General features: G+C 43.3%; 1 protein-coding gene across 2 annotated transcripts; it reads left to right on the forward strand.

Moving 5' to 3' along the window:
• Positions 1 to 403: 403 nt before the first annotated feature.
• Positions 404 to 48,717, forward strand: LOC106566759 (nuclear pore membrane glycoprotein 210). Of its 2 annotated transcripts, none has more exons than XM_014135123.3 (40): positions 404 to 650; positions 863 to 1,059; positions 2,204 to 2,343; positions 7,729 to 7,860; positions 9,185 to 9,281; positions 9,600 to 9,750; positions 13,317 to 13,449; positions 13,707 to 13,865; positions 14,637 to 14,705; positions 14,834 to 14,940; positions 15,723 to 15,863; positions 16,024 to 16,161; positions 16,463 to 16,618; positions 16,865 to 17,066; positions 17,591 to 17,736; positions 20,214 to 20,432; positions 20,606 to 20,779; positions 21,036 to 21,228; positions 21,378 to 21,484; positions 22,451 to 22,555; positions 23,115 to 23,216; positions 23,516 to 23,644; positions 24,010 to 24,137; positions 24,305 to 24,440; positions 24,531 to 24,593; positions 27,128 to 27,307; positions 27,411 to 27,491; positions 27,637 to 27,768; positions 28,106 to 28,264; positions 28,850 to 28,941; positions 29,166 to 29,340; positions 34,418 to 34,584; positions 38,111 to 38,331; positions 38,742 to 38,878; positions 42,374 to 42,614; positions 43,180 to 43,430; positions 43,601 to 43,805; positions 44,259 to 44,378; positions 44,892 to 44,966; positions 46,453 to 48,717. In XM_014135123.3, exons 2-40 carry the CDS (start codon positions 893 to 895, stop codon positions 46,548 to 46,550), a joined length of 5,628 nt encoding a protein of 1,875 aa, XP_013990598.3. In that variant the 5' UTR covers positions 404 to 650; positions 863 to 892; the 3' UTR covers positions 46,551 to 48,717. The 2 variants fall into 2 exon arrangements, with proteins under 2 accessions (XP_013990598.3, XP_013990599.3); XM_014135124.3 differs by having other exon boundaries at positions 866 to 1,059.
• Positions 48,718 to 50,609: the final 1,892 nt, after the last annotated feature.

Genomic DNA, 50,609 nt, shown 5'->3' on the forward strand with positions numbered 1-50,609 from the left:
TCTCCCTCAATAGGCGGCTCAGCTGCATAGTCAAATCCAATTTTATTTGACACTTGCTTCCTGGATAACGGGTGTAGACTAACAGGAAAATGCTTACTTACAGGTCCATTTCCAACAATGCTGAGTTAAAGATAAGATAAATAATAAAACATGTACTAAAACAATTGTGACACGAGGAATAAATACACAGTGAATAACGAATAAAAAGAACGAGTGAAAATAACATGGCTATATACAGGGAGTAGAACATAACAAAATATATAAAGTATGTGTCAGTTGTGGTGGTAATGATACATACTGTAGGTTGCTGTATGTTGCTGGTGGGCTAAAAGCTGAGCAATGCTGCATCTTTAAGACAACGCGTCATCATCGCATCACATCCACTACTTTACTTTGTAAATGACGTCAACTGCCTCCCAGCCAGCATGCACGCTGCAGCTCTAATTATTTGTAATGGCTGGTATTTCTACATAATATTTGTTGAAATTACCTTTTATCCTAAACTTAGACGGTAGGGGAAGGTCTGCTGTATATTTTATCCAAGAGATTTGAAGGGTATTTGAATTAAAGGTGTCCATTTTTAGGAACCGGCCAAATGATCATAGTTATGCGGCTGCCGCTCTCCGTTATTGTCAGAAATTGAAACTAAGGTAACTATCAATGGTTCGAATGTTTGCTGAAGGAAATGGTTACAGTAGTCATGTTAGTTCATTGTAACGATTAGGTTACCCCGTGGTGATCACTCAGTGTCGGAAACGTTAGGATAATTGAGGATGGAAGAAATATACAATTATTGTACTGTAGGCTAGTTGGCTGTAACCGCTAACATATTTTATTTTGTATTTTTTCCTATTGATAATAGCAGTACCTGCAATCTATCTGGCTGTCGGAAATGGCGATTTTTGCGCTGAACACGCTATCAGTGTTTTTGTTAATATCAAGTTCAATTCACACCACAAGTGCCTCATCAAAGTTGAATATCCCCAAAGTGTTATTACCACTTGCCCGAAGCACCAGAATAAACTTCACATTGGAAGCAACTGAAGGCTGTTACAGATGGTAAGTGAATATCTGTAAAAAGAGATTATCGCTCCTAGAATTACCCGCTAGGAAACAGACAACTGTATTGCTTGGGTCCCCGCAGGTATCGTCTTTCATATCTACTCATAGGTCGTGTGGGACGCGTTGCAACATGAACTGTTACACTGCAGCATATAGTCAAGTAAATCAGGAAGATTTTGTTTAATGGAAAGTAAAGTTCTTTATTGAAGCTATAGTTTTGGGATGGATATAATCTAACACCCATGACCATGCATTGAAAATAACCTACTTGGGATCATGCCCACCGTGAGCCCCAGCCACATGCACCCCATGTCAGGTATCCGCTAGAGCAGGGGTTCCCAAACGTTTTCACTCAGGCCCCCCTTCCTGCGCACGCCACTTCTATTTTTATGGGCACCCTCTTGTCGGGTGAGAGAATTTTGCAGGTTTAAAGCTTATTTCCTGCAATTCTACACATTTTGCTATGTGGTGCAGAGAACATTTTGTGGGTTATATCTTTTCTTTAAATTCTATACATTTTGCCATGTCTAATGTTTATTCGTGTTATATTTGAATGACTTAAACATTACAACAAAAAACGTTAATGACATGGGCTAGTTGATATGGACATTTCTGACAAGTTTATAAATAGCTCTCCAAGGTATATAATGACTGACATGACAAGAGGAACTGATGATGCACTACCCAATTTTGAAATGGCACCTTGTACGTTCTATTACAACTTTGAAGAGTGAGTTGAAAGTTTGGGAACCACTGTGCTAGAGTGTGATGGTCAGTGGGACATGTTCAGCTCTCTGCCTGGTCTGCACAGTGCACACAAACTCCCATTCAGAGCTGACGGTACAAGTTTATAAATACTCTATCAACTTTGTCTTTCATTTTAGAATCTGTGCCTCATCAATCATACATTTCCTGTCAAAACAGATTTTATTCTTTCCTGTCATTAGATAACAGCTTCCAACATGTCCTTGGGCAAAATCTGTTTTCTTAGACCGATTTATGCTCACCAGGTTTTGCTGAAGAGGACAGAAAGCAACCAGATGAAAGCAAAATGCATTTGTTTTGAATAAATACAAGTATTTATATATAAACTTAGATTGTCCCTGGAGTGTCTAAATACAGTACCTTTTCGTACCTCCAGGTCTTCCACCAGACCAGAGGTGGCCAGCATCGAGGCTGTAGAGGCTGACCTCAGCCGACAGTGTTCCCAGAGAGCTGTTCTCCAGGCCTGCTCCACACATTCCTCCAGACTCACCAGCATCATACTGGCTGAGGATGTCGGTACGTAGAGCAGGGCTTTCTAACCAGGTGTAGTAGGACCCCTGGGGGTACTTGGCCTATCCACAGGGGATACATGAGGACTCATGAAACCACAGGCTTACTGGTAAAATTCACATGAGGGGGTACATCAGGGGAACTCTGTGCAGAGCAACAACAAAAAAGGTTGGGAACCACTGGAGTAGAGTACCTGCTTGGATGAAGAGAGAACATCTGCTTATTTGGTGTCAATGCAAATGTCAGTTTATTGTGGCTAAGCTTTTGGTCAAATAGCCTTTGTGGCCTTTTTGAAGCAGCATTACATGAGGCTAACATGAACGGGTGAAGTGCTACTACTTGCTCATCAACTAGTTCATGAGGGTCGAATTGAGATAAGAGCTGTATAGATTCTCTGAATTCTTAATGATAAGGACTTGTTATGCTTCGGTCCTTGGAAGTTGAGGTGATTTAGCCTAAAGGCTTCAGCAGACAATCTACTCAGTGTAGTGCACAAGTCAGCCCTATTAACTATATGTTGAAACATTTCCCTTGATTAGCTGAATCAGGATTGGTAGTGCTGGGTTAGAACAAAAAAGTACATCCCTGTGGGGCCCAGTAAAAGGAATGAAGAACACTGGTTTACAGCATTGTGTAATAGTGTAAATCAGCGGTTTACTCCAATGCTATAGACGGGTTGGGTGTTTAGCAACTATGGGGCAAAACAGACGGGGTTGGCTTAGATTGTTGACAACATGTGAATTATATTTCATCTCCAATGTTTATTGAGAACATTAATACATTTGTACAATGAGCACTTGTTCTCTCTCAAATACATTGTTACATCAAATTTTAGCTACGTCTAAAAAAAGTAAAATAATGGAATTAAAAAATATTAGGAGGAGCAATGTCGGAGTCCGGAGTGCATCTATACATACTTTTGGTCATGAATGTGTATGTCGACACTTGCTCGTTGAACATCTCATTCCAAAATCATGGACATTAATATGGAGTTGCTCCCCCCTTTGCATTAAATAACAGCCTCCACTCTTCTGGGAAGGCTTTCCACTAGATGTTGGAACATTGCTGCGAGGACTTGCTTCCATTCAGCCACGAGCATTACTGAGGTCGGGCACTGATGTTGGGTGATTAGGCCTGGCTCGCAGTCGGTGTTCCAATTCATCCCAAAGAGGTTCGATGGAGTTAAGGTCGGGGCTCTGTGAAGGCCAGTCAAGTTCTTCCACACCCATCTCGACAAACCATTTCTGTATGGACTTCGCTTTGTGCACAGGGGCATTGTCATGCTGAAACAGGAAAGAGCCTTCCCCAAACTGTTGCCACAAAGTTGGAAGCACACGATTGTCTAGAATGGCATTGTATGCTGTAGCGTTAAGATTTCCCTTCACTGGAACTAAGGGACCCGAACCATGACTAACAGCCCCAGACCATTATTCCTCTAACATCAAATGTTACAGTTGGCACTATGCTTTTGGGCAGGTAGCGTTCTTCTGGCATCCTCCAAACACAGATTCATCTGTTGGACTGCCAGATGGTAAAAAGGTGATTTATCACTCCAGAGAATGCGTTTCCACTGCTCCAGAGTCCAATGGCAGCAAGCTTTACACCACTCAAGCTGATGCTTGGCATTCCGGATGGTGATCTTAGGCTTGTGTGCAGCTGCTCGGCCATGGAAACTCATTTCATGAAGCTCCTGACAAACCGTTCTTGTGCTGACGTTGCTTTAAGAGGTAGTTTGGAACTTGGTAGTGAGTATTGTAACAGAGGACAGACTATTTTTACGTGCTTCAGCACTCGGCGGGCCCATCCTGTAAGCTTGTGTGGCCTACCACTTTGCGGTTGAGCCGTTGTTGCTCCTAGACATTTTCACTTCACAATAACAGCACTTACAGTTGACCGGAGCAGCTCTAGCAGGGTAGAGATTTGACAAACTGACATGTTGGAAACGTGGTGTCCTATGACCGCACTGTTGAGTCACTGAGATCTTCAATAAGGTCATTCTACTGCCAATGTTTGTTTGTCTATGGAGATTGCATGGCTGTGTGCTCAATTTTATACACCTGTCAGCAATGAGTGTGGCTGAAATAGCCAAATAGACTAATTTGAAGGGGTGTTCACATACAGTCGTGGCCAAAAGTTTTGAGAATGACAAATATTAATTTCCACTAAGTTTGCTGCTTTAGTGTCTTTAGATATTTTTGTAAGACGTTACTATGGAATACTGAAGTATAATTACAAGCATTTCATAAGTGTCAAAGGCTTTTATTGACAATTACATGAAGTTTATGCAAAGAGTCAATATTTGCAGTGTTGACCCTTCTTTTTCAAGACCTCTGCAATCTGCCCTGGCATGCTGTCAATTAACTTCTGGGCCACATCCTGTCTGATTGCAGCTCATTCTTGCATCCATCATTCCTTGGGCATCCATCATTCCTTCAATTCTGACAAGTTTCCCAGTCCCTGCCGATGGAAAAACATCCCCACAGCATGATGCTGCCACCACCATGCTTCAATGTGGGGATGGTGTTCTTGGGGTGATGAGAGATGTTGTGTTTGTGCCAGACATAGCGTTTTCCTTGATGGCGAAAAAGCTCAATTTTAGTCTCATCTGACCAGAGTACCTTCTTCCATATGTTTAGGGAGTGTACCACATGCCTTTTGGTGAACACCAAACGTGTTTGTTTCTTCTTAAGCAATGTCTTTTTTCTGGCCACTCTTTCGTAAAGCCCAGCTCTGTGTAGTGTACGGCTTAAAGTGGTCCTATGGACAGATACTCCAATTGCCGCTGTGGAGCTTTGCATCTCCTTCAGGGCTATCTTTGGTCTCTTTGTTGCCTCTCTGATTAATGCCCTCCTTGCCTGGTCTGTGAGTTTTTTTGGGCGGCCCTCTCTTGGCAGGTTTGTTGTGGTGCCATATTCTTTCCATTTTTTAATAATGGATTTAATGGTGCTCCATGGGATGTTCAAAGTTTCAGATTTTTTTTAAACCCAACCCTGATCTGTACTTCTCCACAACTTTGTCCATGACCTGTTTGGAGAGCTTCTTAGTCTTCATGGTGCCACTTGCTTGTTGGTGCCTCTTGCTTAGTGGTGTTGCAGATTCTGAGTTTTTTCAGAACAGGTGTGTGTATATATACACTGAGATCATGTGACTGATCATGTGACACTTAGATTGCACACAGGTGGACTTTATTTAACTAATTATGTGACTTCTGAAGGTAATTGGTTGCACCAGATCTTATTTAGGGGCTTCATAGCAAAGGGGTGAATACATACAGTGGGGGAAAAAAGTATTTGATCCCCTGCTGATTTTGTGCGTTTGTCCACTTACAAAGAAATGATCAGTCTATAATTTTAATAGTAGGTTTATTTGAACAGTGAGAGACAGAATAGCAACAAAAAAATCCAGAAAAACGCATGTCAAAAATGTTATAAAATGATTTGCATTTTAATGAGGGAAATAAGTATTTGACCCCTCTGCAAAACATGACTTAGTAATTGGTGGCAAAACCCTTGTTGGCAATCAGAGGTCAGATGTTTCTTGTAGTTGGCCACCAGGTTTGAACACATCTCAGGAGGGATTTTGTCCTACTCCTCTTTGCAGATCTTCTCCAAGTCATTAAGGTTTCGAGGCTGACGTTTGGCAACTCGAACCTTCAGCTCCCTCCCCAGATTTTCTATGGGATTAAGGTCTGGAGACTGGCTAGGCCACTCCAGGACCTTAATGTGCTTCTTCTTGAGCCACTCCTTTGTTGCCTTAGCCGTGTGTTTTGGGTCATTGTCATGCTGGAATACCTATCCACGAGCCATTTTCAATGCCCTGGCTGAGGGAAGGAGGTTCTCACCCAAGATTTGACGGTACATGGCCCCGTCCATCGTCCCTTTGATGCGGTGAAATTGTCCTGTCCTCTTAGCAGAAAAACACCCCCAAAGCATAATGTTTCCACCTCCATGTTTGACGGTGGAGATGGTGTTCTTGGGGTCATAGGCAGCATTCCTCCTCCTCCTCCAAACACGTTGAGTTGATGTCAAAGAGCTCCATTTTGGTCTCATCTGACTACAACACTTTCACCAGTTGTCCTCCGAATCATTCAGATGTTCATTGGCAGACTTCAGACGGGCCTGTATATGTTTTCTTGAGCAGGGGGACCTTGCGGGCGCTGCAGGATTTCAGTCCTTCACGGCATAGTGTGTTACCAATTGTTTTCTTGGTGACTATGGTCCCAGCTGCCTTGAGATCATTGACAAGATCCTCCCGTGTAGTTCTGGGCTGATTCCTCACCGTTCTCATGATCATTGCAACTCCACGAGGTGAGATCTTGCATGGAGCCCCAGGCCGAGGGCTATTGACAGTTCTTTTTTGTTTCTTCCATTTGCGAATAATCACACCAAATGTTGTCACCTTCTCCCCAATCTGCTTGGCGATGGTCTTGTAGCCCATTCCAGCCTTGTGTAGGTCTACAATCTTGTCCCTGACATCCTTGGAGAGCTCTTTGGTCTTGGCCATGGTAGAGAGTTTGGAATCTGATTGATTGCTTCTGTGGACAGGTGTCTTTTTTACAGGTAACAAGCTGACCTTGTGAAGATTCTGGAGGAAACGGGTACAAAATTATCTATATCTACAGTAAAACGAGTCCCATATCGACATAACCTGAAAGACCGCTCAGCAAGGAAGAAGCCACTGCTCCAAAACCGCTATAAAAAAGCCAGACTACGGTTTGCAATTGCACATGGGGACTAAGATTGTACTTTTTGGAGAAATTCCCACTGGTCTGATGAAACAAAAATATAACTGTTTGGCCATAATGACATCGTTATATTTGGAAGAAAATGGGGAGGATTGCAAGCCAAAAAACACCATCCCAACCGTGAAGCATGGGGGTGGCAGCATCATGTTGTGGGGGTGCTTTGCTGCAGGAGGGACTGGTGCACTTCACAAAATAGATGGCATCATGATATCTGATATCCAAAAGTTCTTTCCAGCTGTGTGTAATATTGCAAAGAACATTCTAGGCTAATAAGGTGAGAAATAACAAAAAAAAGACTGCAAAGTTGCTTAGGAGCATCTTCACCTCAAAACAAGACATGGTATCAAGAACAAGATAAAACTAGCTGAAATAAGCCACCTACAAATCAAATCCCCACATGGCAGCTTCTTGTCATTGTTGCTAGCTCTCTGGCCATCCAGAATTACAACAACACCCAGACTTCTGCCACGTTGTACAGCCTGATACTGAATGTAGCCCAGGACTCATCACAGCATGACCTATCAAACCTCAGCAGAGTTAGCCACAACTGATTCCTGACTTTTTTTTTTATATTCACTTCTGGTTCTGTAGATGTCTCAAATGTTGATACAGTACCTGTGTATGTGACTCGTTTCCCCTCTCCACAGTAACGGGACAGGTGCTGCGCTGTGATGCCATCGTGGACATAATCAGTGAGATCCAGATAGTGTCCACCACCAGAGAGCTGCACCTGGAGGACTCGCCATTGGAACTGAAGATCCACGCACTGGACTCTGAAGGTGAGTGTTCAAGGATACACTCTTACTTATGTTTTATTTGACAGTTTGTGTCAGTGGTTCTCTTTTGGTCAACAAAGACCTTTTTACATTGGCATGTGCTGTCATCATAACACCTACCTATGTAATAACACTGTATTACTCTAACATTGTATCATAAAGTCCTGATTCCACTTATGTGTTTTTTTTACAATATTGCTATGTATCAACATGTCAATACAATGTTACTAGAGTAATTACAGTGTGCCTACAGAGATATAAGAACAACTGAAAAGTGCTACCCACTTCAGTATACTGCGTAGAGAGATCCACATTGTTGTGTGCACTAGTGATGATTGTGATGTCGTGAGGCAGGCCTTCCATGTCGTGAGGCAGCTGTTAATTTCCCTGTTTGTTCTGTCTCACTGGTTTCATTATGGCCAGGCACAGACACTCTTTTACATGAGCTGGCGCCACAACCTGATTCTCTTTGATGACAGCCCCAAAGCCGCATTGCATTTCGGTGTTTGTTTTGGCCTTGATGTGTACTACGCTCAGAGCTGTCAAATGGAATCGCTAAAATATCGTGTTGAGAGGATTGCTGGTTTTGTTTGGGCTTATGTGACTGCAACCTTTAGGGACTTGTCAAACTAGTGTGCTCTATTTTCAGTCTTGTCCACATTGATTTATCCTTTATATGCGTAAACAACAATAGTAATTGTGTGATGTTGGGGATGCAGGGTTGTGTTCCAAACAAAATCATTACAATTGTGCTTGGTTTACTTCTGCAACGGCACAGCTAGGAGAGCTCATCAAAGCTGTTGAAGACTCTTCTTGGAGTCATAAGTGCATTTAAAGGACTTTACTGCACTCTTTGTCATTTATTTGATCTAATGTTGCACCTACCCCACATTTTCCAGGATTTTCTTTATCAACAAATGCTGCAAAAAGTACAGTAAATGTAAAATAGACATGAATTCAACAGTGTAGTGTTTTGATTCAGTCTTGTCAGGTAAACTGTTGTCCTCACCTTTGGTCTAATCATTTTCCCATAATCTCCAAACTGTTCCCTTTTAATTCCTACCATGCTTTTCATATTTCTTCTGTAAGAAACATTTCAATTTAGCCCTATCCATATAGGCCAATTCTTACGAGTGTAAATGGTTAAGTCCTTTCAACACTTCACATCAAATTCACAAGACAATGTTTTGCATGTCGCATGTAATATATATTTTTAATTGAAAATTAAATTGGGCCATCTACATTTTTATGTACATTAAATCAAATCCCAAGCAATGGGCGCATATGTTAAGCCATGTCTCTAACCCCCAAATTGTTAATTGTGCAGGAAACACCTTCAGTAGTCTGGCGAGCTTGGTGTTTGATTGGACCATAGTGAAAGATGCAGACATGGATGGTTTCCCTGACTCCTACACCTCATTACGGTGAGTTCCTCCACGTTGCCATGCATTCAACCCTGGAGAAAGGAGCCTGCCTGTAGGAGTGAACGTAAAAGTAGATGGTCAACAACGTCATTATAACAACAACTGGTTTAAGGATGGCAGTTCAATGCAAAGTCAATCTAACCTGTGATTTATCAGGTTATTTGAATACATTTGTATATGATTTGCCTTGTGCCAGAATAGTATATGATAGACCTCAGGTTATCTTATCACAAGTTCAACATATTACGTAGGTTAATTGTAAGATGTCAATTTGTCACTGTCAATAATAGGCTTGTTATGCATTTTCCATCCCTCAAGGGTTCTTAAATTCTCTGAGTCTACTTACACCCCCTCTGGTTACATCTCTGAGATGGAGAGAGTGGGGAAACAGGGAGATATCATCTTGGTGTCAGGACTGAAAACGGGCCACGCTAAGCTCAAGGCGAAAATACAAGAATCGCTGTATAAGGTATTCCGTTTAATAATTTCCTGAATTTCTTACCTTGTTCTTGAAGTAGTCTGTGGAGATGGAATATCATACTCTATAGTTAAGAATCAAATACTGGCTCAAGGACTGCAATCAGATGTATTTTTAGGAGCGAGGGACAGGAACATCAGAGGAGTAGAAGAACTTTAGCTCCTTTTAAAATAGTTTCCTTCGATCATCTCAGCTCGTGGCTGGCAGACAGCAGCCCTCCAGGGGTATAGACGGCTATAAATAACAGGCTGACTTGCGTTACTGTGATGTCACAGCTAGTAGAGTTAGTCTAGCCATCTGGACCGTCGCCAGGCGATGACCTGTTTGCTATGAGGTCACCCGTCTGAAAATAAAAAACCTCCAGGGTCATAAGATGGACCTAATATTAGTCAGAGATGACAGAACCACTGTGGGATGTTGTAGAACAGTCAGTTATAGGTAGCCTAGCTGTTAAGTGTTGGGCCAGTAACTGAAAGGTTGCAGGTTTGAAAGCTCGAGCCGACTAGGTGAACAAATCTGCCGACGTGCCCTTGAGCAAGGCACTTAACCCTAATTACTACTGTTAGTTGATCCGGATAAGTGTCTGCTAAATGACTGAAATGTAAATGTAATGATGCAAAATATGATTGCAAAGTTGACTAAATCAAATTGTATTTGTCACATGCTTTGTAGACAACAGGTCTAGAGTAAAGGTGAAATGCTTACTTACGGGTCCATTTCCAACAGTGCAGAGGTAAAGATTAGATAAAATAGAAATAGTGATACGAGGAATAAATACACAGTAAATAACGAGTAAAAATGACATGACTATATACAGTACCGAGTTGATGTGCAGGGGTACGAGGTAATTGACGTAGCTATGAACTATACATATACACTACTGTTCAAATGTTTAGCATCACTTAGAAATGTCCTTGTTTTTGATAGAAAATCTAATTTGTTGTCCATTAAAATAACATCAAATTGATCAGAAATACAGTGTAGACATTGTTAATGTTGTAAATGACTATTGTAGCTGGACACTGCTGATTTGTTATGGAATATCTGCATAGGCCCATTATCAGCAACCATCACTCCTGTGTTCCAATGGCACGTTGTGTTAGCTAAAGAAAGTTTAGCATTTTAAAAGGCTAATTGATCATTAGAAAACCCTTTTGCAATTATGTTAGCACAGCTGAAAACTGTTGTTCTTATTAAAGAAGCAATAAAACTGGCCGCCTTTAGACTAGTTGAGTATCTGGAGCATCAGCATTTGTGGGTTTGATTACATGCTCAAAATGGCCAGAAACAAAGAACTTTCTTCTGAAACTCGTCAGCCTATTCTTGTTCTGAGAAATGAAGGCTATTCCATGCTAGAAATTGCCAAGAAACTGAAGCTCTCGCACAACGCTGTGTACTACTCTCTTCACAGAACAGCGCAAACTGGCTCTAACAAGAATAGAAAGAGTGGGAGGCCCCAGTGCACAACTGAGCAAGAGGACAAGTACATTAGAGGGTCTAGTTTGAGAAACAGACGCCTCACAAGTCCTCAACTGGCAGCTTCATTAAATAGTACATGCAAAACACCAGTCTCAACTTCAAAAGTGAAGAGGCGACTCCAGGATGCTGGCCTTCTAGGCAGAGTTCCTCTGTCCAGTGTCTGTTCTTTTGCCCATCTTCAATTTTTATTGGCTAGTCTGAGATATGGCTTTTTCTTTACAACTGCCTGGAAGGCAGAGGATGGAGCATTCATCAACCTGTACGGCATGATGAGGTACTCCGTCTTCCACTTGTCTCCCTCCCGGATACGCACCAGATTGTAAGCGCTCCTGAGATCTAGTTTGGTGAAGAAGCGCGCCCCGTGCATTGACTCAATCGCCGTGGCGATAAGAGGTAGCGGGTAACTGTACCTCAGTGATCTGATTTCGGCCTCGATAGTCAATACACGGGCGCAGACCTCCCTCCTTCTTCACAAAAAAGAAACTCGAGGAGGTGGGTGAAGTGAAGGACCGACTGTACCCCTGACGCAGGGATTCGGAGACATGTTTCCATAGCCGCCGTCTCCGCCTGTGACAGGGGATACATGTGACTCCTGGGAAGTGCGGTGTCTACCAGGAGATTTATCGCACAATCCCCCCCGTCGATGGGGTGGTAATTGAGTCGCCTTCTTTTTGGAGAAGGCGAGAGCCAAATCGGCCTATTCGGGGGGAATGTGCACGGTGGAGACCTGGTCTGGACTCTCCACCGTAGTAGCACCAACAGAAACCCCATAACACCTCCCCGAGCACTCTCGCGACCACCCTGTGAGAGCCCTCCATTGCCATGAAACAGTGGGGTCATGACAAGCTAACCATGGTAGGCCTAGCACCACGGGAAACGCAGGACAGTCAATGAGGAAGAGACTGATTCTCTCCTTGTGCCCCCCCCCCCCCCCCCGCGTCACCATGCCCAGAGGAGCGGTGGCCTCCCTAATCAACCCTGACCCTAATGGTCGACTGTCTAAGGCGTGAACTGGGAAGGGCATAGCCACTGGAATGATGGGGATTCCTAAACTATGGGCGAGTAAAGGTGATATTTAGTTATTTTATTTTTTTCATAATTTGCTAGAATTTCTACATATCTCTTTTTGCTTTGTCATTAAGGGGTATTGTGTGTATTATTATTTATTTTTTTATTCTCAATTGACTCCATTTTAGAATAAGGCTGTAACGTAACAAAATGTGGACAAAGTGGTCTGAATACTTTCCGAATGCACTGTATAGATATGAGATCTCGGGAATCGCCCATCAATTTTTTTTAAATCAAGCTGATTTTTAGGCCATATTGCCCAGCCTTAGGACGATGGTGGTCTGCTTGAAACATGTAGGTATTATAGACTGGGTCAGGGAGAGGTTGAAAATGTCAGTGAAGACACTTGCCAGCTGGTCATGCTCTCAGTAGGCGTCCTGGCAATCCATCTGGATCTGTGGCCTTGTGAATGTTAACCTGTTTAAAGGTCTTACTCACACCGGCTTTCTTATCAGCGTTAGTGTCCCGCTCCTTGAAAGTGGCAGCTCTAGCCTTTAGATCAGTCCGGATGTTGCCTGTAATCCATGGCTTCTGGTTGGGATATGTATGTACAGTGACTGTGGGGACGTTGTCATCGATGCACTTATTAATGAAGCCGGTAACTGATGGGGTAAACTGCTTAATGCCATCGGATGAATCTCAGAACATATTCCAGTCTGTGCTAGCAAAACAGTCCTGTAGCTTAGCATTCGCTTCATTGGACCACTTCAGAATTGAGCGTGTCACTGGTACTTCCTGTTAGAGTTTTTGCTTGTAAGCAAGAATCAGGAAGATAAAGTTATGGTCATATTTGCCAAATGGAGGGAGAGCTTTATGTGTTTCTGTGTGTGGAGTAAATGTGATCTAGAGTTTAGATTAAACATTTGATTAAAGGCGTACCTTTGAGGGTTGGTCGCTATTGATGGCGTGTGAATCATACTGCAATGGAGTTGGTCTGGTTTCTTGATGTAGCAAATGGCATGTGCCGTTTGTACGCCGTGCTTTAACTATGATATCCACCCTTCACAAAGAATGTAGGTGCAGCAGAGGTGAAACTGCTGATTCTGGAGAACATCCTGCTGAGCCCTGCATGTGATGTCTACCTGCTGGTGGGCACATCCATCCAATACAAGGTCCAGAAGATCAGACAGGGAAAGATCACAGGTGGGTCTGAACTTGCACTATACAGTCAAGCATATCATTCTATGCATTTACAAATCCAATGATGTATCGACAATAGTCACAAAAAAGGGTGTCTAGAAAAGTATTGAATTGTGTCATTGGATACAGTAATGTAGTATCAAGAATGATTAGATGGTATTCATATCACAGTTCAGGGTGTATACTGTCCATCCCATCTATGTAAGAAATAGTTAATGAAGACAAATCATGAAGAGCTGACCCAGGGTAATGTGTTCCAGAGATCTCCATGCCCTGTGATCAATATGAGCTGTACCTCCAGGACGGTGTGGCTGGTGCTGATGGAAACACTGACCTGGCTGTGGCTAGTCTGGACCAGAGCACCTCCACTGTTAACGCCCTGCAGCTGGGACACATCAACGTGCTGCTGGATCACAAGAGTTTCCTTTTTAAGACAACATACACTTCATATGATCTTGATCAGTTTAGGTCTGAGACTCCTCTACAGTGCTATAACATTAGTTGGTAATTAGCAGCATCTAAAACAAATATAAAAAAAATATATATTGGGTAGTGCATCAGCAGTTTTCCTCTTGTCATGGCAGACCTTGGAGAGCTATTTATAAGAAATGTTCAGATCAACTAGTCCATGTCAGCTAATGTTTTTAAGCTAGGTTTTTTAGCCCATTGATTTTGTTGTAATGTTTGAGTCACTCATGGCAAAATGTGTAAAATTGCAGAAAGTTAGCTGTAAAAAATGATACCTGCCCCATAGCAAAATGTGTAGAATTGCAGGAATTTAGTTTTTAAATGGCAAAAAATAAATGTGCATAGGATGTTCCCCGATGATGGAAGGGGGACCCGTCTGAAAAGTTGGAGAACCACTGGTTTATTTTAATGTAATGACATACAATGGTGTGTACCATGAATGGTGTGTACCATGAATGGTGTTCATGTAGGGATTCATGATTAGGTAAGTTGAGTGTTCCGTTCTCTCATATCGTTCTCAGTGGCTTGCAGAGACGGGCAGTAATATAACAGGACTTGACAGTCTGGGGGGGAACATGTCTAGCTAAAGCTCACTACTTAAGACTTATCCCAGCAGGTTGTATTGTGCATTTGACAAACACAAGATTTAAACTGTGCTTAAAATGGTCCCTGTATGCCTCTCTTTGTATAACCTAACTTTATTGTCCTTAACAATTGCTCAGGCCTTCGCATGCAAAGGGTGTCTCGCATGCCCAACGGGACTCTGTATGTTGTGGAACCGGTATACTTGGGTATGGCTGCATGCGTTTTGTTCATCCTTGTGCATTAGTGAAGCATTTAAAGTAAACCATTGTCAGTTATTGAGTGATTTCTGAACTACATATCCTGTTTCAGTTCAAATTATAACCTGTTTTACCAGGATTGAAGATGAATCCTGTAGAGAGCTGGGTTCTAGAAACAGGACGAGTGTATAATATCCTCATCGAAGTGTTTGACAAGTCAAGCAATAGGATTTACTTATCCGATGTAAGTAAGCTCAGCCTAAGTTGTCTTAATTCTACACCATTGTTTGTTATGTTTGTCAAAACACTGTCGCACTCCCTCTTATAAAATGGAAACTAGATTTTTTTTGTTAAATAGTTTGGCATATCCCTCTTGATGTCTAATCAACTGCAGACTGAGCTATAGCTGGGACACATTCAAATACTGGAAAGGAAGATTTTGAATTTTTTATGGAGTTTCTATGTTATCATCTCAGCCAGATTGTATGCACTGTCCTCTCTTTAATGGTTAGGTTTTTTCCACACTTTTAGAGGTCCAATGCAGCTTTTTTTTATCTCAATATCAAATGATTTCTGGGTAACAATTAGATACCATACTGTGTATGTTTTCAATTAAAATGGTCAAAAATATACAAAAATGCCTGCACAGCAATGAGCAATTTCTCAAGCAAGAATTTTGCTAGGACTGTCTGGGAGTGGTTTGAGTGGGGTGGGGGAAAAAGGAAAATGACCTGTGGTTGGCAGAGAGGTTTCTTAATGGTCTAACTAATTTACCGGCTGGTGATGTTCCCAGGCACGCCAAAACTCCAGAAATTGAGGCAGTCTTTTCAAACGGCTCTTACATTAAAAGGGCGTTATCATAATTTTCACAATTTCAGTATTATTCCAACCTAATAGTGTGGAAATGTATATAAATCGTAGGAAAATCACGCTTTTAGACTGCACTGGGCCTTTAAAACAGTTGTTCACTCTCTCATTCCCCTCTGTATTTTTAAGTGCTACTATCTTGATTGTTTGTGCTTGCAGAACATCAGGATCGAAGCTGTGTTTCCAGATGAGTACTTTGAGATTCTAGAGTCCTCCCTGAATGGGTCCTACCACCGTGTCAAGGCTTTGAACAACGGGCTAACACTAATTGATGCTACACTCAAATCTGTAGTGGATCATGTGAGTTTTGTAGAAACCTTGGATTAGTTTCTTTGCAGATTTTTTATTAGTTGTTATCTTACTTTAATACTTTATGCTATCTTATAGAATTGTGAGAGATCATGATCATTAGTTAGAAACAGCCTGGCTATGTCTTAACAAGGTTGTGTTTGTGTTCTAGGATGGAGGAGTCCATGAGCTGGCAAACCCAGTCCACAATGAACAGGATGTAGAAATCTACAATCCCATAGTCCTCAGTCCCAGTATCCTCACGTTTCCATGGCAGCCCAAGGTTGGAGCCTACCAGTACACAATACGGGTATTTGTCCCTGTTAAATACAACATATGTTCACTGTTATTTCTGTTGGAACTCATGCTGAAGAATCTCTCACATCAGCCACAGTGAATTACACATCACTTCCGTCAAGTTCTGTGTTTGTGTATAATATTTTATATTTAGACATTTTGTGAATCTTCTTTCGCTATTTCTTATAACTACCTACTAATTTGTATAAGGCCAGACACTGACTTAGAATGACAGATACAAGTTAGAGTGTCTCTTGAACTTGATGTATTGCAGACTCTGTGTCAATATTTACCCATGTTGCATTGTGTCCCAGGCAGCTGGAGGCAGTGGGAATTTCAGCTGGTCCTCCTCTAACCTAGCCGTTGCCACGGTGACAGTGAAAGGAGTGATGACGACCGTCAGTGACATTGGCGTCAGTGTGGTATACGCCCATGATGTCCGCAACCCAATGCACTATGGAACGATGAAGGTGACCGTATAGCCCTCCCCTAACTCATTTTACAGGATGTGAAGGATCACTGGTCAATGCAGTGAATTGTATAGTTACATATCTTACATCTTTATCAACTGTACTAGTTAGTCGTTGTTAACATGTTTCCAAACATTATACGTCAATGAAAATAATTAAACAAATCCATAGAAAATGAAGAACATTGTCTGGACTTCAGCTGTTTCTTCTGACCTGTCTCACTGTCCTCTTAACCCCCACACCCAGGTGTACGTGGTGGAGCCCGTGGGGATGGATTTCTCTCCCTGCCCGGTGGAGGCCCGCGTGCGCCTTGCGCTGGAGCTGCCCCTCCGGATCTTTGGCCTGCTAGGGGAGGGGGGAGGAGAGGAACGGGTGATGCTGAGCGACTGCAGCCACATTGACCTGCAGGTGGAGGAGGAGAACCAGGGGGTGTTCCAGCTGCTGGAGGGTGAGAAACGCCCCCACGCTTGGGTCATAAAACTCTGACAGTACTGTACCTGTGGCGGCAGGTAGGCTAACAGTTAAGAGCGTTGGGCCAGTAACCGAAAAAAGTTACGAGCCGACTAGGTGAAAAATCTGTCTGTAGCCTTGAGAAAGGCACTTAACCCTAATTGCTCTGGATAAGAGCTTCTGCTAAATGACAAAAAAACCTGTAAATGTACCTAGCTGGGGGGCAGAGCCTTCACAAAGACCCTCTGTAGTGTTCAGTTTATCCTTCTCATATTGGCAATATGGTTTTAATTTCCCTCAAAGCTCTCTTGATCCACGGAAGAACATAAGATCTACCACTTCAATTGCCTTCCTTGATATATGTTATTGCTTGCCTGGGACATATTGTTGTCTGTGTTGGATAAGAGATGTTGGATAAGAGATGTGTATGAAAGATGGCAGAATTTGGTCCTCTAGGACTGGGATTGCAGCCATATGACTCTCGCTCTCTCTTTCTCCCCCTCCCTCCTTCCTTCCCTACAGGTAGACTGGCTCCAGGGCAGAACCACTGCAGTGGGGTAAGGGCCCAGGCTCTAGCCACAGGATACACAGCCCTAACGGTCAGCTACACCCACGGCAATGTCTACCTCAGTGCCAAGATCACCATCGCTGCCTACCCACCACTCAAAGTGAGTCTATGCCCCTGTACCTGTACCTGAGGGCATGGCCTATTCACACACATGGATTTCATATTGGTTTACTTAAATCTTTTCCCCTATCGAAGGGACACAAAGAAACTTAAGGTTAAAGGGGTAATCTACCCCCAGATATAAAAATCATGAAACTCCTGTCAATTTGGTGAAAACCTTTGTTCTGTCAGTGGGTAAAATAAAACATTTCCCCATGATTTAACTTCTAAGTGGTGCATCTGTGAAAATCTGGACACCGTCTAGGAATGTGTCATAGCTACATAATTGTCGTTGCTGGGGGGGGGGGGAGAATCACATTTCAGGCTTTTAAAACGATTACCTGCACTCCAGATCGCCAAATCAGCCAATAGATGGTATGGGCATACTGTCTAGAACACATCCGTCCGTTTTCAAGACAAGGTACATATTTCTCTTCGATGTGCTCAATCTAAAATCTTTCTCCAAGTACCATGTCGCAATGTGCTCTGTCTGTGGGAAACTGAGATATTACAGAAAGGAGGAGATGAGAATCTCATTGGGCAAAGAAGGGAGAAACTTCCCACCCAACTGACTGTCGACCCATCACATTCATGTTGTCATTCTTCGTCACACGGTTGCTAAGATAATCGTCATGCAATCCCTTCTCAAAGTCAGGGTATGAGTTGAGGAACCTGATTATTGTCCTCGAAAGTACTTAATGTCACGATTCCAAGGCTATACAATATTACAGAGAACAAGTTATTTATCTCACGTCTTGGAAAATATTTGCAATGTTGTACAACTTGTGCCCTGAATTCATGCTATTGTTCAGTTTTTGAGCTAATGCCCAATTGACTCCTTGAAGGAGTGCTCTCCTTGTCCCAGAATCACCCAGAATGCACTGTGAGGCCCATTGATGACTCATGGGTAAAGTACACGATGGGCGTTAGTACGTTTCTGATGGAGTTTCCCATCTCCTCAAAAGTATCTTTGTGGGAAAGCAACATTACTGTGCTCTTGCACTGGGCAGAGATGCCGTTTATAGCTCAGTAGCAGAGAGAAACTGCAAGTTGAACTCCGTGATTAAGACTCCTAAATTGATAGTGCAGTTTTAGACGATTTTTATAGCTAAGCTAGCTACTTCACATGCTGATATTTACTTTGGTATTATTGTGTGTAGCCATCTTTTTCTAGCTAGATAGCAGCTAGCCCAGAGAGAGCATTGCATTGTGGGTTATGTAGTAGACTTGAGCTGCACCAGATTTCCCAAAGCGATTTTCACGTTTCTACTTGCATTGTTATAATGATAAAATGAAACATTTGTTCACAAAAAGAGTGTTATTTAAAGGAAAATTCCAATCAAAAACTGTATTTTGGTATTTGTTTCATTAGTCTATTGTTGACATGGTCCCAAAATGTTTTGCTTGTCAGCAATCAAGTTTTCAAGATATGTAACTTTCAAGATACAGCAATCATCCCCGTATAATGGATTTTGCATCATAAGACTCATCATAAGATTTCTCTGTTTCCTACTTTTGTATTTGTAAAAAATGCACCTACACACCCTGATGAGTGGTCCTTTACCTGTGCTCTGTTGTGAATGATCCTGTCTAAAGTCTACCCAATGATCTTCAGTCACTCTCCTCGCCAACTCTCCCCGGAGCATCAATTAGCCTTTCTCTTAATCAGCAAGATTGGGACACACACACACACACACACACACACACACACACACACACACACACACACACACTTTCACAATACAACACACACTTTCTTTATCTCTCTGCAATCAGTACAGAAGAGCAAGGATGAGCTAGCATTAAATAACCTCTTCCTGGGTTTCCTCAGTGTTCTGTGCATTTGTAATTATGCCCTCATGCACTGGATACACTGATTTACTTCTTCCTGCTGCTTTGTCTCAAGTATTGCACTGTAATGGAATTGATGTCAACTCGGCCATAGAATAGACAATTTATGTCAAGCTAAGAGTCATTATGGAGAGCGCCATTTCCATTCTGTCATGCATGCTCTATTCCATGCCTATGGGTTTTCATCCCATTAACCTGAGTGCATGCTAAAACAGTGCTCAGTACACTAACAGGAAATTGTTTTATTTTGGGATGTAAAGAGAAACAAGTTGGGCAGACTTGCCATTACTCTTACTCCAAGAACTACGGCTCGGCTCTTGCAGTTCACGCTCTCCTCATAAATATTGTAGCATTTACCAACCTTTCACCATGTTGTCTGTCTACCTCCTTGACCCAGTTTGGCTGTCTGACTTGAACACATTCATCCACTCTCCCCAGAGAGGGTTGAAAAACCTCCTGGAGTTGAATCATTTAGGATTGGCAGTGACCTCAGGGCTTTATCTGAAAGACATCTAACAAATGTGGAGGCAGAATGCAATAAATGTGCTTCATGAAATATAATTTGACTCTACAAAATATACCACTTCTCCATTCACTGACCTGTGCTTTACCTGTTGTCCTGTCCAGGCTGTGGACCCTGCCTCTGTTGCCTTGGTGACCCTGGGCTCCTCTAAGCTCATGCTGTTTGAGGGCGGCCCCAAGCCATGGATTCTAGAGCCCTCCAAGTTCTTCCTGAACCTGAAGGCTGAGGATGACAACGGGGTTAGGCTGGCTCTGACCGGGTCCACCTCCCGTAGCTACCTCCGACACTGGTTCAGAGCCACCTGTAGAGCCATAGGAGAACAGGTGAGGGAATGGGCTTTTCCTATGGGCTTTTCCTTGTTCGGTACCTACTTGTTCAGTACCCTGGGCTTTAAACTGACTTTTTAGCTCTTTGAGATGCACTGTAGATGAAATTGTGACACACCAGTAGTATGTGTTATGAACAGTTAATAAACGTGTTATAACCATCTTTCTAGATATTGGCAGTAACCGTGGGGAACCAGCCCAGTCTGACCAATCCCTATCCTGCGGTGGAGCCGGCGGTGGTGAAGTTTGTGTGCGCCCCTCCCTCTCGCCTCACCTTGGTGCCTGTGTACATCAGTCCCCAGCTGGACCTCACCTGCCCTCTGCTGCAACAGAACAAACAACTGGTGAGGAAAAGAGAGCAAAGCAGGCAGTGTTGACACAGCACACATACTAACACATTTGCCACAGGAGCTAGCGAGACAAAAAAAACTAAAGACCCAAGGTCATGTCAAGTTTGTCTTTCTGCCTTAATTGCTCCTGAGGGAATAAATAAAGTGTATTAAATTGAATGTCTTCCTCACTGATGGTACATTTTACACAGTGATTCTATGTTTACTGTAACATAGAAAGAGAACTACATTGTAACATTATTTGTTGCAGGTGCCTGTCTCAAACTACCACAACCCTGTGCTGGACCTGGCTGCCTTTGACCAGCAAGGCAGGAAGTTTGACAACTTCAGCTCTCTGAGTATCGTCTGGGAGTCGACCAAGGTATCCCTGGCCAGCATTGAGCCCACCATGCCTATGGAACTGGAACTACTAGAGGACAGCAACAAACAGAAGAGACTTCATGGTACGGCTTTGATCATGCTCATGATGGTATCCTTGTTTGCTTTTGTCGTTATTCTTTAATCTAATACCAGGTGAAATCAGGTAAAATACCAGGTTTTTGCAGGCTATTTCAATAGCTTTGACCAACAGAAATGTCATCTTGTCTGTTAGGTCGTCAGGTGGTCCTTGTCCACCACCAGTCTGGGATTGCTGCTATAACAGTAACAGCTCTGGGTTACCAGGCCCCCCACCTTGAGGCTGCTAAGGTTCTCAGTCCGGTAAGACAAACACAACCTATAGCAGAGAAACAACACCTTTTATCTTATGTGGTTAGACAAGCAACTCATTTGAGAGCCGTTGTGTTCATTTTTAGTCTTTTTCACTTCCTCCTGTGACTGGCTGAGATATCTACTGCAGCCCTCATCTACCACATACAACACCCGTTCTGCCAGTCACATTCTGTTAAAGGTCCCCAAAGCACACACATCCCTGGGCCGCTCCTCTTTTCAGTTCGCTGCAGCTAGCGACTGGAACGAGCTGCAACAAACACTCACACTGGACAATTTTATGTCCATCTCTTCATTGAGACTCAATCATGGACACTCTTACTGACATTTGTGGCTGCTTTTTGTGATGTATTGTTGTCTCTACCTTCTTGCCCTTTGTGCTGTTGTCTGTGCCCAATAATGTTTGTACCATGTTGTGTTGCTACCATGTTGTTGTGTTGCTGCCATGCTATGTTGTTGTCTTAGGTCTCTCTTTATGTAGGGTTGTGTTGTCTCTCTTGTCGTAATGTGTGTTTTGTCCTACATTTTTAAAACATTTTAATCCCAGCCCCCGCCGCAGACCTTTTTTGTATGCTGTCATTGTAAATATGAATTTGTTCTTAACTGACTTGCCTAGTTAAATAAAGGTTAAAATAAATAAAAGGAAGAGTGCCATTGGCTGAATAAGTCTGTCTCTGTGACCACAGAAAATAAACATTTTAATCAGTTTAGAGGTTGCGATAACTACACAAGACACGAGAGGCAAAAGTCAGATCTTCAAAGAACTGTACAAATATTATATATAATATTAATTTTGCCGTTTACACTAACACTATGATTTCACTTGACTTTCACCACAGAACTCAACTTTGTAAGAACACCGTCATGTAGGGTAATCTCATCTTGTTACTCTTTTGGCATGACATTTACACCTGTAACCATGGCGCCCGTCCTGTTTTATCTCCCTCTTCCTGGCAGTTTGACCCTCTGACCCCTGTCTCAGCCACTCTGGAGCTCCTATTGGTGGAGGACTTGACAGTCAGTCCTGAAGCTGTCACCATATACAACCACCCTAACGTGCGGGTAAGAACTGGGGCCTGTGTGAAATGTTCAGAAGAAATGGATAGAAATGTAAGTTATAGAGCTGACAGAATACAATGTGACCTATCCCATCCGTCACTGTCAAAAGTGATATCTTCTCCATGTATCCCATTTCTATGGTCCTCCACTCTTCCCTCACTGGCCACTACTATCTTAATCCTGTCTGACCTTTGACCCGTCTCACGCTCTGTAATCCTCTTACTGAGGTCACTACCTGCCATGTAAACCCCTCATTCAGTCTCCCTCCGTATCGCTGACGGCTCACAGATACCATCTAGCTGATAGCGCTGGATTATGATGCCTTGAAATATTACACACAGGGGCCCTTCATCACAAGGTTTTATCAGCATGGATTATCTCACTATTATTACTTGTGGCTTATGATGTGAAAAGCATGTGAACCACAATGTATTGATGTTACACTTCATGGGCTACAGTACATTTCATCTGATATTGTGATGGGCCTTGGGCTTCTTCTTTGTCATCTTGTCCATTGTGGTATCACGCTTTCATCTATGGCTTCTCCTGCGGTGTCCTCCAGGCTGACCTGGCCCTGTGGGAGGGATCTGGGTATTTCTTTGTCAACACCAGTGTTGGCGGGATAGCATACGTGGTGCACAAAGAGGCCCAGGGATCTGCTGAGGTGAGGAGAAACATGGAACACTCAGAATGACAATACTCTGTTTGAATGTACTTCTATAGGATTAGCATACCATGGTTACATATTTGTCTGATGTGATGTTGTATAACTGCCTTCCTAGGTCTTATACCTCTTTTGGTCCCTTAACATCTTACTTTCTAATGCTATTGTAAATGACGTGATACTTTGAATGAATGTAGCATTGATGAAAGCACCAGGACATCCTTGTGCCTTTGTTTTAACACATAGACAAGTTCAGTGAAAACATGTCATAAAACCTTTAATAACTGTGGTCTCTCCAGGTGCTTCCAGTCCAGCCGGGGACAGTGCAGGTGATGGTTCATGACCTCTGCCTGGCCCTCCCTGCCCCTGCTACGGCTACGGTCCACATCTCAGACATCCTTGAGGTTTATGTCCGAGTGGTTGACAAGGTCAGTGGCCAGCCTCAATACTTTATCCTGCAGGGCAGACACCCAGCTTGACTGTAATCCCTGTTATCTCTCACACATTCCTCTGGTCTGACTAGCCCTTATAAATAAATGGCGTCATGCTGAAATTCCAAAGGTTGTGTATCACTGGTTTGCTATGGAACAGGACAGCCTTGTTTTCTGTGAAGTGTGTATTCAGGAAATGGAAATAGAATTAAGATGCTATGAATGTTGGTTGATCCTTTAATGCCAATTAAACTCATTTGAGTGTAGCTGCTTATATACTTTGTTTTATGTAACTTACTAATTAAATTAGATCCCCAAATAGTGCTTTTCCTAGTAACACAACATTGACTTGTTTTTTGCAGGTGGAGATTGGTCAATCTGTGAGAGCCCATGTCAGGGTTCTGGATGACAACAATAAGCCCTTCCTGGCCAAATATTTCCACTTTATGAATTTGAAACTCACTGTAACTTCTGCCATCGTCTCTCTGCAGTAAGTTACCGTTACATGATTGAATCATATAAGTATAAAGTTATATATCCTCTCTGTGCAACTGGTCATGGAAAAACAGATTTAGAATGACTCCTGCACTCACTTCGGCACGTATATTATGCCTGCATTTCAGTTTCAGTTCACCATTCATGTTGTGTTTACCCCAGAGCATTGTCAGATCTCTCAGAGAAGGACACTGCTATCTTCCTGGTCAAAGGGTTAGCTATTGGACAGACCAGTGTTTCTGCTATGCTAGTAGACAGAACTGGAAGGAAGATTGTATCTGCTCCTCAGAAAATAGAGGTAGGAGGGTTTCATAAGAACATAACTCAACATTGTTGTCCAATCATGTTGTATGATGTCGTTGACAGTCATTTGTTTCGGTATTTCTAGGTCTTTCCACCATTCAAACTGATCCCCAGGAAAATGACTCTGATAATCGGAGCAATGACCCAGGTAAATTGGATTCTACAGTTATATGGACTATTGTGAGAACCCTGGCCTTTGCAAAACCCTTATGTCTGGATAATTTCCAGTTGTGAAGATGATTTGAATCTCCATACAGTGGGGGGAAAAAGTATTTGATCCCCTGCTGATTTTGTACGTTTGCCCACTTACAAAGAAATGATCAGTCTATAATTTTAATGGCAGGTTTATATGAACAGTGAGAGACAGAATAACAACAAAAATATTGAGAAAAATGCATGTCAAAAATGTTATAAATTGATTTGCATTATAATGAGGGAAATAGGTATTTGACCCCCTCTCAATCAGAAAGATTTCTGGCTCGCAGGTGTGTTTTATACAGGTAACGAGCTGAGATTAGGAGCACACTCTTAAAGGGAGTGCTCCTAACCGCAGCTTGTTACCTGTAAAAAAGACACCCGTCCACAGAAGCAATCAATCAATCAGATTCCAAACTCTCCACCATGGCCAAGACCAAAGAGCTCTCCAAGGATGTCAGGGACAAGATTGTAGACCTACACAAGGCTGGAATGGGCTACAAGACCATCGCCAAGCAGCTTGGTGAGAAGGTGACAACATTGGGTGTGATTATTCGCAAATGGAAGAAACACAAAAGAACTGTCAATATCCCTCGGCCTGGGGCTCCATGCAAGATCTCACCTCGTGGAGTTGCAATGATCATGAGAACAGTGAGGAATCAGCCCAGAACTACACGGGAGGATCTTGTCAATGATCTCAAGGCAGCTGGGACCATAGTCACCAAGAAAACAATTGGTAACACGCTACGCCATGAAGGACTGAAATCCTGCAGCGCCCGCAAGGTCCCCCTGCTCAAGAATACATATACATGCCCGTCTGAAGTTTGCCAATGAACATCTGAATGATTCAGAGGACAACTGGGTCAAAGTGTTGTGGTCAGATGAGACCAAAATGGAGCTCTTTGGCTTCAACTCAACTTGCCGTGTTTGGAGGAGGAGGAATGCTGCCTATGACCCCAAGAACACCATCTCCACCGTCAAACATGGAGGTGGAAACATGCTTTGGGGGTGTTTTTCTGCTAAGGGGACAGGACAACTTCACCGCATCATTTGACGGGGCCATGTACTGTCAAATCTTGGGTGAGAACCTCCTTCCCTCAGCCAGGGCATTGAAAATGGGTCGTGGATGGGTATTCCAGCATGACGATGACCCAAAACACACGACCAAGGCAACAAAGGAGTGGCTCAAGAAGAAGCACATTAAGGTCCTGGAGTGGCCTAGCCTAGCCAGTCTCCAGACCTTAATCCCATAGAAAATCTGTGGAGGGAGCTGAAGGTTCGAGTTGCCAAACGTCAGCCTCAACCTTAATGACTTGGAGAAGATCTGCAAAGTAGAGTGGGACAAAATCCCTCCTGAGATGTGTGCAAACCTGGTGGCCAACTACAAGAAAGGTCTGACCTCTGTGATTGCCAACAAGGGTTTTGCCACCAAGTACTAAGTCATGTTTTGCAAGGGGTCAAATACTTATTTCCCTCATTAAAATGCAAATCCTTTTATAACATTTTTGACATGCGTTTTTCTGGATTTTTTGTTGTTATTCTGTCTCTCACTGTTCAAATAAACCTACCATTAAAATTATAGACTGATCATTTCTTTGTAAGTGGGCAAACGTACAAAATCAGCAGGGGATCAAATACTTTTTTCCCCCCACTGTATGCTTTCGAATAGGTCTTTCCAGCTTACCTGTTGGAACAAATGCTAATTTGTCTTCTTGTCATTTGTGAAGCTCTCCAAATGCCAGTTAATTGCTGAACATTAAGTAATTGTAAATATACACTGAGTATACAAAACATTAGGAACTGCTCTTTCCATTAGACTGACCAGGTGAATCCAGGTGAAAGCTATGATCCCTTATTGATTCCCTGGTTAAATCCACAGTGTAGATGAAGGGGAGGAGACAGGTTAAAGAAGGATTTTTAAGCCTTCAGACAATTGAGTCATGGATTGTGGATAGGTGTCATTCAGGGTGAATGGGCAAGACAAAATATTTAAATGCCTTTGAACAGGGTATGGTGGTAGATGCTAGGTTTGTGTCAAGAACTGCAACGCTGCTGGGTTTTTCATGTTCAACAGTTTCCCGTGTGTATCAAGAATGGCCAACCACCCAAAGGACATCCAGCCAACTTGACACAACTGTGGGAAGCATTGGAGTCAACATGGGCCAGCATCCCTGTGGAACCCTTTCAACACCTTGTAGCGTCCATGCCTGACGAATTGAGGCAAAACTCAATATTAGGAAGGTGTTCCTAATGTTTGGTATACTCAAACCCTGTGAGTGACATGTTGATTTAATCTCCAATTCTCCAGTGTTGATTATTCTAACAGACCATGGAGGATTTGATTGACTTGAGCAATTTAAAGACCTCACATTGACTAGAGTTAATGAACACGCTGTCGGTATTCTCAAGGCCAGTCATGTGAAACGGATAGTCTGCATATTTATGGCACACACACACCACCCCTTACCTCATCTCTCCATGTTGTAGATCACATCCGAGGGTGGCCCACAGCCCCAGTCCAACATCCTCTTCTCCATGGCCAATGAGGAGATAGCGTCTGTTAACGGCATAGGTCACGTCAGGGGCGTCGCCATTGGCAACGTCACCGTGACAGGACTGGTTCAAGCTGTCGATGCCGAGACTGGGAAACTTGTTGTTGTCTCTCAGGTAAAATACCTGTACATCATCAGCTGAAATACAATGTGTGTTTAATCCTGTTTTTCACCAATTGAAAGCGATGTAATTCTATGCTGGTGTTTTCTATGAACAGGATCAAGTAGAGGTTGAAGTTGTGCAGTTGAGGGCCATTCGCATCCAAGCCCCTATCACCAGAATGAAGACTGGGACACAGGTAACGCATGATAAATTAACAGTAATCTCAAATTGTCTCTGACAGTGTCCACAGGACATTCTTCAATCCAAGAAAGATGCATGAGATTGTGAATATTAAGACTGGTGACCTGCTCTGAGTTGACTCATCCTATCCCTTCACCTAGATGCCTGTATATGTCATAGGGCTCAGCAGCAGTCAGACCCCCTTCTCATTTGGGAACGCCCTGCCTGGCCTCACCTTCCATTGGACCACCACCAAGAGAGACATCCTGGAACTCCAATCACGACATGCCGAGGTGGGAACCACTTTTTCATCTAGAGTTTTTCTCCTTGATGAGTGGCAAAGGGCCGCTGAAGATACATTTGGGTCCACAAGCACCATCGTTTTCAACTGAATCCACAAGAAGCCATAAATGGTGTAATGGGAAATTATTACAATTATACTGGTATGATTACAGTTATAGATGAGTCAGATAAGACGTCTTTGTTTTGAGCTCCTCTCATTCTTCTGTATCAGAGTGACTGACTGAATTAGGACAAAATGTCGCTCCACCTTCACTAGAGAAACAACATCTGATATTTCTAACACTATTTCTGCTTTCATTCACTGATAAAACATCCGTCTCTGTTCAGGCCTCCGTCCAGCTCCAACCGGAGCATAACTTTGCGATGAGTGTGACAGGGAAGACTAAAGGAAGGACCGGCCTCAAGGTGGTCCTAAAGGTCACTGACACCAAGGCTGGACAACTGGAGGGAAATCTACTGGAGCTTATTGATGAACTCCAGATGCAGGTACTATACTTATGCAGATACCTATAATATACCAGAGGAAGTTGGATACCAAGTCCGGCATACTGCTGGTTCTTTTCTCCGTGGTACTTATTTGACGGATTTGGCCAGAGATCCCAATCTCCTGTTAGCCTAGGTCAGGGGAAGAATTCAAGTCAGCAGTACTGCTAGCTAAGAGGTCCGGATTTAGGGTTCAGCCCAGGACACAGCATTGTGATGGATCACTCTGTGTGGCTGGATCACACCGTTTCAGAAATATATGACACGGCTCATGTATTTCTGGTTTGGTTTATAGTGCTTGTTTATGGACCTCCGCTTGTCCTTGCGTTCCCTTCCACCTAAAAACAAACTGAAAGTGAACCAACATTGCAAGAGAAAACAACATGCTGAGAAGTCTGAATCATTGAAGCTCTGAATATGGTCCTTGAGTCTCTCTGTGGTAGTTAACTTTGTAAAGTAATAAGAAGGACAGATGAGTCGTGCATCTGCTTCAAACTGCATTATACTATGTTGTGTCACGAAAACCCATACATCAAAGGATGGGTAAAAACCTCTGTTTATTACTCTCAACTCTTCCCTTTGATCAAGGTTTATGACAAGCTGCACATGCTTAACCCAGCCATGGAGGCTAAGGACATACTGATGGCTCCCAACTCTGGGCTCAAACTCCAGACCAGCAGGTAATGTTAGAGGGGCCGACCAACACCCCTTTGTCTTAACCTAAGACACTTTGAACACACAATTTTCCACTGAACACTACACATGAACTCTTAGGTTCCATCTCAAATGACACCATATCCTTTATAGTGCTCTACTCTTGACTATTAAAACAACCGTTTGAGTCGTCTCCAGAAGATACAAGTCTACTAACTCTGGTGTCTTCTCCCATGGTGTGTGTAAACAGGGACGGTGTAGGTTCTCTGTCCTATCGGGTGCTGGATTGTCCCAACCAGGCTACCATTGTCCAAGTGGATGAGAAGGGCCTCCTGTCCTCTGGCTCTCTCACTGGCTCCTCCTCCCTGCTGGTGACCTCACAGGAGACCTTCGGTGTCAATCAAACACTGGTCCTCGCAGTGAAGGTGAGACCCAGTGGCTCCTTACTTCAATTCTATGAATCTTTGTTGTCCCTACGGCAAATAAACACAGTGCAAGGAATGAGAAATAACACAGTACACTATAATCCATGAATAGATCAATGGAAAGGGGATACCTAGTCAGTTCTACAACTGAATGCATTCAACTCACATTCGTACATGTAAAGTTGTCTTTCACAATTTCTGGATTAAGTTGGCTTTATTTAGTTTAAAGAACTTCAAGTTCTATCCATATCATCCTAAATTTACCGTATCTCATAAACTCAGCAAAAAAAGAAACGTCCCTTTTTCAGGAACATGTCTTCAAAAATAATTTGTAAAAATCAAAATAACTTCACAGATCTTCATTGTAAAGGGTTTAAACACTGTTTCCCAGGCTTGTTCAATGAACCATGAAAAATGAATGAACATGCACCTGTGGAACGGTCGTTAAGACACTAACAGCTTACAGACGGTAGGGAATTAAGGTCAAAGTTATGAAAACTTAGGACACTAAAGAGGCCTTTCTACTAACTCTGAAAAACACCAAAAGAAAGATGCCCAGGGTCCCTGCTCATCTGCGTGAACGTGCTTTAGGCATGCAGCAAGGAGGCATGAGGACTGCAGATGTGGCCGGGATAATAAATTGCAATGTCTGTACTGTGAGACGCCTAAGACAGCGCTACAGGGAGACAGGCCGGACAGCTGATCGTCCTCGCAGTGGCAGGCCACGTGTAACACCTGCACAGGATCGGAACATCCAAACATCACACCTGCGGGACAGGTACAGGATGGCAACTACCAAATTTACACCAGGAATGCACCATCCTTCCATTAGTGCTCAGACTGTCCACAATAGGCTGAGAGTGGCTGGACTGAGGGCTTGTAGGCCTGTTGTAAGGTCCTCACCTGACATCACCGGCAACAACGTCGCCTATGGGCACAAACCCACCGTCGCTGGACCAGACAGGACTGGCAAAAAGTGCTCTTCACTGACGAGTCACGGTTTTGTCTCACCAGGGGGTGATGGTCGGATTCGCCTTTATCGTCGAAGGAATGGGCGTTACACCGAGGCCTGTACTCTGGAGAGGGATCGATTTGGAGGTAGAGGGTCTGTCATGGTCTGGGGCGGTGTGTCACAGCATCATCTGACTGAGCTTGTTGTCATTGCATGCAATCTCAATACTGTGCATTACAGGGAAGACATCCTCCTCCCTCGTGTGGTACCCTTCCTGCAGGCTCTACTTGACATGACTCTCCAGCATGACAATGCCACCAGCCATACTGCAAGTTCTGTGCGTGATTTCCTGCAAGACCGGAATGTCAGTGTTCTGCCATGGCCAGCGAAGAGCCCGGATCTCAATCCCATTGAGCACATCTGGGACCTGTTGGATCGGAGGGTGAGGGCTAGGGCCATTCCCCCCAGAAATGTCCAGGAACTTGCAGGTGCCTTGGTGGAAGAGTGGGGTAACATCTCACAGCAAGAACGGGCAAATCTGGTGCAGTCCATGAGGAGATGCACGGCAGTACTTAATGCAGCTGGTGGCCACATCAGATACTGACTGTTACTTTTTTGACCCCCCCCAATAGTTCAGGGACACAAGCGTGGTCTAAGCGTATTCTCTTACATTGCTGTCTATAGCTAGGTTTCCATCCAATTGGCAACAGATTTTCATGCATACAGTTGAAGTCGGAAGTTCGCATACACCTTAGCCAAATACATTTAAACTCAGTTTCACAATTCTTGACATTTAATCCTTGTAAAAAATCCGTGTCTTAGGTCAGTTAGGATCACCACTTTATTTTAAGAATGTGAAATGTCAGAAAAATAGTGGAATGATTTATTTCAGCTTTTTATTTCTTTCATCACATTCTCAGTGGGTCAGAAGTTCACATACACTCAATTAGTATTTGGTAGCATTTCCTTTAAATTGTTTAGCTTGGATCAAAGGCTTCGGGTAGCCTTCCACAAGCTTCCCACAATAAGTTAGGTAAATTTTGGCCCATTCCTCCTGACAGAGCTGGTGTAACTGAGTCAGGTTTGTAGGCCTCCTTGCTCGCACATGCTTTTTCAGTTCTGCCCACAAGTTTTGTAGAAGGTTGAGGTCAGAGCTTGTGATGGCCACTCCAATACCTTGACTTTGTTGTCCTTAAGCCATTTTGCCACAACTTTGGAAGTATGCTTGGGGTCATTGTCCATTTGGAAGACCCATTTGCGACCAAGCTTTAACTTCCTGACTGATGTCTTTGGATGTTGCTTGAATATATCCACATAATTTTTCTTCCACATGATGCCATCTATTTTGTGAAGTGAACCAGTCCCTCCTGCAGCAAAGCACCCCCACATGATGCTGCCACCCTCGTGCTTCACAGTTGGGATGGTGTTCTTTGGCTTGCAAACATCCCCCTTTTTCCTCCAAACGTAACGATGGTCATTATGGCGAAACAGTTCTAATTTTGTTTCATCAGACCAGAGGAAATTTCTCCAAAAAGTATTTCCTATGTCGGCATTTGCAAACCATAGTCTTGCTTTTTTATGGAGGTTTTGGAGCAGTGGCTTCTTCCTTGCTGAGCGGCCTTTTAGGTTATGTTGATATAGGACTCGTTTTACTGTGGATATAGAAATGTTTGTACCTGTTTCCTTCAGCATCTTCACAAAGTCCTTTGCTGTTGTTCTGGGATTGATTTGCACTTTTCGCACCAAAGTACGTTCATCTCTAGGAGACAGAACGTGTCTCCTTCCTGAGCGGTTTGACGGCTGCGTGGTCCCATGGTGTTTATACCTGTGTACTATTGTTTGTACATGTTACGCACGCCTCTTGGAGGGAACGCAACACCCTGCTACACTCAACTCCCCGTGGAGTGGAAGAGGTATGTGATTGTAGGTGCGGGTAAGGATGACAGAGGCAGGGAATATTAGTTTACTGGGAATTTATTTCCTTAACACGGTAATGTGGGGAAAAGGGGCTGGACGGAACCAAAGAAAGTTAGTCCTCTCTCCTACCTACCTAACCTTAACACCACCTGGCGCACAAACCAAACTACAGGGGGTGGTCCGCCCAAGTCTTACTTAGTATGTAGTCTGTCTATGCACACTATGGGTATATGTATGCCCGCAGGCCTCTTGCCTAAGCACTCACAAGGTGCCTTACCCTTCCCCTGGGAACAAAAACAGAATAATTACTAACATAAAGTGAACAATTTCAATAATCAAAAACACAGTCCTTGACAAACATACCTTAGCAGGACTAGCTACAAAATACTTTACAAAACCTGTCTCTGAGCAACAACCAACACAGGACATCAAAGAAGCTTTCTCTCCTAACAATGGAACACTGGCTTTTGTCCAGCTGGAGAAGGAGTTTGTAATTGCAGACAGCTGTATCTGACGAAAGAGTGGGGTCAGCTCCAATCGTTGATGGGGCCGACCAATCAGCTGCTTGGGGGATCCAGGAAGCCATCCTGAAAATATATACATACAGACCCACAACACAGAAACTGTGGAACGTAACAGTACAGATGAACATGGTACCTTCAGCCGTTTGGAAATTTCTCCCAAGGATGAACCAGACTTATGGAGGTGTACAATTTTTTTCTGAGGTCTTAGCTGATTTCTTATGATTTTCCCATGATGTCAAGCAAAGAGGCACTGAGTTTGAAGGTAGGCCTTGAAATACATCCACAGGTACACCTCCAATTGACTCAAATTATGTCAATTAGCCTATCAGAAGCTTCTAAAGCCATGACATCATTTTCTGGAATTTTCCAAGCTGTTTAAAGAGTCAACATAGTGTATGTAAACTTCTGACCCACTGGAATTGTGATACAGTGAATTATAAGAAATAATCTGTCTGTAAACAATAGTTGGAAAAATGACTTGTGTCATGCACAAAGTAGATGTCCTAACCGACTTGCCAAAACTATAGATTGTTAACAAGAAATTTGTGGAGTGGTTTAAAGATGAGTTTTAATGACTCCAACATAAGTGTATGTAAACTTCCGACTTAAACTGTACAAAAATGTGCATATGGTTTTTATGCAGATTTTCCCATGAGAGATGTTTCCATCAAATTGACTGGTTCAAATTGCATTTTATTGGTCACATACACATGGTTAGCAGATGTTATTGCGAGTGTCGCAATATGTTGCAGATAAAAGGCTAAGTATGATGACTTAGTGTACAGAAAAATACCTTTTGCGGTTAAATTCCCATGTACCAAATAAAACAAGTTAAAATATTGCGTTATATAGCGAGTGTGCGCTCTAGCCAACAGCGCTATCTAGAGAGCACGTATAGCCTACATAAGATTATTAGTATGGACAAACTTCAGCCAGCACCGATTATCACGTCCCCAGAATAAGACCATCGATATTTATTGGAAAGGAGCATCAAGCTCATCACCATGTACTTTCACCACCCTGTGAAGTTTATAACTTATTTCATCTGTAGCCTAATGAACTGCATGGTTTCCTGAGTCGTAGTGAGAGGACTACACTACATGCCATTGTGTGAATCCAAGTTTACTTCGATACAGTGGCGGTTCTAGACCATTTCAACTGGGGGGGCAACCTGGGGCCAGTTACATTAGACATGGTTGTCATATCGTTTTGCATGTGGTACGATACTGTTGTGTTCCGCCTAAAGCCGTCCGTCTAGAAAATGTGTGGGTTAAATTAGTGTTCCGTGTTGCCACTGTCTAATAACGGATGTAAAAAAAGAACGATAGCAAAATGTGTTATGTAAAAATAATTTCATACTCTACATTTAGGGGGGCCACAAGGGGGTCCAAAATGGTTACAGGGGCACTGACCCCCCCCCCCCCCCCCCCAGAACCGCTAGTGCTTCGATATAATGGTTATTCTGTCAATATTTGCCCATAAAAGCTTTTCCACCGACATTTCTCGCAAATGTCATTTTACCAAATAAAAAATATCCCACCGTTTCTAGCTTATTTTGTTTTCTCGACATTTGGAAAGTTTGCCGAAAGAGTTTTTGTTTCCATCAGGCCTGTAATAAAAAAAAATATATATCCAACATGTACTTTACTGGCATAAAGGTTTGCTCCTTTCTGGGGTTTTCCAGGTGGTTCCAGTGTCGTACCTGCGTTTCAGCACCAGTCCAATTCTACACAGAGACCGCCTCTCTGCTATTCCTCTGGGCATGGTCCTTACTTTCACTGTTCACCTCCATGCTAACACCGGAGAGGTCCTTCACAGTCACAACTCCCTGCTCACGTTCACCACCAACAGGCAAGTTCACACTTCTTAGTTCTGGTTAATTATGGTTGCTTTATGTGCATTTCCCTAAAGGTATTCATTTTCAGGTTACAAAGGACCCTACAATAATACTATTTTGTGCAGATTTGAAAGTCAAATGAATTGACCACTTAATAAAGTTAACTTGTACTTGAGATATGAAGGTACAGGATTCAGAATGTGTACTAATTGGGGAAGAAAATGCAAACAGGAAGGGGAAAAGCAGCAAGGCAGACAATTAAGATGGGATGGTAGGGTTCAAGGGCTGTTACCTGTGTTGACCAAGGCTGTGGAGCCATCATTTTGTCATCATGAGCTGGAAAAGTAGTGCCAAAGCTGCTCTCGGAGGGATCTGTTGGCGCAAACTCTTCCATCTTTCCTCAAACTAATGTCTCTCCATTGCCTTTACCAGTGGAACAGAACATTTTAATTTAACACTTAAATCTCTTAGAATGCATTTATTCAATCAGTTCTTGTAGCCCCTCAGCAAAGTAAACATTGTAAATAGTGACTCCCTGCCTAGTATTGATTTTCACAATTACATTTTAATGCTCTGTATGGGGTGTACTTTTTTATGATATTGACCCGTACCGGACATTGAGATATGTAGAAGTGGAAACACTGGGATTCATCTGTGTTTTGCTGTTTGAGTACAACACAAAGTATGTCTGTGTGATTGTGACTGCACGTTGCACAGCCACAGTCTGTTTATCCGAATGCTGCAGCAGTACAACTACAGTAAACGAGTGCACCATGGCACCCACAAGAGTCTAAGCCGGGGGAGGGGGGAGATGCTACTGAACTATATGGCATTGTTTTAAAGTCATACCAAGGATCATTTTGCTATTAGATTTGGAATTTTAAGACACCTTGAAGTATCAAAAAAGATATACAAAAGTTATTTGATGACATCATTTTGGGCCTTGCTGCTATTAGCCAATACAAACGCATTGAATAACAGATAGTCTCCCCCCCCCCCCAAATAAAATAAAATTCAAAGAAAGGTTGTTCTGAAGTGTCTGTCCTATATCTGAGAGGCAGAAGACAGATCAGGAAACATATATTATTTTTCTCCATGTATTTAACCCCTTATTTTTGGCACTAAACAGTCTCCATATATTCAGACGAGTCTTGTGAGGCCTGTTGATGTCCTAGAGCAAAACAACTGACGTGTTTGTGAGAATCTCATCTTTCCACAGAGGGGTTATTTTAGTGTGTAGTCCAAACTGTTTGGACACTACAGACAGAAGTTGGCAGATTGGCTGCACCGACTTCAGACGAGTCCCAAGACGCTTCGAGGTCTTAGCATCTTTCCATAGATGGGTCATAATAATTTGTAGGCCAAACAGTTGGGACGCTACAGACGATTTTGTGAGAAGACTGATTTTTGGGACGTCTCATGGTCTGACAAGCACCGCTCTAGCTCTGTCACCTTTCACCACAGATGCAGAAGTGTTACATAGGCGGATGCATTCAATGCAGATATCTCTAGCTTAAACTGACAGATTTTTATGGGGTTGTTTTTATTGTGCTAATTAGATTTCTGTGGCGGCTTGGACATCGACCATAGTTTTTAAAAGCCAACACCTCTCTCCCAAAGTTCACAACATGAATTTAGCTGGCTGATACTTAGTAAGATGGTGCCGGCAGACATGACAGCTCTGCTTCTAGCTCCTAAGCAACTTTGCAGTATTGTTTTTTTTGCGTGTTATTTATTACATTATTAGCCCAGTACGCTTTTTGTGTTATTACATAAGTAATAACTTTTGGATATCAGAGGGGCGGTAACCAGCATTAGGACCAGGAATACTACTTTCCCGAATTGAATCCTTTGTTCACACACCCCCCAGGGCAATTGAACTTATCCCAGAGGCTGCTCCACGACGCCGGCTTTGAAGAGGTTTTCGGAGTGGACTTCTAGTCTGACTCAGGAGGCGTGCACACCATCCACCGCTTCAGAGTATATTACTCGCTAATGTTCAGTCCCAGGACAAATAAAGTAGACGAGCTCAGGGCGAGGATCTCCTTCCAGAGAGACATCAGGGACAGTAACATACTCTGTTTCACAGAATCATGGCTCTCTCCAGATATACTATCCCCATCCATACAGCCAGCTGGGTTCTCAGTACATTGCATACAAGAATGAAGGGCGGTGGTGTATGTTTCATGATTAAGTACTCATGGTGTGATTATGATATCTTATAGAAACTCAAGTCATTTTGTTCACCTGACCTAGAATACCTCGCAATCAATTGCCCGACTGTATTACCTCCCAAGAGAATTCTCTTTGGTTATAGTCACAGCCATGGATATTCCCCCTCAAGCCGATACCACTATGGCCGTCAAACAACTGCATTGGTCTATTCAATGCTGGTCTGACAAATCGGAATCCTTGCTTCAAGATTGTTTTGATCACATGGACTGGGATACGTTCTCGTATAATAACATGGATGTATACATGGACACGATGACTGAGTTTATCAGGAAGTGTATAGGGGATGTTGTCCCCACTGTGACTATTAAAATCTACCCAGACCAGAAGTTGACGATCTGAAATGGTCCACCCACACAGACGGTGTGGTGAATAAGGCGCAACAGTGCCTCTTCAACCTCAGGAGGCTGAATAACTTTGGCTTGGCCCCTAAGACCTCACAAACCTTTACAGATGCACAATTGAAAGAATCCTGTCGGGCTGTATCACCGCCTGGTACGGCAACTGCACCGCCCGCAACCGCAGGACTCCCCAGAAGGTGGTGCGGTCTGCCCACCGCAAGCTGGGGCCAGGAGACAGAAACAGTTTTTCAATCTCAAGGCCATCAGACTGTTAAATAGCCATCACTAGCTGGCTACCACCCAGTTACTCAACCCTGCACCTTAGAGGCTGCTGCCCTATATACATAGACATGGAATCACTGGTCACTTTAATAACGTTTATGTACTGCTTTACTCATTTCATATGTATGTACTGTATTTTATTCTACTGTATTTTAGTCAATGCCACTCTGAAATTGCTTGTCCTACTATTTACTTTTCTTATTTCCAGTATTTGACTTTTAGATTTCTGTGTATTGTTGTGAATTGTTAGATATTGCTGCACTGTTGGAGCTAGGAACACAATCATTTCTCTACACCCGTTATAACATCTGCTAAATATATGTATGTGATCAATAAAAGTAGATTTGATTCCCATTTCAGAGTGAGTTGTTTCCACCTGAGCTAAAGAATAGGTGAGGGTGAAGAGGGGAGGCTGTGCTGCTCAGCCCTGCTAGGGACTCCCTCATTCGCTTGCACAATAAATTGATTCCATTATTTTGTTCTCAAAGTGCTGACAGACTATAGAAGAGATGTGTCCAAATAAGAGTAAGTAAGATGGTGGGGTAATAAGGAGCTCTGACTGTGATTGGGGCCCTATAGGGTCACAGGAGAGTCACTTCTGGTCTTGTGTCCAGGCAGAGGTAGTTGATTACTGGTTATACCAACCAAACTCATGTTGACCATTCGCTCTCCTGTCTGTCTGTAGGGATGACCTGGTGCAGGTTGGCCGAGGCCCATGTAACAACAGTCTGACTGTGCGGACGGTCAACATCGGGCTCACCCTGCTGGCCGTGTGGGACGAGGAGAATACGGGGATGGCTGACTACCTGGCGCTGCCAGTCCAGCATGCTATCCACCCAGAGGACGCCACGATGCTGGTGGTGGGAGATGTGGTTTGCCTGAGTACCCAGCACCTCAGCCCCCAAGGTGAGACGTCAGAGAGAGGTTAATGTGGTGTTGTAAAATAACATGCACTGTTACTAGTAGTACAACCAAGGTGCATGAAATGACGGAGGCTTATCTACGAAAGATGTTCAGACTATTTTGGATTGAAATGTATGTTTCATTGGATCGATTGGTTCTTTTGATGTTGCATCTTTAGTATGTTAATGAGATAATGATAATTTTTGCAATTTACTTTGTTTATTTTGTTCTATTTCTAGATTTTTTTCAAAGCTAGAAATAAGAATGTTTAGTGGAGGTTTGCAAACATTACCATTGTCAGCCCTGAGTGAAGCAGTGTGAAGTATAAGACAGTCTTTTAAATGAAGTGTGAATATTCTAGTTGGGAGCGTTGAGCTTTGTGTAATGTATCAGCTCTTCTCTCTTCCCTACAGGTGTACCGGGTACCTGGAGCTCATCATCCACTGGCGTGCTGCAGGTGGACTCTAAAACGGGCGTGGGCGTGGCCAGAGATGCAGGCACCGCCACTGTCTACTATGAGATCACTGGCCTGCTGAAGACCTACAGAGAGGTACTATACTTGTTTTATACATTAGCTATGGAGGTAAGGTGATATCTCCATCAAAACTGACACCATGCGGATGCATCACAAACACTTATCTCATCACCATCATGATCACAAAGACCGCTTTGTGTAAGGTAGCCTAGTGGTTAGAGCGTTGGGCCAGGTAGCCTAGTGGTTAGAGCGTTGGGCCAGGTAGACTAGTGGTTAGAGTGTTGGGCCAGTAACCGAAAGGTTGCTAGATCGAGTCCCGAGCTGACAAGGTAAAAAAAAAACACTGTTCTCCAGGCGCCGAAGACGTGGATGTCGATTAAGACAGTCCCCTGCACCTCTCTGATTCAGAAGGGTTGTGTTAAATGTGGATGACACATTTAAGTTGAATGCATTCAATTGTACAACTGACTAGGTATCCCCCTTTCCCTTTCCCACTAGTGTAGATGTTGTGTAATGTGTGTGATGCCCCTCCCTTTATGTGGCGATTCTCTGCAGAGCGACATGACGCAGGCAGCATGGTAAGGATTCATTACTAGCCCAGCCTTCCTCTCTGAGATTGAGCTCTCTCTCTCACACAAACACAGAGAGAGTCTGTCTGTCTGTCTCTTCCAGGCAGCTCCCTCCTTCTGGCTACTACAGGCCTTTTGTGCATTTACATATGAATCTTTCCCAATTAGCAGGGAGTGAATGGCTGAGGAGGATCCGTGTGGATTAGATGGATGCTATCTGTTTGAGTAGATAACTCAGTAATGACATTTTAAAGGAGAATGACTCTGAATGGAGATGTTAACAGATACCATGTTGCTGTACTGAACACTGAAATGAATATACACAGCTGTTCACTTGCGTTGTGGGAATTGGCCTATATGGATAGGGCTAAATTGAAATGTTTCTTACAGACCATATGAAAAGCATGGTAGGAATTAAAAGGGAACAGTTTGGAGATTATGGAAAATTATTAGACAGTAGAGGACCAAAGTGTGTACCAGTTCCTAAGTAATTTCAATGCACTTTTATGACTCAAAGAAGTCTATAAGGTGCTTTTTTTGAGTCCTAGCTCTGCCATTGGGGAACTCCAGCAAGCACACTTATAGTTTTTTGGTTTGGAATACAACCCCTGCATCCCTGCCATCACACAATGTTTTTTTACTCAATTTAAAAACAGACCATTTATAAATCACAATCTGGGTCAGGTGGGCATCATTTGAAATCCTATTCATGATTAGCTAAGTTAAAAAATATAATCTTAGTGTTAGGCTTTTACAAGGCAATTCAGAGAAACAGATCGTCATTTTGGTGCACATAGGAGCCATGACTCCATTCAGGTGCGTGTTCCACTGCAAATTTTCTTCACAATGGACAAATGGGCTCATTCTGTTCAGAACAACCCAGGGTATGTCATCTTGTAACTGTACATCAAACGTAGTGATCATAAGCGTTGACACATTTGGACTCGCGGGTGTTTGGATTTTGAATGACATCAAAGCGTTATTTACTGTATTAGAATCCTCCACGTCTCATCTTTCAAAATATACTGCTCAAAAAAATAAAGGGAACACTTAAACAACACATCCTAGATCTGAATGATATAAATAATCTTATTAAATACTTTTTTCTTCACATAGTTGAATGTGCTGACAACAAAATCGCAGAGAAATAATCAATGGAAATCCAATTTATCAACCCATGGAGGTCTGGATTTGGAGTCACACTCAAAACTAAAGTGGAAAACCACACTACAGGCTGATCCAACTTTGATGTAATGTCCTTAAAACAAGTCAAAATGAGGCTCAGTAGTGTGTGTGGCCTCCACGTGCCTGTATGACCTCCCTACAACGCCTGGGCATGCTCCTGATGAGGTGGCGGATGGTCTCCTGAGGGATCTCCTCCCAGACCTGGACTAAAGCATCCGCCAACTCCTGGACAGTCTGTGGTGCAACGTGGTGTTGGTGGATGGAGTGAGACATGATGTCCCAGATGTGCTCAATTGGATTCAGGTCTGGGGAACGGGTGGGCCAGTCCATAGCATCAATGCCTTCCTCTTGCAGGAACTGCTGACACACTCCAGCCACATGAGGTCTAGCATTGTCTTGCATTAGGAGGAACCCAGGGCCAACCGCACCAGCATATGGTCTCACAAGGGGTCTGAGGATCTCATCTCGGTACCTAATGGCAGTCAGGCTACCTCTGGCGAGCACATGGAGGGCTGTGTGGCCCCCCAAAGAAATGCCACCCCACACCATGACTGACCCACCGCCAAACCGGTCATGCTGGAGGATGTTTCAGGCAGCAGAACGTTCTCCACGGCATCTCCAGACACTGTCACGTCTGTCACGTGCTCAGTGTGAACCTGCTTTCATCTGTGAAGAGCACAGGGCGCCAGTGGCGAATTTGCCAATCTTGGTGTTCTCTGGCAAATGCCAAACACCCTGCACGGTGTTGGGCTGTAAGCACAACCCCCAGCTGTGGACGTCGGGCCCTCATACCACCCTCATGGAGTCTGTTTCTGACCGTTTGAGCAGACACATGCACATTTGTGGCCTGCTGGAGGTCATTTTGCAGGGCTCTGGCAGTGCTTCTCCTGCTCCTCCTTGCACAAAGGCGGAGGTAGCGGTCCTGCTGCTGGGTTGTTGCCCTCCTACGGCCTCCTCCACGTCTCCTGATGTACTGGCCTGTCTCCTGGTAGCGCCTCCATGCTCTGGACACTACGCTGACAGACACAGCAAACCTTCTTGCCACAGCTCGCATTGATGTGCCATCCTGGATGAGCTGCACTACCTGAGCCACTTGTGTGGGTTGTAGACTCCGTCTCATGCTACCACTAGAGTGAAAGCACCGCCAGCATTCAAAAGTGACCAAAACATCAGCCAGGAAGCATAGGAACTGAGAAGTGGTCTGTGGTCCCCACCTGCAGAACCACTCCTTTATTGGGGGTGTCTTGCTAATTGCCTATAATTTCCACCTGTTGTCTATTCCATTTGCACAACAGCATGTGAAATGTATTGTCAATCAGTGTTGCTTCCTAAGTGGACAGTTTGATTTCACAGAAGTGTGATTGACTTGGAGTTACATTGTGTTGTTTAAGTGCTCCCTTTATTTTTTTGAGCAGTGTATATCGAGTCCTCTTCAGTTACAGCAACCCTCACTCAGACAACAACAAATGTGCAAAAGTTGCCCAACTAGCTTGAGGGATGGGAGCAACCTGTCGTGCGTGGTGGTCAAGTTCAGAACAGCTGTCAGTCAAAACCCATACAGTGCTGTGAGGTGCAGAGCCTGAGCTCTGTCATGTATAGCATGTTACTGTACAGTCATTGCATTCCAATTTAGCCATTTATCAGTGTTCAAATCTGCCATTTTCTACCAGTATACTGGTACGAGTGTAAAGGGCCACATCACAGGATAGGTGAGGCAACTCCTGGAATCGCTTTTACCAGCCCTGTTCCTTTGTCATTGCATTGAGATGCACCCCAAGAGATGCCAGTGTTGTGCCTCCCTGTGTGTTTGTGCCAGGTAGTGGTGGAAGGGCCCACCAGGACAGCGGTGAGGGGGGACAAGGACACCAGGGTGCTGCTCACCACCAGAGAGGGAGGGAACAACCTCATAGGGTCCTGTTCCTCGGCCCAGACTGCGTCTATCGCCCTGCTGCACCCAGAGACCTCCGTCAGCTGCCTTCTGAGCTTCACCAGTGACGCTGTCGAGTTCTCCGCACACAACGTCTACCTCACAAACACCAGCTTCGATCCCAGCACCGGTAGGACCTGTTAGGGCTCAAGAATGATGTGGTAAATGTTGGCCAATATGTTCACTGGATGGTCTTTGCTCTAAGTTTCAGTTTACTTATATATAATGGATATGACCTTCACATCATTAACCTTCCATTAGATCCAATGAAAATGCATGCAGAGATTTACTAAACCCACAGTGGACCAGCTGGGGTGGGTGTGTGTGTGTGTGTGTGTGTGGAGTGCACCAGGGGCTGTTGTGGCAAAGAGGGCAAGGAAGTAGTGTTTACGAGGGAATAATCAATACCTGTAACTCTCATGAAATGAATTCACTGAAGGCCATAAACTGTGTAGGGATAATATAGTCAGCTGAATGGGCTCCCTTTCTCCAAACAGCTGATAACGGGGGTAGGCCTAATTGTGTTAGCATCTGGGAACGTGTTGTGGTTGTAGAGGACAAGCATACTCTTTAAAAAGTAGGCATCCATGAACATTGAAGTCTTGAAATGAGACTGTTGACGTCACTTTCTCTTTAGACCCTTAGACTTGTGCACACATTAGACTGGTTTGTAATTCTATATCTCCTCCTTCCAGGCTTCTACTCCTGCTCTCTGACATTGCAGCCTCTGAGTGACCAGCAGACCCGGGTGCTGAGCCTGTCCATGACCAGCCTGTTGGTGAGTGCTGGGGTGAAGGGCAGTGCTTTCTCTGGGGAGCAGGTCTGTGCCAGGCTGCCTGTGGAGACCGGCCTGTATTCTGACCAGACGGAGCTGCTGCTCAGCAACCTGCAGCCCAGCGCAGAGCTCACCGTCTACGGCCCCGCCTCAGCACTCGACAGCCTGAAGGTCAATCAACTTTCATATAAAGTACCTTTGACATGGGTCTCATCACACTTTAGAGAAGGAGATAAAAATGGAGAAGGGAAATGAATGATGAGGGATGTAAAACATTTGGTACTGGATGTTAATTCTCTATAACCCCGCTGATTCACCCACCATCTCCTCCTGTCCGTTAGGTATCGTCCAGTTCTCTGTCCATCTCGGTTCAGGAGAGAGGGGTGTCTAACGGCTTCCCCAGTTTCTTGAAGTACATGGTCAGTGCCATGGACCCCCAGGCTGCAGCCTCCGCCTCAGTCTCCATAACCAGCTCATCCACTGGCCACACCCTCGTCATCCCAGTCACCCTCATCCACGTGGCTGACCCCAGCACCACCATGCAAGGTCAGCAACGTCATCTCTGAGTAGAACAGGGCTGAAGATATATTAATGGTTTAATGCTGTGATGGTGCAGGGTAGCAAGATGCGGTGTAGAAGGGGAAAAGTATCTACACACTATTACACTTCCCAAACGTTTGAGACTTGGGAAACCTTTCTTTAAAATGTTCAGGTCCGTCATCTCATCTTAGAGCTGTATTATTACTGCATCAGTAGGAAATCAGGAGACTGCAGTGTGAACCCTGCATCTTCTGACCAGCCATCCATAAAGCCATTAGGTGTTAATTGGCTGGAGAAATGGAGCACATTAGGATTTCTCTGCAGCGCCAACTAGCACCATACCATTGTGTCGTTGTTGTATCAAAACATTCAACAGGGATTCTGCTTTACAAAGAACAAGTTCATAACGGCTAGAAGGTCCTAGTCTCACCCACCCCTCTGTCCTCCTCCATTCTCCAGCTGCTGCTCCCGTGGTTACCATGGAGGGAGCCCATTTCCTGCAGGGCTTCATAGACTCCTACCAGATGATGTTCTTCACCATTTTCACTCTACTGACTGGCACGGCCATCATCATCATTGGTGAGTTGCCACTTCCCCCACAAGGCTGGCCACCTCTTTACTGTGTCGGCAGGTCTGCATTATAAGTCGATACAATGAAAATCACGTGGCTTAGATGGGGCTGGGCGATATGGCCAAAATGTCATATCAGATCTAATTTTTGACGGTATTGCAGTATTTTATGTTTCTGAATAATACAAGTTTGAAATATATTGAGTAGTGTATGACCCTAGAATGACAACGCATTAAAACCAAATCATTTGTTATCTGCATTGTGATTTGTTTTATACTCATCCAAACTAGGACAAAACTGACGAAGTAGTCCAGTAGAACGTATTTAGCACTGTGAAAATATTGTTATAGATTATAAAAATCCATACCAGTATGTGGATCCAAACTGGTATCTTAAAATACCATATCACCCAGCCCTAGGCGGGGAATGTGAATTTCTTGATGATACTGCAGATCTTCAGGAACCATAAAGACATCATTTGACCGTCTAACATGTGATGTTAATGCTCTCTTCCCATCAAGTGTGTCATGCACTGTTTTCTGAGAAGGACTTAGCACCTCACCCAGCCTTCATTCAGAGAACACCGCCCCCTTCAGGTAGAGACCTGTCATTTTTTACAATATGTCTTGGAAATAGTTGTCGTTTTTTTATTACCAATGTACAAGTACAATAAAGTATAATTTTAATTAACTAGGCAAGTCAGTTAAGAACAAATTCTTATTTTCAATGAAGGCCTAGGAACGGTGGGTTAACTGCCTTGTTCAGGGGCGGAACGACAGATTCTTACCATGTCAGCTCAGGGATTCGATCTTGCAACCTTTTGGTTACTAGTCCAACACTCTAACCACTAGGCTACCTGCCGCCCCTAACATTCATTCAAATAGAATCAGTGGGAAACCGAGCACACAAGGGGTACAACATAACTAATTAATTCATTTCAGGAGTCTTTTTGACAACTTTTTTCTCCTTATACATTCCAATGAATCTAAGTAATTAAACATTTATTTCTGAAAAGCAAAGGCTGTGTTTTTATGCATTTTTATGAATATAAAATTTGCCCAAAATAAGTAGAACTTTCAATAGAAATGAAATGTTCTTATCTTCCATTATTATACCGAAAGTGACATTATCTTTAGTAAACTGGGATATGGGAAAGATTTTTTTTCTAACCAGTCATATCACTCTAGAATTTGTTTCTATAAGCACAAAGGAAAAACAAATGGTGTTTCAATTTCTGTCACAAAATAGTTATTGTGATCAAACTTGAATCTATGCCAAAGGAATTCTCCTGTAGAATATATTTTTTATTTAACCAGGAAAGCTAGTTGAGAACAAGTTCTCAATTACAACTGCGACCTGGCCAAGATAAAGCAAAGCAGTGCGACTCAAACAACAACAACACAGATTTACACATAATCAAACATACAGTCAATAACACAATAGAAAAAAAGTCTATATACAGTGTGTGCAAATGGCGTAAGGAGGTAAGGCAATAAATAGGCCATAGTAGCGAAGTAATTACAATTTAGCAGACCTGACTGCCCCTGACAGCACAAAAACATTCTGTGGCAGACTGCAATAGCATTGAATAGTCCCCGCGATATGCAACTGTTCAGGGAAGTCAGGAACCATAAAATATTTTGAAGTGCAATTCCTTCGCTTTAGGCGGTACAGGAAAAAACAAGTAATTACTACCAAATTTCTTAATGGGCTTAGTATAAATTTGTGATGGAATTTCTGCTGAATGGTATAGGAAATTACTCGTTAAAGAGATGACGGATTACTTTGTTTGGCAACTTACCCGCTTTTAAATAGTGTTTGCTTCAATTTACAGTTTTCTAATAGGCTCTATACCTCTGCAACACAATTTAATGGAGAGAGTGGTAGCTGCAGTACATTTACATTTTATTTCATCTGTGTTTGGCAATCTTGTTTTGCTCATTTGGTTAATAGCTGCTTGGAGACATTGATTACAGCTGTTCATTGCTCTCATATAGTCTCTGTTCCACTGAAGGTGCTTGAGTTTCAGTACTGCTCAACAAAAGAATTGCCAGCTGTGCTTCACTCACACCTCTGTTTCAGGTTTCAACTCAAACTCCTTCGTCCACAAGATGACCTCCCCGGACCCAATGAGCAGCCACAAACCACGACTCTTCTCCCCAGACTATTATTCCCGGTAGAGATCCCATTAGTACCCACGCCAGCCTCTGACATCTCCGGATTTAACTCTACGTGGGATTGGGAAGTGGTGCTTTTCTCACTCAGGAGAATGTCAGAGGATCTTACTGTTTAGTTCTGTCAGATGTATGGTGTTCAGAAGTATGTGTGGTTTGTTTAAATAGGGGCAAACTCGGTCTCATTTTCACTTAGTCATGTGACTGACAATTTTTCTTAAATGCAAGTAGGGATTTTCCAGAGTGAGTAGGGCTGTGTGTGTGTGTGTCCGTCCTCTCATACGTGACCCAGAAACCCATAAGTGGTCGCCATATTTGTTAAAGGTGAACGGAGGAGTTTGCTCCTCTTTGTTACGCAACTCATCTATAAAATGTCTGGCACAACAGGCAAAATGTATTTTTACCACTTAACACATATTTAAGGATTCCTCTTCTATAAAGGGAGTCTCATTTCATACAAGCCCATTGTGTGTTTCCTCCCCTCGATTACCTCTGACCTTTTTAAAAAGGAGGCAAGGAGAGGACACAAACCTTCCTGCCCCCACTGCAACAAGATTCGCAGGTCACAGATCGGCCTGATCAGCAATCTCTGGACCCATGGCCAACCAGACTGTGTGCGCGCGCGAAGCATGGTACATTATACATGGTCTGATTTATTAAAAAAAATATATATATAATAAAAATTGGACTTGATTTCAGACTAATACTTTATTTTGAGAAGCTGCAATAGTGAACTGATGTATACTGCCATTTCGCTTTGCACATGTTGTAGTTTTGCTTTTTAAATACAGTATGTATTTCTGCCGTGAAGATCTGTATTGTTAATCAATGTTTTTTAACTCAGGAATTTGTCAAACTACACTCCTGGATGGCCTAGTTGTCAGCTACTGTTAACACAAAGATGTCTATTTCAATCAAGGGTATGTCTAAATATTGATTTTGTGAAGTATGACCACTGACTCCATTTATTGTTAAGAGAGCGTGAGCTCTATCTGTGTTCAAAATCAGGATATGGTCAGCCAGAGCATTCACTTTGATGCCGTTATTGTTTTGCAACTGTTTTATTTAACAATTTCTAAATACTTTGGTCAGTACAGTACTTATTGAGCCTAAAGACGGGCATCTCTTCTGTCAATCACAAATGTGAACCATCTTTCAGTTTTTCACTATACAATCCTTTCAGTACCTGAGCAACCAAAGTTAACTGGCAATGTTATTGTAAATGACCTGTGTATCAAGAGGTATGTTTGTATGCGCTGAAGGACTTGAAGCTTCAAGCTCTGACTGCACGTCATTGTTTGGCAGAATAATCACTATTATATTTAGAGAAAGAAAGCTGTGGATCTTTTAAGGAGATTTATGTTGAATGCTTTGGGTTTTAATGTGCGGACAGAGTATAATGATCCCCTGCTTGATGGTTCCAACGTTCCTTTGTGTTTTGGAATTTGAAGCGTCCTGTCTTACTCTTATCTCCGTTGCACTGACAGCATAAAGTATAAATACCAGAATTACCATCCGCCTTGAGTGATTGTGAGATCAAATATCATTACTGAATAATATAACATTTTTACTTTTCAAATGCCTCGATTTAACAAGGGGTGTATTCATTACACGGATTCTGTTGCAAGACATTTTGCAACAAACAGTTTACACCAAAAACTTGAGTGTTGGTCTTAAACGGAAGTTGTAGTTCAGTTGTCTCTTTTCAAAGAAAATAAGAGGCTGGAAGGAACCCCATGGACTTCATTCCTCTTTAGAGCACGAAATAATTGATCGTTTATAGATGTGCAGCTTGTGCCAAACTATTTGCAGACTATTCAGATTGGAATGGCAACGTGTGGAAACGATACAATTACAATGAACTACAACTTCTGTTTAAGAACCCAACAGCTTTTATGTCACGTTGAAGAGCGTTTGGAATAAACGGTTTGTTGCAAAACATTTTGTAACACCATTGGCATAATGAATACACCCCTGTAGTTATGGCTTGTCTCTTGATTGGAATTAATTTCACCCCGCTGGGAGAACAGAACATGTGTACATGGGTGTCTAGCTAGAATCACAACGATTGGAACAGAGGCTACTGTATACTTAAGGCATTCAACAATTGCAGCCCATTCCTCTGTGGTGGTGTGTTTGGGAATGAATAAATACCATATCCCTTCTGATACAAGATTGTTTCCCCATTAATTTCCTTCCTGTGTTTGCGCTGTAGGAGCAGGTCCTATGTGCATCACAGTTAACTGCTTTCCCATCTGTCCCTAAGCCGAGTGATACTTTCACACACCACGCTCCCTCCACCCGCTCCGCCACAGACAGGGGATTAGGGGAGTGTCATCCTCTCAGGGTCTCTGGAGACATGTTAAAGGTCTGGGACTGCTGATTAAACACCTCTTGTCCTCCCGCCTGCCTGCGTCAGTGGTCTGGCCTGGCCTAGTGGGGCTCAGTCAGTCGCACACAGCTCATCTGTATGCCTGCTCTGGCACAGTGGATGCCAATAACTGCTTGGCATCCATAAGTGAGTGTAGAGAAGTGCATGATGGGGTGCTGGATGCTGTGATACAAATTGGCCAGCTGTGGAGCCCATTAATGAGTTCTCCAATCTGGGAGACACTAATGTTTATAGTTTTGTTTAATGTTGTGTTAGTGTATGTAAGTTGTTTTGTCTGAAACGTTATCCCCCCTGCTGCTATTGGACCAGGTCTCTTGGAAAATAAATGTTATCTCAATGAGAAAAAAACCTGTATAAATAAAGGTTAAAAAATAAATTACTTTTGATAGCACGACATATACGTTGAGCACTTGAATGTCATCCCTGTAGCTCAGTTGGTAGAGCATGATGTTTGCAACGCCAGGGTTGTGGGTTCGATTCCCACGGGGGGCCAGCACAGGAAAAAAACTGTATGCATTCAGACGCTCTGGATAAGAGCGTCTGCTAAATGACGTAAAAATGGAAAAAAATATTTTTCTGCAATCCGTTTTAACTGTAAAGTACACAAACACGAGAAATGTAAACACATGCATATACTTGCTCCAGTGACTGGGATGTGCATTACAGGCCTTCGGCAATGTATTTCACACACTAGTAAAGAGACGCACTAAAGACTGAGCAAGCGCTTAAACGTTGTGTGACTGTTTGATTAGAGAGCCAGCTGCTTAGCTCAGGCCTAGGCCAACAGTGGTTCAAGGGGCACATTTTACAGCCAGGCCTAGGCCTGCTTACAAAGAGAGAAAGAGATGAGAGGCCTAGTGTTGTGTGAAGACAGAAACCTCATTGATGGGTTATCCATAGCAACGGAAGATTCTATAATGAGAAAATGATCAAATATGGCTTCTCTTTGAGGACATATTTAGACAGAAATCCACTGCTTTCGTACCAGGGTGATCTTAGTCAAAATGACAATTTATTTTATTACACAATGGTCATTTCATGCAGAATAGGACATGCACTGTGCATACAGGCAGGACTGTAAGGTCAATCATGCATGCTAAACTAAAGTAGCCTTGACAGTCCATTTATTTTCCCCATTAGTGTGTGACAGTTGTGAAAACCCACCTGCCAACTTGTCTACCAAGGAGCTGTCTTGGTTCCTCCCGGCTTGGGTGAGGAGCGGAAGAGCGGCGTCGGTTGCCAGTGACCAGTGTTCCAGATAGGTTACTGTACTGACGGGAGGAAAACTGAGACCAGGGCTGTGAAGGAGACCTGACAGGAATAACAACACTGGCTATCCACTCTATTGACCACCGTGCTGAGTATGATGAGCCAAATGGAAGCCGTTAACCTCTACAGGATTGGTGCCCCCCCCCCCCCGATACATTTTGAACAGAAATGCAATGGTTCATTGGATCAGTCTAAAAAGGAGAATAAGGACACATGGAAAATCTATTTCAATACTCCCAATACACTGCTGCCATCAGTGGCCAAAATCTAAATTGCCCCTAGATTCCTAAGTCATATATTGGTCTTTCTCTTGCATTTCAAAGATGAAAATAAAATGTTTTAAAAAAACTATCTTTTACCAGATCTAATGTTATTCTCCTACATTCATTTCCAGAAACGTCAGT

Source organism: Salmo salar, chromosome 13, assembly GCF_965601325.2.
Source record: "Salmo salar chromosome 13, fSalSal1, whole genome shotgun sequence".
NCBI classification, from domain to species: domain Eukaryota; kingdom Metazoa; phylum Chordata; class Actinopteri; order Salmoniformes; family Salmonidae; genus Salmo; species Salmo salar.

Coding starts and splice junctions, on each gene's coding strand:
- LOC106566759 (XM_014135123.3), top strand. CDS start 893: ATGGCGATTTTTGCGCTGAACACGCTATCAGTGTTTTTGTTAATATCA. Junction 17,737..20,213: donor CTGCCTACCCACCACTCAAA/GTGAGTCTATGC, acceptor TGTCCTGTCCAG/GCTGTGGACCCTGCCTCTGT. Junction 21,485..22,450: donor CTGCTAAGGTTCTCAGTCCG/GTAAGACAAACA, acceptor TCTTCCTGGCAG/TTTGACCCTCTGACCCCTGT.